The sequence below is a fragment of the Lolium perenne genome, chromosome 5 (assembly GCF_019359855.2).
Source record: "Lolium perenne isolate Kyuss_39 chromosome 5, Kyuss_2.0, whole genome shotgun sequence".
Lineage (NCBI taxonomy): Eukaryota > Viridiplantae > Streptophyta > Magnoliopsida > Poales > Poaceae > Lolium > Lolium perenne.
The window spans coordinates 56,633,989-56,703,089 of record NC_067248.2 but is presented as its reverse complement, the minus strand read 5'-3'; the positions used below and the strand labels follow the sequence as shown (position 1 = coordinate 56,703,089).

The following is a 69,101-nucleotide window of genomic DNA, read 5'->3' as shown; positions in this document are numbered from 1 at the left end:
CAATAATTAGTGAAGTTTAAAAAATTAAATATTAGATATTCAGTAACTAAATAAAATATTAAGATTAGTTTTCTTTATCATATTTTCATTAACTTAAAATATTAGTGATAATTCATAAACCCTAATTTGTAAATCACTATTTCTCATTTTCTTAAATAATAATCAAACAAGAAAATGCTATGAACTAATATCATTTTGGTAATTCAAAAACTTGTTTACTTGAACATCTTTAGTTAACAAGTTACATATTTTAAAACCTAATAACAATTGTTAAACCCTAGTTTTGAATTAAACCTAAATAGGAGTTACCCTAATTATTAATTCTTGTGAAAACTAATAAAATGCTAAAACCATTATTAATTTGTTTCAAAATAATTAGTGACCACATCTCTATTGTCAATTATCATTTTAAGAGTTGTACCATAATTTAGAAACCCTAGTTCTAATATAAGTAAGACCTTGAACCCATTATTTTATGTGTTCATCATTAATTATTTCAATTCTAAAACCCTAGGGGTTTAGCTCATGTAATCATATAAGTTTCATCTATACCTATAGAACCCTAGTAAGAAACAAATGAATGCATGCTTAGGATCCACTAGCATAAACCAAGTCACATGAGATTATCATTTCATGTTCCTATTCTTAATTAAAACCTATATGATTAACTAGTATCACCTAGATGCAAACCCTAGCTTGTTAATTGGATTAGTACCATTGATTACCACTCCATTATACCACACCATTAGGATAAACCTTAATCATCAAACCCTAGTAGAACCATAAGATAAACCCTAGTACCAACCTTATGTAGCAATACACAACACATGCTTCTATTCAACAAAACCCTACTTAGAAAGTAATAACCCACTTAGCATAGAAACTATTAGTGATTACTTAGTGAAGCAAATGTGAAGCCATAGTAAACCCTAACTCATAGCAACACCTTAATAATCATCCTTTGATATGATGCTTAGGAGAAACCATAAGTAATGAACCTGCCAAAGCTTGCTACATATAGACCAATTCAACTTAAGGACCCAACTCATCCCTATTAGAAAACTAAATGAAACCATTAGTAAACCCTAGAAGCCATAGCTCCTATTTAAAGTAATCCTTATTCTTATTAACCTGTTCTTCAAAAGTTATTCTTTTGAAGTACAAATGTCAATCAAACCTTAGAAGCCCTAATCCTTCTTTGAAATGCTCATTATTTCTTAATTAACATGTTCTTCAAAAGTTATTCTTTTGAAGTATAGTATAAGTAATCATCAACCATGTTCTGTAGAACTTAAAATTGACAATTGTTCTTTACATATTATTCTACCACTATTCTTTATGTGTATGATTGTTATGATGTCTTATATCACTTGGTTATGATGCTAATATAACCAAACGCTAATAAGAATCTTGTTTGAGAACCATTCTAAAAGTGCAACCAACCCTAAAGAAATCTTTACAACTCATACATCCTAAATCATCGAGGTTAGGTTACGCTCGGGACGATTGCATCTCATACTATGCATTATAGCATTTTTGCCAGTTCTTTAAACATTGTCCTTACCGGACGATGATGGTATTTCAGAAATTGGAGTTTTCACGTATCGAAGCTTTTGCCTGCATAATCTTGCAGTCAAGAAAGGCAAGTTCATCGCTTGCTCATGTCATTTTATTATTTGTATCAAACTATATGCAAAGTACTATACTTATCACTCATGCATTGAAAAGCAAAGTATTATTTTACAATTATGAATATGACTATGTGGTGGGCAATGGAACCATGGTATGTGTTGATATGGTGGAGGTTCCATTGCATGGGTACTACTCATCTAGGACTAAGTACCAATGCCGTCCAGTGATTCTAGCGCCGTACATATCGCGTTGACCATAAGATCTATAATGGCTCTGGGGAAGTCAGTTGTATCTTTTCCCTTCTGCACGCCAACGGATCTGTAGAGCCGGTGGGGTGTTGGAGGCACCGCCGCAATAGGTTGGGATATCCTTTTAAATCCCCATCCATTAGTGATGATAAGCTCTACGATCTATGATGGATTGTCCGGAGTACGCCGTGAGTAAAGCCGTATTATCGGGAGAAGTCTACTGGGGGTGTAGGGTCGGACAAAAGGGTGGGTTTGCAGGGTCACGGAGAAGGCAGTGATTGGCTTGGATCTTACACCTGGCCCCACACCAAGGAAGTGTGGACGAGCATGCATCTCGGATAGGTATCAAGGATAAGGTCTCTTATGGGAAAAGTAACGCACCTCTGCAGAGGATACCGAATTGTGACTGTCACTCCCTGTTCCGGGAAGGGAACTGCGACGCGGCAGGAAAGGAACTCCACGAAGTTCTGGTCAACCTGTGAAGACTGACGGGCATAGTTTTCAGAATAAAATAAACCTTTTGAAGAAATGTTTATGAAAACTTGCATTGGCCTATGACTTTCTGATCTATGGCTGTAGCTAGTGCATGATACACCTATTTCCTAATATGAACTTGCTGAGTACGCTCGTACTCATTCTATCCCATTTGAACCCCCTTCTTAGATCAAGGCACCGAAGGAGAAACTACCGTGGAACTCGGAGACAAAGGAGTCAACTGCAACAAGATGAAGAATTCAATCAAAGAAGTCAATGGAGTCAACTTCTGCATCAGCTATAATGGAAACCTAGACTGGTAATAGAAGGGAACCTTTCCCTAATCCTAGCACCTAAGTAGCTAGAGTTCTATAGCAAGCCGATTAGCTCTTGAACTTGAGTTAGCAATAAGATAGACTACGAGTCGTTCTTCTGGAGCTTTATTTGAAGTTTTACCTCACTGTAAAGTAGGAGGTTGTGTTGATCTTATGTAAACAGATTGTGTATCCTTCTATAGACATACCTTGGACTCGCATATGTTTCTGTTGTACCACTCTGAGAGATGTAATATGAGTGGAACGGTGTTTCACTTGTGTTATGTCAACGACTTGTGTACTACACCATGCAGTGGTACGCTGGGTCATCACAACTGGTATCAGAGCAAATGTTTTGACCCTAGGATTAGAACCCTTTAAAGGAGACCTATAGGTTTGGTAGTGTCTATAGGAAGTTGTCTTATCTAAACCAATTACTCTTATGACTTGAGATGGGTATTCACTTGAGAATAATCCTGACACACTTGAGTCAATTTTTCTTATCTATCTTTCTTGAGTATAGTGGATTAGTTATCTTGCTTCATTCCCAAATAACTAGAACACCATTGGAGCTTAAGATAATTGGTGGTAGTAGACCACAGTTGGTATACCACACATGGTAGTCCAAAGAAAGGATACAACCATAAGGAAGATATCCTATTGGAAGAAGTACACCAATAAAAATGTGGTTAAGTAAGAGTCATTTAAAGTGTCAAATGACTGATGTTAAGTACGGGAGATAAGTTATATAAGGTAGTATATACCTATGATGAGTCAATCATAGGAGGTAAGGAAGAGTGATAGGAGTATTTAAGTCTACTTTTCATCGTAAAGTTGGTAATCATATATGATTCACTTGAGAATCATGATGTGAGGGAGTAGAACATCATAAGTGAGTTAACAGAAGTATGATGAGGAGTAGGATTTAAGGAATAGTTCGAAAGCTTAGGCCTTAAAAATCCTAATAACTGTGCCAAGTATTCTAGAACCATAGTCCTTAATTTAAAGAAGGTTTATTTAGAGCATATCACATAGAGAAATCCTAGAGTTAGGTGGTATACTCTAAACAATCATGTGTTTAGAGTAGACATGTTAGAACTAATTATATTACCAGAAGTAGTCCTAAATAGCACATATATATGGTATACTATTTTGTTAGTACTTCCAAAGAAAACTAGGTTAACTTCAACTATCCCAGGCCAGTTTGTTTCAAGTTTGTCTCATTGCAAATGTGCAATTAAGATAAATGTTGAGACAAATAGTAGAAATTCACGTATCCGTGCTAAGTATCACAAACAAAACCTATCTTATGTGGTGTTATATACTACACATCTGAGCCTGGTGTTTAGGGATGTCTTACCCAACTATTATATTCAGGCATATAAGGATGTGTATTATGAACACAAAGTTGAATTTTCTTGGATTTTATTGGATTTTCATTGTTTGACTAGATCCATACATGAAGTATGACTTTGATATGCAAATGCATGTTGCAATATCAAGCTCTTACTTGATGTTATAGGTCTAGAGGGTAAAGGTATTCGTGTGAGGAAGTGACGAATTCTGAAGATTTTGAAGACAAGATGAAGGCTCACCATAAGAAGGAAGTAAAATTGTGAGAAGCAACCACAACAATCTGAAGGAAGGACCAATTAAAACTCATTTTTATCCTCAATTGAGGAGTACTTCAACATGGAAGTACCATGAAGGTGAGAAAATAGTGAATATGGAGCAGTAGAAGTTGAGCCATATTCATTATGGAAGAAGGGAATGCAAGTGAAGTCACTTACAATACTATTTTCATAGTATCAACAAGTGGTTATCTTGCAAAACAAACCCTAGAAGAAGGAAAATAGACAAGTGAAGTCACAGCTGGAACAATAAGACCGCAACTGATATAGGATAATCATGAAGAGAAAGTATGTGAAGTGAAGTATATCTTAACTAAAATTATAACATAGCCACAGATGGTATCCAATAAGCCACATCTAGTGCTAGATAGTATGCAGCTGGTAACAGATAGTCCGCAGCTTAATCGTTCTTTCACTCTAAAAGAAAGATGGATTCCGCAGCTGGTATTCTATAGCTGGTATCCCGTAGCTGATAAATTTTTAGTTGGAGGATTCATAATGGATATCCACAGTTGCGTGGATACACCACCAAAAATTCTTCGTGAGACTCTAGAAAAGTACAAACAATAATCCAAACCAAGACTAATTTGCTAACCTTGGAGTTTACTGATTCGAAGAAAAGGAGTTTGAAGATCATTAGTAAACTCCAAGGGGGAGAGGAAGGCTGAAGGAGAAGTATTAAGATATTATTTGTAGTGTGATAGATGGAGAAAAATGTCTGAACTGAGAGGAAGCCCGGTCTTATTTTTATAAGGTTGTTGGGAAGTACCCATATAAAAGTACTCTCAGGAGGATGTCAGACCAGAAGCCGAGGTTCATATCTCGAAGAAGTAAGGGTTAGACCTTAACTTGAGTGGGTAATTGATAATTACTCAGAAGCAGAAGGGCTTAAGTAAGCCTTAGATAATGAAGTTGGATGAAGAAGATGTCGTATGACAATCAAAGCCTAAGAAAACAAAAGACCGAAGGGTTTGATCATACCAAAACTAATGATTATTAGAAAGATTCCTTTCATGGAACCTAAAGAAAACCAAAAGGAAGATAACTAGTATAAACTAGAAGCCATGATTGGATGGACTAAATGAGTCTAATTCATTCGTAGGACTAAACAACCAGGACCATGCCTATTGTAAATACCTTACTAAGTACCATTACCTTCGTTATGGTAGTAAGGGACAACAATACCTTACTTTAAACCAGTCCTTTAGACTTAAGGTTTGGGCACCACCGCTGGATTACCACAGCTGGTATAACCAAGCTTTGAGTACCCAAATAGGAAGATGTCACCACAACCATTAGTAAAGCCCATTAAGACAATAAGATGTCCTGAACCAAGGATCTTTGAAGAGTGAGACTATAAGCTTAGAGTGTTGGAAGAAATCATAGAATTAAAGAAAGTATCAGTGCCAGACATCAGAAGACTTCAGGAAGGATCTGGACAAGGGATATATCCAACTATATCTAATGAGATCACCATGGAGTTTGAAAGGATTGTGATCTGTTCAAGTCAGTTCCACGTTCCGAAACATGAGAGCGTTCGAACTTCGGGACGAAGTTCAGTTTAAGGGGGAGAGGCTGTAATATCCCAGGTTTAGAGGCAACAAAATGAGAGAACAACAAAGTGTGCATTGCATTCATGCATAGAAAATCCGGGGAATTTTCGCGCTTTCAAATAAAACTTACCACAGTAACTGAGGTTTCACTTGACTTGCTGGAATTAAAGTAGATCATCAAGTCAAGCGCTATAAACTTCACTGTGATCTTTGCTAAACCCTTATTTTGGGTAGACATATTTGATCCATAGGTTGGATCAAAAGGAACTAGAACTATTACACAACACTTAAAAGTTAGCAACTACCTTTGTGTGTAATTCAATTCACTTATAAATAAGGTGAACCACAGGGTCTAAAGTGCATAAAAGCCACACATTCTTATTTAAATCATAACTTATTATATACATGGAATATCATAAAACTAAATCTATTTACATTACAAATTATAGTTCAACCTATTTGAATAAAACTAATTATGAGTATTTTGAAACTCATATGATCATGCCTTGGTGAAATCAAACCCAACTATCCAAAATTGAGAAATAACCTTCAACCTTAACCTTTCTACCAATATTATAATGTAAATCCAATCAAAGATGGTATGATGACTCATCCACAATAATAAAACCATCCACATGATATTTAGTAGCAAATGCCACTTGGCTATCCAAAAATAAATCATATGAGAGGATAATCTCTATGCCACATGGGATGAAAATATCTACATGACTTGCTTTCCAAGCTATGCCACCTCATGCTCAAAGGATTGCTATGGATGAGGGCATGACAACCAAGCACCTTACTCATCCAACCAACACAAGAGTCACCACATATGTGTCATGATACTAGAGCTTGCCCAAGCCTATAAATAGAGCCACATCCTTCATCCATTTGATCATCAAGTACCATCATACATGGGAACAAACACATAGAGCCACTCCATGTGAATTAGCTAGAATCAAGATGAAGAAGCTAGGAGGTGGAGGCATACCACAAGATGCAGGTTTATCAGATTTCCTGAAGAACAAGCTACATAAGATTGCAAGGTAGAATTCCTAGGCAAACCATATATTTAGAGGATCATATCATCATCTCCTGAGTAGGATCTTAGGATATTCCAAGATATTGAGAAATGAGAGAAGTTATAATACTAACCATAGTCATGTTCATACAAGAATATTAGAAAAGTACTAATCCTAGTTGTTCAAGTCAATATTTGATCTTGGAGGTGAGAACCCTATTCCAATAGCAATACCTTAGGAAACCAATTCCATAATCATCACAACTTGGTATTAATTATAAAACCTAAGAATCTAAGTGAGTGTGTTGAGAGAAGTATTAAAGAAGAGAGATTAGTGAGGAATAAGTGGATCATGTCTAATAATTTGAGATGATAAGTTAAACCTATATATGTGAGGTATAGATCTCATTCTTCCCATGAAATAATAAGTAACTCATTAGTAGTTAACCAAACCAATACTCATGCCTTGTATAGAGTAGTAATGATATGGTATTTAAATCTTGCCTGTCCAAACACTTGAGACAAACCTAGCATAGCTTTATTACAAGAAATCTACCTAAGTGAGGAGGAGTAACCCTAGCCAATTAAACAGAACCAAGCTTAGGCTCATACCTAATCCTAGTGGTGTATTATATTGGTGATTACTACTAAAACCCTAGGCCATATTTGAATTCCAATCCAAGCATCACTTTGGATTATAAGTAGAACCCTGCCATACCTCATGTCTATTTAACACTTCAAATAGTAAAGTATTCCCAAGACCATAGACCTTTTCACATAGAATCCGCTCCACATAAAATTATAAAACCATTTCTATTCTCCTAACCATTTGTTAAACCCTAGTCATACCTAAATTATATGGGGATAACCAATATGGTTAAGCACTTGCAAAATTAAATGATATGTTCACCATGCACAGATTATAAATTTCAAACCATTCAAATAGAATTGGTTCTCAAATAAAAAGAATTAAGATCAAAACCTACACCCTATCTATTTTAATTATACATCACAAGAACACCAATTTAATTCAAATATTAAATAATTGGTTGGATAACACAATTATGCAGGGAGTATTATTATCAAGTGATATTGAAAATCAAATATTATAGAACCTGCAAAGCAAAGCAGAAACCAAATGTGAATTCAAATACCAAATTCAAACCAGAAAATAAAAACAGAAAATTTAAAAAGGAAAAAGAGAGGGAAAACTCACCTTGCCAGGCCAACACAGCAACCACCGCAGCCCAGCAGCAGCCCAAGTTTTGGCCCAGCCCACATGGAAACGGTCCATACCGTTTCACGTTTAATAGAAGGCCATCGCCTTCGTCTTCCTCCTGGCGAACGACAATGCGACGGGGAAGCTTCGCCACGTCCTCGTCGATGATAGACATGACCCCAGACGTCGCAGACGAGCTCAGTATCTCTCCCTATCCTTCTCACGTCCGTCCTATCCACTTGCGCTAACATTCGCGCTCGAATCATGCTGGTAACCAATCTTCCATCTGCGCCGGTCATCGTCGTCGTGTCGCCATTGCCGACCATCTCCGAGCCTATAAAAGCACGCGGAGGACCGCCGAAGAACCCTGATCCTCCTAGGCCCTTTCAATTTCCTTTTCGCTTCCTAAAAATTTCCCAATCATCTGAGAGCTATCGCCGGTGACCACCACGGTGCCGTCGACTGGAGTCACCCCGGAGGCTGTCGCTTGGTCGGGGAGGAGCGCATCGTCAAGGAGAGCATCTGGGAGGAGTCCAGCATCAAGGGGAGGTCCCTATCGCCGGAATCAAGCCGTTCCCTTTCCGTCGGGTTCGTCGGAAAATGATCTATCGCCGTCGTCTCTGACCATCCCCGCCTCCGTCGAGCACACCATCAACCTCAGGGTGAGCATACACACCTCTGGAGCCTTTCATTTTGTTCTAGCATCCATCATAGCGTCCGATTTGATTTCTCGCCGGAGCCACCGCCGCAGCACCTCTCGCCGGTGATAGCTCCGGTGATCCCCTGGCAAATCCATCGCCACCAGCAGCTTCAGCGAGTCGAGGAGAGTCAAAATATATCAGGAGGTCGTCCTAGGGGGCATTAAAACGGCGGCGCCGTCCTCTACTGCCCGCCGACGTCAAGCCGTCGGCGAGAGAGTGACGTGGCCGTGGGACCGGGAGACCTTTGACTTGGTCGTTGCCCCGTGGTAGGTGACCTGGATGCAGGTCCCACCTGTCTGTCTCTAGGGCTAGATCTGAATCGGTACAAATAGCATTTTTGTTTAATTTAAAAACCAGTAAATTGATGAAACTTTGCAAAATCATATAAAATTCATATTAACTCAGAAAATTATGAATAATATATCAAAATGCTCACAAAAATAAACTCTATATAAATAAAATATAAAACAAAAATGTGTGTCAAAATAAAAATTCACTTATTTTTATCTTTATTAATTATGTCTTTCTAATTGTTTAAAATGCAAATTGAATTCAATAATTAGTGAAGTTTAAAAAATTAAATATTAGATATTCAGTAACTAAATAAAATATTAAGATTAGTTTTCTTTATCATATTTTCATTAACTTAAAATATGATAATTCATAAACCCTAATTTGTAAATCACTATTTCTCATTTTCTTAAATAATAATCAAACAAGAAAATGCTATGAACTAATATCATTTTGGTAATTCAAAAACTTGTTTACTTGAACATCTTTAGTTAACAAGTTACATATTTTAAAACCTAATAACAATTGTTAAACCCTAGTTTTGAATTAAACCTAAATAGGAGTTACCCTAATTATTAATTCTTGTGAAAACTAATAAAATGCTAAAACCATTATTAATTTGTTTCAAAATAATTAGTGACCACATCTCTATTGTCAATTATCATTTTAAGAGTTGTACCATAATTTAGAAACCCTAGTTCTAATATAAGTAAGACCTTGAACCCATTATTTTATGTGTTCATCATTAATTGTTTCAATTCTAAAACCCTAGGGGTTTAGCTCATGTAATCATATAAGTTTCATCTATACCTATAGAACCCTAGTAAGAAACAAATGAATGCATGCTTAGGGTCCACTAGCATAAACCAAGTCACATGAGATTATCATTTCATGTTCCTATTCTTAATTAAAACCTATATGATTAACTAGTATCACCTAGATGCAAACCCTAGCTTGTTAATTGGATTAGTACCATTGATTACCACTCCATTATACCACACCATTAGGATAAACCTTAATCATCAAACCCTAGTAGAACCATAAGATAAACCCTAGTACCAACCTTATGTAGCAATACACAACACATGCTTCTATTCAACAAAACCCTACTTAGAAAGTAATAACCCACTTAGCATAGAAACTATTAGTGATTACTTAGTGAAGCAAATGTGAAGCCATAGTAAACCCTAACTCATAGCAACACCTTAATAATCATCCTTTGATATGATGCTTAGGAGAAACCATAAGTAATGAACCTGCCAAAGCTAGCTACATATAGACCAATTCAACTTAAGGACCCAACTCATCCCTATTAGAAAACTAAATGAAACCATTAGTAAACCCTAGAAGCCATAGCTCCTATTTAAAGTAATCCTTATTCTTATTAACCTGTTCTTCAAAAGTTATTCTTTTGAAGTACAAATGTCAATCAAACCTTAGAAGCCCTAATCCTTCTTTGAAATGCTCATTATTTCTTAATTAACATGTTCTTCAAAAGTTATTCTTTTGAAGTATAGTATAAGTAATCATCAACCATGTTCTGTAGAACTTAAAATTGACAATTGTTCTTTACATATTATTCCACCACTATTCTTTATGTGTATGATTGTTATGATGTCTTATATCACTTGGTTATGATGCTAATATAACCTGACCTTAATAAGAACCTTGTTTGAGAACCATTCTAAAAGTGCAACCAACCCTAAAGAAATCTTTACAACTCATACATCCTAAATCATCGAGGTTAGGTTACGCTCGGGACGATTGCATCTCATACTATGCATTATAGCATTTTTGCCAGTTCTTTAAACATTGTCCTTACCGGACGATGATGGTATTTCAGAAATTGGAGTTTTCACGTATCGAAGCTTTTGCCTGCATAATCTTGCAGTCAAGAAAGCCAAGTTCATCGCTTGCTCATGTCATTTGATTATTTGTATCAAACTATATGCAAAGTACTATACTTATCACTCATGCATTGAAAAGCAAAGTATTATTTTACAATTATGAATATGACTATGTGGTGGGCAATGGAACCATGGTATGTGTTGATATGGTGGAGGTTCCATTGCATGGGTACTACTCATCTAGGACTAAGTACCAATGCCGTCCAGTGATTCTAGCGCCGTACATATCGCGTTGACCATAAGATCTATAATGGCTCTGGGGAAGTCAGCTGTATCTTTTCCCTTCTGCACGCCAACGGATCTGTAGAGCCGGTGGGGTGTTGGAGGCACTGCCGCAATAGGTTGGGATATCCTTTTAAATTCCCATCCATTAGTGATGATAAGCTCTACGATCTATGATGGATTGTCCGGAGTACACCGTGAGTAAAGCCGTATTATCGGGAGAAGTCTACTGGGGGTGTAGGGTCGGACAAAAGGGTGGGTTTGCAGGGTCGCGGAGAAGGCAGTGATTGGCTTGGATCTTACACCTGGCCCCACACCAAGGAAGTGTGGACGAGCATGCATCTCGGATAGGTATCAAGGATAAGGTCTCTTATGGGAAAAGTAACGCACCTCTGCAGAGGATACCGAATTGTGACTGTCACTCCCTGTTCCGGGAAGGAAGGCTGAACGCGGCAGGAAAGGAACTCCACGAAGTTCTGGTCAACCTGTGAAGACTGACGGGCATAGTTTTCAGAATAAAATAAACCTTTTGAAGAAATGTTTATGAAAACTTGCATTGGCCTATGACTTTCTGATCTATGGCTGTAGCTAGTGCATGATACACCTATTTCCTAATATGAACTTGCTGAGTATGCTCGTACTCATTCTATCCCATTTGAACCCCCTTCTTAGATCAAGGCACCGAAGGAGAAACTACCGTGGAACTCGGAGACAAAGGAGTCAACTGCAACAAGATGAAGAATTCAATCAAAGAAGTCAATGGAGTCAACTTCTGCATCAGCTATAATGGAAACCTAGACTAGTAATAGAAGGGAACCTTTCCCTAATCCTAGCACCTAAGTAGCTAGAGTTCTATAGCAAGCCGATTAGCTCTTGAACTTGAGTTAGCAATAAGATAGACTACGAGTCGTTCTTCTGGAGCTTTATTTGAAGTTTTACCTCACTGTAAAGTAGGAGGTTGTGTTGATCTTATGTAAACAGATTGTGTATCCTTCTATAGACATACCTTGGACTCGCATATGTTTCTGTTGTACCACTCTGAGAGATGTAATATGAGTGGAACGGTGTTTCACTTGTGTTTTGTCAACGACTTGTGTACTACACCATGCAGTGGTACGCTGGGTCATCACACCACCATTTGTTTCCGACATCAGGCTAGCTCAACCATTCTCCGCCTCTTCCAACACTGCACTAGGCCGGATCCCCACTTCCAGAGAGATCCAAGAAGAACTCAAGGGATAAGCCAGGATGGCAGCCAAGGTGCAGGAGGCGAAAAACAAGAAAGCTTCCAAGGCCCGGATCCGCGAAGGTGAAAGGGGTCAATGGTGGCCCTGTGAAACCACTGATGCGGTGCTTAGGGAACTCCAGAACGAGGGAATGATCTCCTCACACTGGAGTTTCATGCGAGACTCCGACGTCCCCAAACCTGATGCAGACGAAAGGGTCATGACAAAAGCTTGGGTCGAGCGCGGTCTATCGCTCCCCTGTTCGGAATTTTTCCTCTCTATCCTCAACACCTACGGACTTCAGCCCCACAACATCTGCCCAAACTCATATCTCCTTCTCTCCAACTTCCCAACACTCTGCGAAGGGCATCTCGTAATCCGTCCAGATGTCTGATTGTGGCAGTATGTCTTCCGGGTAAAGAAAGAAACGAAAGACAAGGCCATGGTGAACTACGGGAGCATGACTTTTATGCTCCGACCTGGTCGTATGTATCCGCCCCATGACTCCCACGAATCCATCCGGTATTGGAACGCCGGATGGTTTTATGAGAAGAACATCTCAGTTCCGGGTGTCCACAAAGGACTGCCCCAGTTCGTCAACGAACCTCCGGAAGAACTCACCAGCTGGAGCCTCATTCCCACGCTTGCTCAATTTCCGATACTGGAAAAAGCAGCGCGAAGAATTTCTTGGTTAGTCCATGATGGGCTAACCGGATCTCAGCTCACTTTGAGCTGGTTCACTTGGCGGATCCAGCCACTTCGGTACAATGCGCGATTAATCTGCGCATACACCGGGGCGGACGACCTTCTCCGAGCAACCCACCACGACCTTCCGGCTGATTCCCTTAAGAGGAGAATCAAGACGCTCGTGAAGATTGGCCGGGGACAACCGGTCCCGGAGTTAATCAAAGATATCCAGACAAACGACCAATGTCCTCCGGTAAGCCCTACACTAGTAGGAAAAGCCTCATCAGTGGCGCACGAAAATAGGCTTCTATGGCGCACGGGAGGTGCGCCACAGAAACTTCGCCACAAAAATAAGGTTTCTGTGGCGCACCGGCCCATGCGCCACAGAATTAAGGTTTCTGTGGCGCACTTGTTCTTATGTGCGCCACAGAAAAGCGTGCGCCACAGAATTGGTTTTCAGTGCGCCACAGAATTTGCTTGTATTATACACGATTTTGTGCTGCCTGCTATACACATGCAGTTTATAGACAGCAATATACAGGTTATATACAACAACATTCAGATATAATATAAATATCATGTACATTGCACAGATATAACATAGACATCATCATCACATTACTTAGATCCCGATCGAGATACATATATAGTGGCAAGTGTCAAATGTTTTGCATACAACTCTTAATTCATACAAAATTCACAATTTTGAGATACAAAGTAGTCTTCATCCGGTTCCTCCTTTGCTCCCTCATCTCTACCCACCAGGCTCGCTTGCATCGGGGTCTTCATCCAGTTCCTACTATGATGAAAATGGAAGAAAGTGAGACCAACAAGTCCGATGCACAAGAGAAATGGAATAAATGCCTCATACATTGTTGGTCAACACAAATATTAACATTCAGGGACGGCGTAAGTGAGACCAAGTCCGATGCACAAGAGATTGATATTTGTGCTATCTTACCAGGCTCACTTACGCCGCCCCCGAGTGTACGGTGACCAAACATTTTAATCATCGGCATTTTGAAAATCTCAAAGCAAATGGAATGACAAAATGGAATAAGTGCCTCATACATTGTTGGTCAACACAAATACTATGGTCAGAAACCATAGTTGCAGTATACACCGCAGTATACTTTGCAGAAGGGCCCCCTTTCCCGGCCGCCGTTCCGTGAACGGGTGCTTGACGACACAACGGCGCCGATCTGCCTCTCCGGCGCAGAACCAGGGCAGTCCCTCGCCGTCCAGTGAACGAGTCCTTGATGCAAAGACCGTGCCGGCCTGCCCAACATTATGCCGGGCCGTGTTGCCGCGCTTCAGGCCGTGTGTCCCGCGCCCTGCACTATTCGCCTTCTTGCCCGGTGAACCAATAGACTGATCGTTGCAATAAGGAAACCGATGACGGCCGGTCGCAAGATTAAATTGCGATCGGCCGTCATCGGCTTCCTTATTCCAACGATTAGTCTATTCGTTCACCGGGCAAAAAGGCGAAGAGTGCAGGGCGCGTGAGACACGGCCTTTGAAGCGCTGCAACTGTGGGTCGGCATGATGCTAGGGAGGCTGGCACCATCTTTGCATTAAGGACTCGTTCACGTACTGGACGGCGAGAGAAGAAAAGTGGTGATGCGCCGGAGAGGCAGGTCGGCGTTGTTGTCTCGTCAAAGACTCGTTCACGGAACGGCGGCCGGGGAAAGGGGGGCCCGTCTACAAAGTATATTGCGGCGTATAGGTGACCAAACATTCTAATCATCGGCACTAAAATGGAAGAAAGAGCCAAGTGGTATCTCAACTAGATATCATATGCCTCATACTTTGTTGGTCGAAAGAAATATTAACATTTCGGGATGGGGTCAGTGAGGCCAGGTAGGATGCACAAGAGATTGATATTTGTGCCATCGCACCAGACTCACTGGCCCCACCCCAGAGTGTACAAGTGACCAAACAATTTAATCATCGGCACTAAAATGGAAAAAAGGCCAATGCAATTAAGAAGTAGCTAGCTAGTATGAACTAAATGGAATGCCTCATACTTTGTTGGTCGAAACAAATATTAGCATCCAGGGATGGAGTAAGTGAGGCCAGGTAGGATGCACAAAATATTGATACTTGTGCCATCACACCAGGCTCACTTGCTCCACCCCCGAGTGTACAAGTGATCGACCAACCATCTAATCATCGGCAAGTACAAAAACACCAACAAACCAGCAACCATGGTGACATAAGTCAAGATGCTCAAACACACATAGCATGCATGGAGCAGATGCTCCAAAGGGATTATTCATCATTTGGTATATAGACCAAGTGATGCTGGCAAAAGAGAGGCCAATCAAGAACCAGTAAATCCAGTAAGTGATAGATATGCCTAAACAAGCAACAACACATAGCATATCCCAGCTAACCAGATGAGACAAGTCTTGGTAGCCAACTTAATCACCTAGCACCACCTAGCCTTTTAAAACCATCAGAAACAGTCCATTTTCTTCAAAGGATACCACAATGGCTTTCATTTACATGATCCCCTACTGTGGATATCTCTATTTTCATCAAAGCCAACAAGAAATAGAAATTTATCATTACTCAGTTGAGTTCAAAACAAAGCTGGGGTACCATAAGGGATTACTCATCACTTGGTAGTAACCAGGGACATTAACGAGGGTACCATAGTAATTTGGATCATAATGCATCAATTAAGGAGGCAATTAACCAGGGACAAAGGGAAACATTTGATGATCCAGTAAGTGCATGACACTTTGAGCTACCAAGAATAAAGGCCAACAGTGGATAAACATCTGCAAGCAGCTCACACACACATGCAAACACATGTGTTGACAGTAACTAAACAGCAGAAGAACACCACCAGATATTCATGGGTACTTAGGATCAGTAGGGAATTGATAAAGTACAGTGAGGAGCAAGCATACCATCAGAAACTGTCCATTTGAGAGAAATATCATTGGGGTAATGTTAAAATGTTTGTCTCCATATTTGGGAGACATTTTTAATATTGGAGTCTAGCTAATGGAAATCAAGAACTAGTCTTGATCTCCAAATGGTGATTACAGGGAATTTATTCATCTTAAGCAACATTAGGGACAAATGGGATCATGCAAGGGACTTGGGTCATTTGGATCATAAGGCATCAATTAAGGAGGCAACCAAGGACAAAGGGAAACATTTGATGATCCATTATCATAGGCAACAAAGCAGCAACTTTTTCCCCTCTAATCTAGCTAGAGTCCTTAAAAGAAATCCATCATAAGCATGGTCAAATACACATATATAGCATGGGGCAGATGCTCCAAAGGGATTATATATTCATCACTTGGTAATTTGGAGAGCAAACAAGCAGTAGCCATATCACTCAATCCAATAATATAGTAATTTGGATCATAAGGCATCAATTAAGGAGGCAATTAACCAGGGACAAAGGGAAACATTTGATGATCCAGTAAGTGCATGACACTTTGAGCTACCAAGAATAAAGGCCAACAGTGGATAAACATCTGCAAGCAGCTCACACACACATGCAAACACATGTGTTGTGATAACTAAACAGCGAGAAGAACACCACCAGATATTCATGGGTACTTAGGATCAGTAGGGAATTGATAAAGTACAGTGAGGAGCAAGCATACCATCAGAAACTGTCCATTTGAGAGAAATAACATTGGGGTAATGTTAAAATGTTTGTCTCCATATTTGGGAGACATTTTTAATATTGGAGTCTAGCTAATGGAAATCAAGAACTAGTCTTGATCTCCAAATGGTGATTAGAGGGAATTTATTCATCTTAAGCAACATTAGGGACAAATAGGATCATGCAAGGGACTTGGGTCATTTGGATCATAAGGCATCAATTAAGGAGGCAACCAGGGGACAAAGGGAAACATTTTATGATCCATTATCATAGGCAACAAAGCAGCAACTTTTTCCCCTCTAATCTAGCTAGAGTCCTTAAAAGAAATCCATCATAAGCATGGTCAAATACACATATATAGCATGGGGCAGATGCTCCAAAGGGATTATATATTCATCACTTGGTAATTTGGAGAGCAAACAAGCAGTAGCCATATCACTCAATCCGACAAAGTAATTTCGTCGAGCACTTTGCGCCCGCACGGGAGAGGAAGAGGGAGGGGAGGGGAGAGGTGGAGCTCACCGACGATGCTGTTGGAGGAGGGGCCGGGTAGAGGAAGAGGGAGGGGCCAGGTAGGGGTGGAGGAGGAGGTTGACGATGATGGCAGGGGCGGCGGCTCCTCCTCCTTGACGCGGAGCCGGTCCCTCCTCCTCCATGCGGCGGCCGCCCCTCCTGCCCCACGCCGCAGCGGCTTGTGCTGCTGGTGGCGGGGATGGGTGGAGCGTGGCGGCATGCGGCCCTCGCGGAGGAAGGAGGCGGCGACGGCGACTGCGACGCTCACCATGGAAGGCGGCGGCGCGCGGCGGTAGGGAGAGGAAGAGGGGTGAGGAGGAAGTACGGGTGGGGGGAGGGGGTACGGTTGGTTATAGAAGGCGCTATTTCTGTGGCGCACCAGCACAAGTGCGCCACAGAATCAACTACTTCTGTGACTCACCAGAGCCAGTGCGCCACAGAAACACTTATTTCTGTGGCGCAGCACGCCATGTGCGCCACAGAAATACCTACACTAATAATTGGTGGTGGCAGGATGTGGGCCCCACATAATTTCTGTGGCGCACGGCGCAGTAGTGCGCCACAAAAATAACTTATTTTTGTGGCGCACTCTCCCTCGTGCGCCACAAAAAATCTTTCTGTGGCGCATTTATGCTGGTGCGCCACAGAACTAAGCTTCGCCTATAAGGGTTTTCCTACTAGTGCTAGTTCCTTTGTTATTCTTAACTTCACAAACTTTAGATGTGTTCTAACTTACGTTTAATTCCCCTCCAGCTCGAAACTTTGGCGGAGGAGAGCTTCCGCACCATACTCCGTGTTCCCGTCAGCGGCGAAGCGGCGGAGGAGGATCCAGAGGACGAAGACGAGGAAGCGGAGCATGTGCCCCGCAAGGCTGCCCTCGACCTTCAAAGCGTCCCCGCGCCAAAGCTTCCGGCTCCGAAGCCGGAGCTAGTGGCGAGGCCTCCGCCAAGAAGCCCAAGATCACGAAACCACCTCCGCTAAACTCCAAGAAGGCGGAGCGCGAGCGTATCAAACTGCTGGCGACAGCAGGAAAACGATCGCGCCCCATCATTCCTAGCGCCACGTAAGTTTCCGAGTACAGCGCGTCTTTGTTTCGATAAAACTTGTTACTTAAACATTTCCTTTGCCCGTTTGTAGGAATCCGAGTACCACCACCGCGCGGACCAACGTCCAAGAGCCCATCACCAACTACATGAAGAAGTCTCCGACCGTTGGTCCCGCAACACCTGCTCCACCAAGTGCCTCCCATGCCACTCCCCAGCCATCTCCTCCTCAAGCAGAGCAACCTCCCCCTCCCGCCACAACAACTCCACCGGAAATAATTCCGGTTAGCAGCGAGAAGGTCCTGCCCCTGACGAGGCTGAAGTTCAACGCCGAGAAGAGGCGGAAGTCAACTCCTCGGGGAAAGCTGAAGCCGCGGCGAGTGATATCATCGTTTTTCCGAAGAATTTTGGAGATCCGGCTGATCTTACCTCCACCCCCAAGGCCTAAGCAACCAAAATTTTCAACAAGCTTACTGAGGCGGAAAAATGGGAGCTTGAACAAGATCTGCTCAATTCCATGTTGGATAATGCCTGGGGTAAGTCTGACGCCGAGTCATCGGAAATCCAGGACTTCATGAAGGAAGTTGGCCAATTCCTCGACAAACTCCTCTGCAAGCGCAAGGTACTCCCCAGTAGCCCCCAAGTATATAGGCGGAAACTAGTTAACAATTAGCGTCTAAATACTTAGATAAAAACTTGAACTGAAGAATTTTTTTAAAATTAAGTCGCAGTAGCCCCCAAGCATTAGGGCGGAAAAGTTTCCGGCGTCAATGCTTCAGAAAGACATACTTTGTAAAATATCCAGAACTTACTCCTGCTCTTGTTTGTACTTACAGGAGGAACAGCATGCTCTGCATTACGAGCTTCACAAAACATAGCCCTGCAGCACCGCGTTACCTTGAGCCAGGCGGAGAAAATTCAGCTGTTCAGGCAAGAGAACGCGGATCTGAAGAAGCAGCTGTCCGACACCCAAGGTTGGTTTCCGACTTCGCATGCTAATAATTCACAATCCGAATTCCAAGCTGATCTTGATTTGTCGTGGATAGGTGCATCCACTTCCCTGGCCGCCGCCTCCTCCGAGCTCGAGACTTTGCGCTCCTCGCAGTAAAATCTAGAGGCGGAGAAAAAACTGGCGGAGAAGAGCTCGGAACTCATCCGAAAGGAGGGTGAATTCCAGTTGAAAAGGAAAACTGATAGTGAAACCATCCAGAAGCAACAGAAGGAGCTCAGCGGACTCCGGAACTACATGGAAATGGCGGAGAAGCACTGGGATTTGCTCAACTCAGACGTCATGGGTATGTCTCCGAAGTTCATATACTAATGTATATGCTAAGCTCAAACTGTTATATTTATCAGAAATTGTTTTCCTTAGAGCCTCTTGGATATACTGAGAACCGTCGGAGCCAGTTCCCCCGGGATGATCTGCTTCAGCTTGCCGGAGATGACTGCAAGGATCTCATCTCCGCCTCCCGGAAGATTTGTCACAACCTATCCATTAAGAAGAGCCGAACTTGCGAAGTTCGAAAGCTTATTCAGAGAATGGACGTTCTTCCGGAGCTGGTGGTGGATCTGCAGGCGTCATCAGCTCGCGGTGCTGCTGCCATGTCCTTGGCTATGTGCCTAGCACATAACCCGGATCTTGATATCGATAGGGTGACTTCCGGTGTTCCTCCGAACTCGGATGTTAACGCGCTGCTGGACGCAGTAAGTGGCTACGACACCTGTATCGCCCGGAGAATCTGTCATGATGAGTTTTACGACAAGGTGGTTCTTCCTGCCGACGAACCTCTTGAAGCAGAGCTCCACAAGAAATGCGAGGCGGAGGCCCGACCTGCTCAATCCGGAAGCCAGTACACCTGGACAAGCTCCAAGGACCAAGGTGGCGCAACATCTCCGGCTGAGGGCGATGAAGAGAGTGATGATGATGTCTCCTATCCAGCCAAGGGCGAAGAAGAAGATGATCCAAAGGTTGATGACAAGGGCGACGCTTCTCCGGCTAAGGAGAAGTAAAAAAACTTATTCCTGCGGGAAGAAAAACAATGCATCATTTTGGCCCCTAGAGGTTTTGTAATATAAATTAAATTCTTAAGTAGCTAGGAACGGGACATTTATGCATGGGCGGAAGAAAACTTATCCTGCTATCCGTTAAATTTATTTGCATGTTTCGTTTGTTGAAAGCAAGTGCTGGTTTTATGTTTCCCGGCTTGCTCACTGACCTTCCACGAGCCGGAAGACCTTTAACCGGAAACGCTCGCCAGCGGTGACGAAGCCCAATGGCAATCCGTCAATAACCGTGGAAACAAGCCCCCAGCCGAGGTGCCGGAAATCGCTACCAGGAATCCATGAGTTTGCAACAGAAAATATTTCCACCAGAAAACTTAAGCTTACGTCCTAAAGGATGATTTTTGAAAATCACAACTTTCATACACGCCTAGGCGGAAATATCCAGCTCTGCAGTTTTAGTCGGAAAACATACACGATCTAAAAATGAACAAGTAAAGGAGGTAAAAGACTCAAAGAGTGAACCAGATGCTTTATTTCATTGATCATGTATAACTATTACAGAGTATGCAACTCGAAAAATTTGCTAAGTGTGGAAAGGACGTAGCTGTGCAATGTTCCAGGGACGTTCTGTTTCATATGTCATCCGGATCCTCTCGCTTGCGTTTCCGGTATCAATTAGCAGGTCTATCCTTTAACTCTCGGAAATCGACAAGGTAGTATGATCCGTTATGAAGCACTTTGCTTACGACAAAGGGTCCTTCCCATGGAGATTGCAACTTATGGTCTTTCACCTGGCGAAGGCGGAGGACCAGATCTCCGGCCATGAACGAGCGATTCCGAACTCAACGCCTATGATAGCGTCGGAGCGTCTGCTGGTAGATGGTGGAACGTTGGTCAGCTAAATTCCGAGCTTCTTCGATCAGATCCACAGATAGTTGTCTGGCCTCGTCAGCAGTTTCTTCATTGTAGGCGGAGACTCGCGGTGAATCGTGGATGATGTCGGAGGGGAGCACGGCTTCGGATCCGTATACCCGGAAGAATAGAGTAAATCCGGTTGACCTGTTAGGGGTAGTTCGTAAACTCCACAGAAAAGAGTCTAACTCGTCAGCCCAAGCTCCAGCTGCGCGTCGCAGTGGTTCTTCAAGGCATGGTTTAATTCCGGATAATATGAGGCCGTTGGCTCTTTCGACCTGACCATTAGATTGTGGATGAGCCACAGATGCAAGGTCAAGCTGGATCCCTACGTCATAGCAGTAATCCTTCAATTCTCCTTGTGCGAAGTTCGTGCCATTGTCTGTGATTATGCTGTGTGGGATGCCGAATCTCGTCACGAGGCTGCAAACAAATTTTAGTGCCGTAGCACCATCGGCTTTTCTCATTGGCTTTGCCTCGATCCACTTACTGAACTTGTCAACAGCGACCAGGAGGTATTCAAAACTGCCAGGAGATGATTTCTTTAATTTTCCAACCATATCGAGCCCCCAGACCGTGAACGGCCAGGTGATAGGGATGGTCTTCAGCTCTTGGGCTGGAGCGTTTGGTTGAGTAGCATAGTACTGGCAGCCTCGACAAGTTTTTACTAGCTTGCCAGCATCTTCTTTAGCTGTGAGCCAGTAAAATCCGAGCCGAAAGGCTTTTGCAACGAGGGACCTGGGGGCGGCGTGATGCCCGCAATCCCCTGCATGGATCTCCCTGAGGATTTCAATGCCATCTTGATTGGAGACGCAGTTGAGAAACACCCAATTGCGCTTCGTTTGTAGAGCTGTCCGTCAACGATTGTGTAGGATCGTGCTCTTCTGATGATCTGTCGTGCGAGGACCTCGTCCTCTGGCAACTTTTGACCGATGAGGTAGTCCAGGAAAGGCTGTGTCCAGGCCGGAATGATAACCATCACTGCCCTAGCCGGAGATACTGCCACGTCTGGATTTTCCGGGTTAGCGCCCTTCACCGAGGGTATCCGTAGGTGATCCAGGAAAATACCAGGCGAAATTGGTTTTCTGCTGGATCCGAGCTTGGATAGCATGTCTGCCGCTGTGTTATCGTCTCTCCTGACGTACTTGACTTCGTATCCGAGGAAGCATTTTGCGATCTCGTCAACTTCGTCTCTGTAAGCCACCATGACGGAGTTTCTGGCGTTCCAGGTTCCGGCTACTTGTTGTGCCACCAGGTCGGAATCTCCGCAACAAATGATGTGTTTGATCCCAATTTCCTTAGCAATGCGCAGACCATGTAGTAGAGCCTCGTATTCCGCCATGTTATTTGTAGCTTCGAAGTGAATCTGCAGAACATACTGTAGTTCTTCTCCGGTAGGGGACTTCAGGGTGACTCCGGCTCCTGAGCCTTGATGCTGCTTGGATCCATCAAAGTGCATAACCCATGTTTTTGGTTCCGGCTCCAAATTTGCATCCGGAGCCTCTGTCCAATCTGCGACGAAATCTGCCAAGATCTGGGACTTGATCGCAGTCCTGGCTTTGTAATTGATGTCGAAGGCAGATAATTCAATGCCCCATTTTGCTGTGCGTCCTGTTGCGTCAGCGTTGTTGAGAATCGTTGACAGCGGAGCCTTGCTCACGACTGTTACTGGATGCTCCTGGAAGTAGTGCCTCAGCTTCCTGCTACCTAGGAATACGCCATAGGCTAGCTTTTGAAAGTGAGGATATCTTTGTTTGGATTCTGTCAATACCTCGCTAATATAATAGACTGGCCTTTGGACTCCATACTCGTGACCTTCTTCCTTTCGCTCCACCACGATGACGAGACTGATGACTCTGTTGGTAGCTGGCAGGTAAAGGAGCATGGGCTCTGACTCTTCCGGAGCTGCTAGGATAGGTGGGGAGGTGAGTATTTCCTTCAACCCTTGGAGTGCTGCATCTGTTGCGTTGTCCCAGACAAATTTGTCTGTTTTCTTCAACAGTTTGTACAAAGGTAGCGCCTTCTCGCCAAGACGGCTAATAAACCTATTGATTGCTGCAACACAACCAGTTAGTCGTTGCACATCTTTGAGACAAGTTGGCCTTTTGATGCACAGGATTGCCTTGATTTTCTCCGGGTTCACTTCAATGCCCCTGTGAGAGACGATGAAGCCAAGGAGTTTTCCGGCTGGAACGCCAAAGACGCATGGATTTAACATCATCTTGTACCGTCGGAGGTTCTCAAAGGTTTCTGTGAGATCCCTGATCAAGTCGGATCCTTTCCGGGTCATGACCGCGATGTCGTCGACGTAAGCGTGTACGTTCCAGCCAATTTGGTCCTTCAAGCACCGCTGCATCGTACGTTGGTAGGTGGCACGTGCATTTTTCAAACCAAAAGGCATGGTGACATAGCAGTAAGTGCCAAACGGAGTGATGAACGAGGTCGCCTTTTGGTCGGACTTCTTCATCCGGATCTGGTGATACCCGGAATATGCGTCAAGAAAACACAAAAGTTCCGCCCTGCTGTTGAATCAATGACTTGATCAATGCGCGGCAAGGGGAACGGATCCTTCGGACAATGCTTATTCAAGCCAGAGTAATCGATGCACATTCTTAGTATTTCATAATTCTTTTTGGGTACAAGGACGGGATTTGCGACCCAATCAGTATGGATAACTTCTACTACAAAACCTGCCTCTAGTAACTTTGCTAATTCCATTCCTATGGCGCGACGCTTCTTATCTCCAAAGCGTCGCATAGCTTGCTTCACCGGTTTAGCCCCCAGATTTATGTTGAGGTAGTGCTCGGCGAGTTCCCTTGGTACTCCGGACATGTCAGAAGGTTGCCATGCAAAGATATCCATGTTAGCGCGGAGGAACTCGACGAGCGCGTCTTCCTATTTTGGGTCCATGTTGGCTCCGACCGAGACCTGTTTAGTGGTATCTCCTTCCTTGAAGTTGATTTTCTTGGTCTCTATCGCGGCCTTGAAAGAGTTTTTCTGTTCGGAGACCCGCTTCTTGGTGGTGTTTAACTCTTGCGGATCCACCGCAGCTCTGTAGCCTTGCAGCTCCTCTCCAGATATCACAGACTCTGCGAAGGCGGCTTCGCCCAACTCGCACTCGTGAGCCTTCTTGTAGTCTCCGGATACGGTAATCATACCTTTTGGACCCGGAATCTTGAGCTTGTTGTAGATGTAGCACGCTCTTGCGTGAAATTTGTGGTAGGTGGGCCTGCCGAAGATGACATGGTAGGAGCTCTTGAAGGGCACGACCTTTCAGCACGCAGCTCCCGAGCACGACGATTGACGCCTTCTCCAAGCTTTTCAACCTCAACATCCGCAACATGGAGTAAGCTGATGAGTCCCTTATCGCCATGGGAGGCCCCGGTGGGTGTGAGCCCGTTGCGCAGGACGTGTCCTCCTAGCACCTGAGTCGTTCTTCCGTTGTGTGCTTCGTCTTAGCTGAACAAGTGTCTGCGGTCGGTTTTGTTACTTCTGTGTCGTGTCACCTGTGGTGCGTCTTCTTTTATCAACAATTTATCTTGTTAGTCATCATGATCGGGCCGGTCCTCTCCATCGCGGATTGGAATACTCGTGGGTTAAACGACCAAGGCCGTAAAGACAACGTTCATGCCTTCCTCGCAGACACCTCTTGCCACATCGCTTGCATTCAAGAAACTAAGCTGGATCAGCTAGATCAACATACAGCCTCTTATATTGGTGGTTTTCGGCTTCGCTCCTTCGCACATCGCCCGAATCTTGGCACAAGGGGTGGCATTCTTTTGCTTTGGAATGATGAGCATGTGAACATCTCCAACATCCATATCGGCACCCACCTGATCTCGACGGACGTCTCTGTTCGAGCCTGCGGTACCTCGTTCAAGTTGACCACGGTCTACGGCCCCTCCGACCATGGAGAGAAGGAAGCCTTCCTTACGGAAGTTACCGCCGCCAAGCCCATGGACGACTCCATGTGGCTCATCATCGGGGATTTTAATATCATATATCGAGCAGAAGACAAGAACAATGACAACCTAGACTTCCGGCTTATGGGTCTGTTTAGGAGGGCGCTCACAAACTGCCAACTCAAGGAATTGAAACTTCGGAATAGGAAGTACACTTGGAGCAATGAGAGAGAGACTCATACCCTTGTGAGATTAGACCGGGCTTTCTGTAACGCTGCGTGGGATCTGAGGTTCGAACATCACGTGTTGCACGCCTTATCCTCCTCCCTCTCGGATCATTGCCCACTTCTTCTCTCAAACCAGAGTGGTCCGCGGAAGCCTTCAGTTTTCCGCTTTGAGTCCTTTTGGACCAAGATGCCTGGTTTCAAGGAGGTCGTCCAAAAAAGCTTGGTCCGCACCGTCTTCTCACTCTCAGTCGGTCCATGTCATCAACCACAAGCTGAAATCCACGGCGTCGGGACTCGGAGCGTGGAGTAAAGGGCTCTTCTCCGACTGTAAGCTGCAACTCCTTATGGCTCTCGATGTCATTCTACAGCTAGATATCGCCCAAGAATCCCGTCTGCTTTCTCTTGAGGAAAGATGGCTCTGTGCCAACCTAAAACGCCGAGTCAAAGGCCTTGCCGCTCTGGAAAGATCTCGCAAGTGTCAAGCTTCCAGAATCCGCTACCTTCGTGAAGGCGACGCAAATACCAAGTTCTTCCACCTACGGGTCAATGCTAGAAAGCGAAAGAATCACATCCTGAGGCTCAGGCAAAACTCGGGATGGGCTGTGACGCATGAAGATAAGGGAAATTTGATCTTCGATCATTTCTCCCAAGCCCTCGGGCGACCTCCTCCCTGTCAGCTGGATTTCAATTGGGAAGCTCTCAATCCTACCGCTCACATCCTGGACAATTTGGGTCTCCCCTTCACCGAGGCGGAGATTCTAGAAGCCATAGAGGACATGCCTACGGACAAAGCTCCAGGTCTTGATGGCTTCTTGATTGCCTTCTTTCGCTCTTGCTGGGAGATTATCAAGGGTGACATTATGATGACCATAAATGCTTTCCCAGAGCTCTCGGCGACCAACTTCCATATTCTCAACACTGATAATATAGTACTCCTGCCTAAGAAAGACGGTGCGGAATCCATCACTGACTTCAGACCCATCAGTCTCATACATGTGATCCCTAAGATTATTGCTAAAGCTATGGCACGACGTCTCTGCCCTAGAATGAATGAGATCGTGTCCCACAGCCAGAGTGCCTTCATCAAGTCCAGAACTATCCATGACAACTTCATGTATGTCCGGAATACCGCCCGCCTGCTGCATTGCGGGAAAATTCCGGCCCTCCTCATTAAACTGGACATCGCCAAGGCTTTTGACACGGTGAGATGGGACTATATATTGGATCTTATGCAACGCCTCGGCTTCCCCCAAAGATGGTGGGCTCTTATGACGACACTTTTCCACGGCCTCCTCCCGTGTTCTACTTAATGGGATCCCCGGAAAAGATATCCTTCATGGTCGGGGTCTCCGTCAGGGGGACCCTCTATCGCCTCTGCTCTTCGACATCACCATTGACCCTCTTCAGAGGCTCATGGAGAAGGCTACTGAGGCCGGCCTCCTTTCAGCCATGCCGGGAGGTTTGCAGGGCCCTAGGATCTCCTTGTACGCCGACGATGCTGCGATTTTCATCTCCCCTACTGCACATGATGTCGCCGGCCTTTCTAGCATACTTCAAAGTTTTGGGGAGGTGACCGGACTCGTGACTAATGTGGCGAAGAGCTCCATTGCCCCTATTCAGTGCGCCAACATAAACCTTGAGGAGGTTTTGGCGATTTTCCCTACGGCTACAACCCCCTTCCCCATCAAGTACTTGGGTTTGCCTCTCTCTTTGGGAAGACTCCGACGGGTGGATCTTCAACCTTACATCGACAAGGCCGTAGCCCGCCTAAACCCGTGGAAAGGCAAGTTTCTGAACCGTGCCAGCTGCACCGCCCTGGTTAAGTCGGTCTTGTCCTCTATGCCTATCTTCCTCTTGACGGAGCTTAAAGCTGACAAAGGTATCCTCAAGGCCTTCGCAAAAATCAGCCGGGGAATGCTCTGGGATTGCAAAGAGACGGTCAGCGGGGGGAAATGCAAGGTGAACTGGTAGAAGGTCTGTCGCCCAAAGGAGCTCGGGGGTTTGGGTATCCTGGACCTGGAAAAGTTTTTAAGGTCTCTCAGACTTGTCTCTCAGACTTCGCTGGTTATGGTACAAGTGGACGGCTCCGGACAAGCCGTGGGTGGGCACCGAAACCCCTAATGATGCCGCAGATATAGATCTCTTCAACGCAGCCACACGTGTCACCATTGGCAATGGCGCCAAGGCCTCCTTCTGGACTTCTTCATGGCTACATGGCACCCCTCCGAAGGACCTTGCCCCCCTGATTTTCAAGGCTTCCATAAGGAAAAATCGGACGGTCCAGGAGGCGTTGACCGATCATAACTGGGTTTCGATATCGCGGTTGACGCCTTCACTGCCGAACACCTGGAACAGTATGCTCTTCTATGGGATCTTCTTTCTGAAGTCCAGCTGATCCCAGACTCCGAGGATTCCATCACCTGGTCTTTGACCCCTAACGGGTGCTACTCTGCCAGTTCCGCTTATAAAGCCCAATTCCTCACAGCTCTTCCTTGCCAGTTTGGGAAGATTGTCTGGAAGACCTGGCCCCCTCCGAAGTGTCGCTTCTTTGCGTGGCTCGCCATCCAAAATCGCCTATGGACCGCCGATCGCCTGGCAAAACGGGGATGGTCGCACCACCCCAATTGCCAGCTTTGCAGATGCTCCCCCGAGACGGCGCGACACATCCTCTTCGAGTGTCGGTATTCCAAGCGCATTTGGGCTGCGGCGGCCTCCTGGCTCTCTTGCCCGGATCTTATGAGCAGCCTTGGAGAAGGTAGAGCGAAGGTCATTGATTACTGGCAGGCCATCACGTCGACCACTACCTCTTCACCCAAAGGACTACGATCGGCGGTCATTCTCATCTCCTAGGAGATTTAGAAGGAGAGAAACGAACGCGTTTCAACAATAAGTCCTCGCTGCCATCGGTCGTTATGCATAAGATTAGGGAAGAAGGAAAAGATTGGATCCTTGCAGGAGCCAAGAGCCTTGCGGATTTAGTTAGCTGAGTTGTTTTCTGCGGCGAAACGTTGTTCCGCCTTCTTTTTCTTTTTATGGCTCTTGCCAGTATCTGTTTGCTTCTCCTATATCAATATAAGGCAAAGCTTTTTTGCCCGTTTCAAAAAAAAACTAATAGAAAATGGGGCTTTAGTTTTTGTTGTTAAGGGGTTTTAGTCCTGGTTTTTCAACCGCAACTGGGACTAAAGATCTTTCGCGTGGGCTGTAAGCGCACGCTGGGGCGGAGGACCTTTAATCCCAGTTTGTAACACCAATCAGGACTAAAGGCCTCCACATGTATTTTTTTATTCAATATTATTTCTAACTTTTTTCTATTCAGATATTTTTTCTAGAATTTCTAGTATTTGAATTACTTGACCAGTTTAGTCTCTAAGAGCATCTCCAACAAATGCCAAAAAACTTGGCGCCCTAAAACTTGTTTAGAGCGCCACTCGGTAAAATATAGAGCGTCGTAAGTAGCGCTTTACCAGACGCTGTAAAATAGGCCACGTAAAACACTGTTTTATTCACTTGCAGCAAACAGATCCCTAACTTTTATAAAGAAGACCCTATCCAAATTTTAAGAAAAGCGATCGGGTCCCAAATTGGCAATTGGCACAAGAGATCGTCCGCTCCCGTCGCCGTCCCTCGCGAAGCTCACCGTGGCGGAGCTAGCATTCGCCGGCCCGATGGACGCTCGTCCCTGCCCCTGCCGTGCTCGCCCGCTCCCATCCTCACCCCTGCCGTGCTCGCTTGCTCCGTCGCGAAGCTCGCTGCGGTCTGCCCGATGGTCGCTGGCGCCAGCCATAAAAGCTCATGAATAGGACCAGCCAAATGAGGCGCGAGGCCAGGGACAGAGAGGGGCGTCTCCGACGGACATGGACGGCGCCGAAGGCAGTGGCAGACAAGGAGATGTTACCGCGGCTCCGCGCGGTGAAACTTCCAATGCCACGCGGTTGAGCCTTCGTGCGTGGACATCTGAAGGTATAATTGATGCCCCCCATAGGGGGCCTCACAGCGATCAGCGCACGTGAGCCGTCGGATCTCCTCATCTATGTATCTCAGCCGTTCGTTCTTGCCTCTCCTCCCACTAGATAAAGACATGCAATGGCTCTGTGCTACCTGCCTGAGGCTGCTGGTGGGCCCACCATCTTTCGGGCCCGCCTATCGGCGACTGCGGCTGGGATCTCCGTCGGTATGCATTGGCGCCAGGCAGTGGATCTCAACCCGCAGGGTATTTTCGGTATTTCACCGCGGCCTCGTATAAAAGCGAGCCCCAGGGGGAAAAAACCCTAGCCGCCCCCGTTTCTCCTCTAATCCCGTCGCTCTCCTCCTCCTCCTCCCCCAATCCCATCGCTCTCTCCTGCTCACGCCGCCGCCGGTCCCACCGCCGCCATCTCCCCCGCGCGCCAGGCCAGGAACGCGCAGGCGGAAGCAATGGACGACGGCGACGCGCGCATCCTGGAGGAGCAGGCAGCGGCCGCGGCCGAGGCGGCACGGGAGCTGCGGGAGGCGGCGGCGGCCCTCGCCGTGCGCCGCGCCGCCGACGAGGACGCGCTGTGGCGCACGCGCACGGCCTGGAGGAGCGGACGGCGGCCACGGCCGAGGCGGCGGGGAGCTGCGGGAGGCGGCGGCGGCCCTCGCCGTGCGCCGCGCCGCCGACGAGGACGCGCTGCGGCGCAACGCGGTTGCGTTGGACAGGAAGCTGCAGCGGGGACGGCATACGGCCAACCGAGCGCCCCGTGGTCGGCCCGTGGGGAGGATCACGGGAGGCCGCCACCATCCCTGTCTCCATAGCGATGGGCAGCATCGACGCTCGCTCGAGGTATGCCACTCCTGGCCTCTCACTCCCTCGTATCTGATTTCTCTCTCCCCATCTCACCTCTAGAACTCTCTCTCTAAGCGCTTGTTGTGGCGATGCAGGGGTGGTGCGCGATGGGGTTTTGGCGTGAACAAACTGTGATTTGGGGTCAGATCCGTGTGTAGATTGTTGGATCAGTAGGGATCGGGCACCACTGCGCTGCAAGCTCGAGGTCCCTCCACCGCTCCTCAGCTTCATCCTAGGGAGGCTTCCTCACGCTTCAGGCTCCAGCTTGTACCAAGGTATATCCCAGCCTCCATAGAAACACTGGATGCTCAATGAAGTCAATACATTCGTTCCTTTGTAGATGATTTTGTCCTCACCACCGCTTGATGAAATTGCTCAGTGATTTCCCCTTGCAAACTCACTTCAAAATTGATTATGTCACTAGTGCGTGCTGAATTGTATGCCTGCTAGGACGAAGATCATGTTGCATGACCATTTTGAGAGCAACAACAAGATTCTTATTGGGAGGAAGAGATATGATAGCATCTGATTGAGCATATCTTTCAGTTGTCCCGACTGTATTGTTGGCATTAATTTGTATAAAAATCTTTTCTCTTGCAGAATAGATGGGCACGGAACTGTTTGCCACCTTTTTTCTTGCGTAAGTGGTCCATATGGATCTTGAATACATCATACTATGCCTCCACAAATTACTGAGCACCGTGGTTTATGAAAATCTGGAGTCTGATGTTAATTTATGCTTGGAACATTGCTATTTCAGCAGTTCTTTTGTAAGCACGTAGATGTATCCTTACCGACTATATCAGTAAACAAAATATGTGGCAGGTAAGAACTTCCACTCATGTAAGTGTATGGAAATTTATTTTCCTAAAACTATTTATTTTGTCTTCTCCAAATCTGATCATTCATGATGCCTTGCTTTTATTCTTACATCAGGATGAGTCTCTGGAAACAAGCGATGTGCATCTATTCTAATGGCCAGCCAAGACAGATGTTAGCTAACATTTGACGTCGCTCTATTCCCTAGGTAATTCCTATATTTTCCCCTTTTCAGTCATCTCTGTGGCATTGAATTTATTCAAAGATGTGCAGCTGCAGACATATAGTAATCATGATTGAACATTCTGATTGGGTAGTTCAAAATTTAGTAGTAGTAGCTGACTGGAGCAATGGAAAACGAAGATTCCCCTCAATTCTGGCTCTTTTGGTAGGTCAATGCTGGACCTTATTAGTTGTTAGTTTTCTTCCATACATTTTGAGCCAACTTCTGTATTTTTCCTGTGCGCTTTGAACCAAAGTTCAACCTTTAGACCTTTTTTTCAAACGAGATTTGTCATCCATTGCACTATTTTGGCTCATTGTCATGGCGGGATTTGAAAACATAATTATATGTATTTAACTAGACAAGTTTGTCACTGTCTATATTCTCAGGGGACTGACGGTGCCTTATTTAGTTCTTCTCATTTAAACAGATTAACATGAGCTTTTGTTTTACTACAAAATTTTGTTATTGTAAGGAGATTTCTCAGGTCTGGTAGATGAGTTTCTGTTCCTAATAGGAAGTAGATTATAGATCCTATGCTTGAACGCTCCTGGGTTGGACTAGAGGCAGAGCATCGTGGTCACCAACTACTAGAGATCTTGTTGTGTGAGTGTGGAGAAGCAAAGTAAGGTGATTTCGCCCACTGATTTATTCCCTGGTTTCACCATAAAGTGTGTTAAACTTCTCTATACCATCGCCATCATGGTTTGGTCATATTTTGTTGTACGTGGTACAATTTTTTCCTTCGATTATTTAATCAATGGTTCTAGCATTATAAATAAAGCAAGGGTGCACAGTAAGCTACTGTAAGATCTGTAGTATTAGGATATTATTTACCACACTCTGTACTAATAAGAATGAGGCAAGATGAGACATGTATTTTAGTTTTCATGAAGAAATGTAAATTCCCGCTTGTTTAGTTTTCAAGGAGAAAGATGAGGCAAGTATTTTAATTCTCAAAATGAAGCACAATGTATGTATCTTTGGACAATGTTTTGTTATAGTTGCATGCATTGTCCCATATTTAAGCTTCTTCTGGTTTGAAAACTACAAAATGAAAATGATAGATTTACTGTTTGATGTTTGTGTTCATTGGGACCTGTAATTTGTTAGTTGGTTTGTGTTCAGTCTGCATTACTTTTATTTATGCTTACATGGTTACTGAATTTTGAATTGTTCAGCATTTATTTTTCCAGATCAAATGAGCACCTGTTTCCGCCATCCCCTATAGAAAAGAATCAGAGGGAAAGCTTGAAGGAGCTTTAGGTTAAATGTATGACGATTCATCTGGTCAAGGGTATGTTCAGAGGTATTTAAGTCTATTAAGCTACTGGATAATATTTTAGTATGATCTTTGGGTGCTTCTTTTCTCTTATTAGATAGATCACTTCAGTTTCGCAATTTATCTTGACATTTCAATAATTGCCCTACTAATATTTCCAGTCTGTTGCACTCTATATGCATAGTGACTTGATTTTTCCACATTTGTGCCTGCAAAATCTGGTGCAAATCATTCAAAATGAGATTTGACGAGGATAGGCTTCCCCCGCTATTTTAGATACAACATTTATAAATGATGCTACATGTTCTGCTACTAATAATATAGCATATGATAATAAATGTTGCACTTTGAAAGCTACACAGGCAGAGCACTACTACTTGTGTAGACTAATCTTTTTTACCTTATCGATAGCTACCACTTGCTTACATGAAGCTATAACTGTGTGTTTGCTCCCAAGACAGAGACAAGAGAAACTAGCTCTTGAGATTTTATACTGCTTGTATTCTCCATGAATTTTGATTACAAACCAGAGAGGAGGTAGAAGGGAACAAGCATTTTGTTAACTCTTTGCTAGCAACTCTATTGTTTTCAGATCTGTTTGCCCATAGGATGTTCTTAAGATGAATACTCTGTATCGACTGAACCATGTAATTTTGTCAAGTAGGTTTACAATAATAATGTTAGACTAATTTTGGTTTGTTCTAGGTTTATGTGTCAGGATGGTCCTGATGAACACGCTGAAGAAACACGCTTGCCTCTCCACCAGGAAAACACTTTGTAGGTATGTAGCTTCTCCAAAGTGATATATCACTTTCATCGATCATTCTTGTCTGGTTAAATGCGAGGATGACGCTATTGGGCCCATCACATCCTCCATTTCGAAAACAACTTTGGGACCATCATAGCTTATAAGAATGAAAATCCCAGGATGTATGTTTATAATAGTTCTATAGGAAATGTTGCTACGAAATGGTTGTCCAAAAAAAGTAGGCATCGAGCAACCTGTGCAGTTTTTTTTTGTCATTGTCTCATTGTTCTGAACCACAAATAATCTTCTCTTCTTTTCACTTGAAGTTTTACCTCAAACTTGAATAGCAGTTTCATGCCTATCAAATATGTTTCGGTGGATGCATATGCATTCGAAATTTTGTAACTGATCCATGTATGAATGCAAATGGTTGACCATTATGCATGTCGCTGCCTTTGGTGCTTCTGGGCTTTGTGTACATCTGTCAAGTTGCTAAATCAGTTGAGATTGTTCAAAGATATGGTTGTCCAATACATGTATTTAGGTAACTGCATATAGAAAGTTCTCTATTGTTTTCCCTGAGAAGATATTCAGCCAACTAGCCAAACTCCACTATTCTATGAACTCTTCGTTTCCAGTTTGTATCGTCCCATTCAATAGTCCACTGTCCGTGCAAGTCTAGATATGAGATTACCAGACCGAAGAGCGCTCTGTTGCTACTTGAGTGCTGGACCATCCACAGTAGATTTGGTGTAGTACCCAAGTTCTGGCTTCAAATCAGATCTAGATAGTACCAGGAGGAAAACTAAGTGAATTTATATAAGTTCAATACTGCCAAATAATAAGATATTATTCAGGCATATTTTCTTTGGGAAGTAGGAGTACTATTGAATGGGTTGGTATCTTATTAACTTTGATCCGATGCATAGCAATCTTGCCTATTTGGATAACTTGTATATATCCAACATGTGCTTACACCAATATTCCAATATCTTCTGTGTTTATTGGCCAATTCTTCTTAGGCTTCTTACGAGAATGGTGCCTCTGGATTTATAACTTATTAGTTTTTTGCCTTTCTTTTCCCATTTTGATATTATTAATCATGTTATAATGAACTGAATGCCATCTATGTGTATAAATTTGAACTTAATTCTTTAACATGATAAGTTGGCTGGAATCATTTTCACAGAGATAGTGGATGCCTGGAAACAATGGAAAATACGAAACAAGTCCTACTTACATGATCTAGGTTGACAGAGTGATCGCAGACCTCAAAAAGTTTGAGTGCAGAATTCGTCCTGAGCACACAAAGGCGTTCTCATTGTTATTCACTGCTACTTGCACTTGTAATATCTGTTTTCGTACCTTTTTGTGCTCGGCCAAAATGGCATAAGCCTCTGTACATATGCCATGCAAATAATTATGCGGTTGTAATTCCATTTTTTTTTTGCCTGTCATGGTAGTGCCCAACTCATATATGTATATGTGTTGCTGAAAATGTATCCCTTGGTTAAGTCAGTTCACTGTTTGGTGCGAGCTAAACCAAGAGCCCAGAACGCACCATCAAAACAATTTGTCTCAGTCGATGCTTAGCGCAAAATGAAAAAGTTTGTTTCTCTGGTTATAATTTATGGTGATTTGCTATGTTTCGTGAAACCTAAAAAGATTTATTATCACTTTCCTACCTATGAATGTGTTTTACGGAGTCGTGCGCCAAGGCGCACATTTAAATCTAGTATTTTTATAGAGCACTGAACATCGCGCGGTAGGCGCTGCAGCTTTTTTGCGTGCTGTTTAGAGACCCAACATCTATTGGAGCATCATTTTTGCTCCTCCCACAAAAAAAGCAGTTATTTTACAACGCGCGGCTATTATACATCATCTCTTGGAGATGCTCTAACTACTTACTCATGGTCAAACTTCCCGAACGGTCATCATCCTCAAACTACTCTAGCACTAGCACGTTTAACTTCTGAGTCCTTCCGTCCCGTTTCCATCTACTTTGCGCATACGTTATTAATATTAGTATCATATTAATTATATTAACCGCTTGGTCACGATGTCATACTTCTTTATTGTTCGAATTCCAAATAATTATTTTAATAAACAAAAGTAATGAAGTAATAATAATAATAAATAACTTTTTTTTTGCAAAACCTAAAATCTAATTTTTTTTCATATTTTCCTTTGATAGTTTGAGAATCTAAAAATTGGCTAAACGACCGAAGGGATTAAGTTCGGATGTAACTTTTCGCGTACATAGATTTTCATATATTAATTTTTTTTAGTTCGTATGCGAAATTTATTGCCATCTTACCAAAAATATAGTTTTTTTTTCAAAATATGTCGAAATTCATATTTATTATTTTTCATTATAACTAGATCACCTAACCTACCTACACCTGAAAGGATTGAGTAGGAAGTGTCTTTAGTCCCGGTGTAGGAGACATCAACCGAAACTAAAGGGTAGACAGTTAGTCCTGATTGAGGATACCAACCAGGAGTAAAGATTTTCGCAATAGCCGCAGCCTGTCGCAACCCCTTTAGTTTCCGTTGGTATCTTCAACTAAAACTAAAGGTCCCGTTTGACCCTGGACTAAAGCTGGCCGTGCCCCGTGCGAAAACTGGCTTGGTCTCCCTGGTTCTTTTGGTGTTGATTGAGATGGTATGAGTGAAGGCTTGGCTTTATTTTAGCATGAAAGTACTGTATCTGTATGGACATCAAGGATACAGCCCCAGGTTTATTGATGCTCACGTCTGCCTTGGGCAGGGTGAACCATTATTACTTCACATGATCTTTGTTTGTGGTGATCCATGTGTCACTAAGAGCAAGTACAATAAGGTATAGTCAGCTGGCTATAAGAGATAAAATATTATAAGTTTGCTTAGTTGGAGGAGAGAGATTAGGAGAGAGAAGGTAAGTGGGCTCTTAGAGCAAGTATAATAAGGCTGACTCAGCAGACTATAAGAATTAAAATAGTATTGTTTTACTTAGGTGGATGAGAGAGAAGTGGAGAGAGAAGAGAGATGGGCTCTCATGCAAGAGCCAGCTCTTGCACGTGCTCCTAGGCACTTTGTGAGTATGTGTGATGGGCCTTTTATACATAAAGTTATCAATCCTTAAAGCCAACTATTGTACAAGTTAGCTATAAGCTGACTATAGCTGGCCTTATAGCTAGCACCCGGCTGCACTATTAGAATTGCTCTTATCTAATAGCCAGCTCTAGCACGTGCTCCTAGGCACTATGTGAGACTAAAAGGTGGGCCATGTATTGTAAAAGTACTACACTTTTATAGCTTACTATTGTACATGCTAGCTATAAGTTGACTATAGATGATGTGGCAAATTGTTATAGCTGGCTGCCGGCTACACTATTGTTCTTGCTCTAAGAGCAATTCTAATATCTTTCGTAAAAAAAGAGCAATTTTAATAGTATAGACAACTGTTGCCTATAACAAGATATCATGTTATTTGTAGTTATCATATAGCTAAGATGTACAATAGTTAGCTATACGAATGAAGTACTTTATTAACATATGTCTCATCTTTCACTCTCACAAAGTGCCTAGGATAAGAGCTAGTTATTGCATAATAGCCCACCTCCCTTCTCTCTCCCATTCTCTCTCCTCCAACTCATCTAAAATATACGTATTACTTAATGTCTTATAGTCAGCTGACTAGACTCTATTGTACTTGCTCTAATCGTCACCGAACGTGGACGTTGTTTTCATCACTCTGAGCGTCATCTTCTCTCCCATGGCTAGTTATTAGAGATTTTAATAAAGCCGTATGGCAGTATGAACATTTTCCGGCATGCCTTCTTTTAGAGTCACAGATGATGGCTTTAAGAGATTGTGTACAACTCTGTGAGCTGAATCATCTAGGCTTTTAAGGTCTTCCATTCACATATGACAACAAGAGGGTTGGAAACAACAATGATCGTGTTCATCTTGATCTTGCTATGGCCACATTTACTCTGCCTCATCTTTTGTGCATTTGGTCAGCCCTCCGACTATTGCCCCATCCTACTCAATATGGCTAAGACTAGTCACAATGGGAAATAAACACTAGTATCATGCACATGATACTAGTTTATGATACTAACCTCACAATGCATAGTATCATAAAATGGTATCATAGTATTATCATATTTAATATTTTGTAGAATCTCAATGCAAATGTGTGTACATGATGTGTTTGCTATTAAGTTTTCTAGTTTTACGTGCTATGATACGGTATCATATTATGATACCACTCCCATCTCTCACCTTATTAATTGGTGTGCCACATCAGATTTTTGCCAACATGGCATGCATGATACTACTTATGATACTCCCATTGTGGCTAGTCTAAAGAGATTCGGCCTACATAAAAGGTCCTCAGCTCTGCTACGAGAATTTTTGGGAGCATGACCCAGCTATGAAGGAGCTTATTGGTACATGATGGCGAGAACTAGGACCGCTTGGTAATCTGGGATCGGTGTCGATGCACTGCAAGTCATGCTGCGGAAGTTACACGCATGGAGAAGGAAGAAGTCCAGTAATGTGACTAGAGAACTGAATCGGCTCTGGGACAAACTCAAAGACTTGTGAGTTTGTGCCTTAGTTTGAATTTGGAATTGTCAAAACGATGTTGTGTTTAACAAAATAAGTGTGCCAAACTTTTTGCAGGTCATCTACAAAAGCACCTACTGGATTCACATGTGGTCTTTCCTCCTTCATGTGGAGTAGCGGGAACATATGGATTCTGGATGCACTCGGTTGATGGCGGTCGTTTGGGCTATATTCAAGCAGGGTGGCTAGCAGCAATCTAATAGGATCTGAAATGGTGCGTCTAATAGGATCTGAAATGGTGCGTAGAGAGATGTTTTTACCCTTTTTTCGTTGGTTGATCTTTGCTGAAACTTTGTGTGAGCCTTGAGATGTAAATCCTGAATCCATATTTTGCAATGAATAAGGCTGTGTGCATCACTTTGATGCAGATGCCAGGACATTTCTCTCCTATTAAAAAAAATGAAAATAATGCACCCCGCTCGGAAATTCGTACTACAAGTGTACATAAACAGTAACTCCTTCCATCAGAAGGTTGTTTGGCGTGCTCGAAAGAATGGTGTGGTTCAGTCCATCCCATTAGAGATGGAGCGTATGGTGTTCCCCTACTTTAAATCTATGTATACTCGTGATCTGTCGCTTAACTATCACCCCATAATGGACCTGACTGAGGAACAAGTTCCGATGGATATGAATGAAACTTTACATAAAGATTTTCGGACGAGGAAATATCCGATGACGTCTTCCTAATATGCCCAGTCAAAGCTCCTGGCCCTAATGGATTCCCCACACGTCTTTATAAGTTGTGAGACACTTCTTCACCGCTGGTTTTATGCCAGAAGGAACTAGGTTTCTAGAGATACTATCATGAAGCTAACTCTTTTTGAATGACCTCATATTTTATTTTTGATAGCCAGTTTGTTCGGCCCATGGCAGTGAATAATCAATAAAGTATAGACAAACTAGACCTATCCCCTCGATCGACTGAACTTGCGATATCGTGTATGACAAGTTATATACCACCAACTCTTATTTCAGCCGCTTTCCAGCACAACAGTTTCACCACCACAAGCAGCCGCTTCTGTCGCTGCCCAACCCAAAACAAACCGAGCCTATGTACCATGGAATCTCGCCACAAAAGGTTCATTTTCTAAGGAATTCGATTGACCAGCACGATTCCAACCAAAGTCTAATTGACCAGAATCATACAGTTGTGCCCTGCCTTGTGACTTGGCTAGATCTCAGCAGCCAGGTCCGCAGATGAATGCTCCAGATCGATCCCAGCGCCTGGAGCTACCTGTTTCTGGGTGACCAACTGCTGGAAGGTGATGGGCTCTGTGTACATTGCCGCCGCCGTGCCTTCGAACATGGCGGCGACGGCTCGCTGGTATGCAGCCTGCGTCTCGTGGACGTTGTCCCAGAACACATACCGGCTGCGATCTGTGCAGAGGTTCGAGGTCGCCGAGCAGCTGACCTCCGCGTTGAGCCTCCCTCCTCCGCAGCACGCGTTGGAAACCTCCTCAAGTCCTGGTCATATACAATCCAACCACAGATAGGTAAGAACAACCAAGCTTGCGCCGTTTGAATTCGCACGCAAACTATTCATGAAACAGTTCGATTTTTGCACAAGTAAACGATCTGGCATTCCAATGAATCAAACTATGCCTCAAAGGTACACACACACACACACACAAATTTAGCTGGATGGTTTGTTTCTTCTTTGTATGGGATTTTCTGTTGGCCGAGACGTGTCAATAGAAATTTTAAAGGAATAAAAAATGTTGCTTCATTGCATCAAGGTGCAAAGAGAACTAACCATCAATCGGTGGGTTGGAGATCATATCGGAGATGATGTTGTAGACGCTGGCAATGGAGTACTCCATTCCAGGCATGGAAGCAGCCGTGGCACTGGCCATTTCAAGCCGGAGTAGGGCGTTGAAATGCTGGGCAAGAGAGTTGGAGGCATCATTGCAAGGGCCATCGTTTATCGAGGAAGCCCTGCTGCCAGGCAAGCATCCGATGGGCACCGCATCGAGCAATCCTAGCCTTCGTGCCCCAAGGTCGTATAATACCTGTTTGCACATTGTGTGTGGATTAGTGTGGATGAAAAAACAGGGGTCAAAGAGATTTCAGGATATCTAAGTGGTGAGCCTGAACAATAAAGTTCAATTTAAAATGTGTGGTTCTGATTTTGCTCCTGCACCTGCCGTTAACCATGTGGCCTACCAGCTAGGTTTCCACTGATTTTGCTCCCCGTTGTTCACAGCAATCATACCTTGATGTGCTTGAGGTAGGTGGAGATCATGTTAGCGATGTAGGACGACGCATCGCTCATGTTCGCTCTACCGTAACTGAATGCAGAGAAGTCGTTGCCTGCGGTGCTGATGATGAATAGGGATCGGGACAGCAAGCGGTTGACCTTATTATGGCCCAAATCGGTCTTGGTCATGCTTGCCTTGGTGTTCGCGAAAAACTTGATCTGTTCTCGGAGGGTGATCGTGCCATTGCCCTGCATTTTGTTAGGCAGAGTCCACACATTACCACTCATTCGGTTCTGAATTCAACATGTAAGTAACAAAATTAAACATTACAGAATTACAAAAATTATGTTCATGAAAATCTAATGATATTGTTTTCGTTTATCCAACTGCAATAATCATTTCACGTTTGGTTGTCAAAGTTACAGAGGTTTCAGTGCACGCTTTGTAGTACATCATCTATTTTGTAACAAAGATAGTACTACCTCCATTGAAGAATGTAAACCGTTTTAGCAAACTATTTTACTTATAGTTTGCTAGAACGGCTTATATTATGGAACAGAGCGATAAATGTCAATCAAGCATAATTAGCAAGTAGTACCACGGTGCCATCACTCTATGTTCAGGCTTCAGGGCCTAGTTTGCAGCTCTAACCAACAGAGCAAACTAAAACATGTCTAAACAAAAGGAAAGTGGTGGTTAGTTCTAGATTATGTACAACTGTACATACATACAGTAGCGTCGAGGATGCCCGATCCACCAGAAGCATAATTGGCCCCAACCCGACCGCTCAGGAGGTCGAGGCTCACTTGCGGCGTCAAGGAGAGGTAAGCTGGTGGGCTCATGTTGAACCCCACACGTTGTGCTGTGTACAAAGATAAACATGTCGTAATTGTGTGTATCAGTATAAGCAAATCGGGAAGGAAATGAGCACATAAATTTTCTATGGAAAAAACAAGTACAGCATTCAGTATTCAGAAAGATAGTTTGCACCATTTCAAATGTACTTTTGCTGTACAATTATATAGTAAAATTTGTACTCCCTCCACCCTATGTCTAGATACATCTAAATTTAAATAAGTCTAAGACATATTTCATAGGATGAAGGGAGCACTACTGATGTACTATCAGCTTGGGCTGCGTTCAGTTGAGGAGGAAGCCCGCACTGAAATATCTGAATTACTGTCCATATCATGATATCAACAGTCTGAACTGAAGCATAAGAAGTAGATCTGCGCCACCAAACCAGTGGCGGACTCACCGATGAAGTCGGCGAGGTTGTAGCCGTTGGTGAACCGCCCGGTCCGTCGGCCGGGGTTGCCGCGAGGGAGGTCGACGCCGCAGGGGAAACCCGCCTGGGGAGCCGGCGGCGGCAGGAAGTCGTTGTTGCCGACGTCGACCAGCGAGTCCCCGAACACGTACACCGCTGGGAGGACTACCGCACGACGACGGCGGTTCTGTCCGTTGCCGGCAGCCGACGCCGGGGAGCAGACGATGAGGGCGACCGCGGCGGCGGCTAGCAGCGCAGCGCCAGCCATCGTCTTCCTCTTCTTCATTTGACAGACCAAGAATCGATGGATCGATGAGTGATCAAACACTATCTTATCAGCTGAGGGTAGCTGGATGGCTACACAGCATCGTCTTGATTAATGCGAGTCGCTGCCTTGTCGCGGGGTTGGACGTGTTCTTACTGTAGAGGAACAGCGACGTTAATGTGGCTCACCAGGGAGTGGGGATTTTTTTTTTCTCCCCATCTCCACTGCTCCCTGCGTATTAAAAAAACAAAAAAAAAAGGGAGCGGCGTTTTGGCTCCCGGGAGCATTTGCTCTCGGTTTTTTCGAAAATTTAAAAAAAATCGAAAACTTGTCAAAAAATTCCGAAAAAAATCATGCATGTACCTGACCATAGCATGCACCACCGTGTAAAATTTCGTTGCAAAATGTCATTGTATGCGCCCTGGAAAAAAATGACAAATTTCTGACATGAAATGAGATCCAAAAATATGAATCTCAGATCTGGAAATTTGTCATTTTTGCTCAGGACGCATACGATGACATTTCGCAGCGACATTTCACAAGATGGTGCGTGCCATGGTCAGGTACGTGCATGATTTTTTTCAGAATTTTTTGAATTTTTTTGAAAAACAAAATTTGCTCCCCAAAAATCCGGGAGCAAATGCTCCCGGGAGCCAAGATGAATTTCCGAAAAATATATACTTATAAGTTTTTAAAAAATGGTGAGCTGGGATGCTCCACGCAAATTTTTTTTTGATTTTGCATTGTGCCAACATAAACATTATTTACATAGTGAATAAGGAAAATAAAAAAAATATAATACTAAAAGGTGCATGTAACGCCTGCTACCCTAGTCTACACCGGTGCCGCCAATGGTGGAGGTGGAGGTGGAGCAGCCCATGGGTTGAACGCCGGTGGTGGAGGTGGAGCAACACACGGGCTAAACGGCGGAGGTGGAGGCGTCGACGGGTGCGGGGTCGAGTTCTGCAGCGCCCGTTGTAGGGCCTGCCAGTCCTAGAAGACGCAGGAGACAAAGTCGTCTCAGTCGTCCTTGGCCTCCTCATTGTGGTAGGCCAGCGCGTCGTCGTCTTCATGTGGAGGCGCCGGCGGCTGCCATGTTCGACGACGAGGCAGCGGTGGCCGCTCAAACGGGAAGTCTCAGTTGCCGAGGAATCCCGCCACCCTCCTCCGTTCCTCCTCGGTCTCGTGCCAGCTGTGCCAGCTATTGGAGTCGACGGCAAGGGCGGGATCGGCGCGGAGGTCCGGCGGCAGATACTGCCGCCTGCGCCGGATCTGGGCTCCCCTCTCTGGCTCGCGTAGAGGCACGAGCGGGACAGGCACCCGGAGGTGCCTGAGCCGCCAGTCGCGCCAGAAAGGTGCACATCCCACCAACGGTGGCACGTCGTCCAGTTGTCGTGCATGAGCCGTGCCAGGTCGACGGGTAGCGGCAAGTTGTTCGGCCGCGTGTCCTTCTTGGTGCCACTGTCGGACGCCTCAGACTCGTGCTTCTTCTACCCCATGTTGATGCGGCGACGCTCGGTGGTGTGGGTGGGAGCGGAGGTGCTGGTGGTGTGGGTGACATAGGCATCCCAAATGGGCTTGCCAAAGATAGTACCCGGGGTTTAATGAAGGCCCATTACCCGAAGAATAAGAAGATTCGGGAGCCCAAGATATATTAAGGAAAGTAGAGTTGTAATAGGAAGTGTTGTTTGTAATCTGGCGGGATGAGTTAGAAACCGTCCCGGACTCTGTAACTTGTACGAAACGAAACCCTCGGCTCCGCCTCTTATATAAAGGGGGAGTCGAGGGACGAAGAGATCATCGAATCATTGTTCACAAACCCTAGTTTTCATAATTGTCGAGTACTTTTCGGCTGAAACCTTCGAGATCTACTTGCCCTCTACTTCTAACTAAACCCTAGCCTATAACCCGTAGGCATTGACAAGTTGATACCTTGTCAGTGGGCGATGGCAAGGATGATGCCGGTCGCCTTTTAAAGGACGGGCGCGCGAGACGCGATGCCATTGATGGCGGTGCAGAAGTTGAGCCGCCGCCCACCAGTGCGCGTGTAAAAGAGGAAGCGGCACCATTAATGGCGAAGGCTATGACGCAGACGCGAAAGCGGTGACCGCGGAAGCGACGACCGCGGAAGCGATGCGCTTGAAACATGCCTCTAGGTCGTTGCCAGGCGAGCCTGTGGGAGAAGGGAGCGGTCACGCGGCACGAGCATGCAGCGTCCGCCGAGACGGGACTCTTTGTGCTGCCGGAAGATCCTATACACCGACCAGTGTAGGCTACGTCGCACAGCCACCCGCGGGTATGGGCCAGGCCTATTTTGTGTTTTCCCTTCATTTTTTCGTTTCTTTTAGTTCTTTTCTTTTATGTTTGTTGTTTTCTTTTTTTCTGTTTTTTTTTAAATTCTCCAAAGTAAACCAGACGGCTTGAGATCATCAATTTTGAATATGTTTTCTCACTTCGAAAAATGTTTAGATTCGAAACATATTCAAATATGAAAAATGTACATATTTTAAAAATATTTAAATTTAAAAAATGTGCAAATTTGAAAATGTTCAATTTAAAAATGGTTCAAATTTAATATTGTTCAGATTTGTAAAATGTTCAAATAAAAAATTCTAATTTGAAAATTATTCAAATTTATAATTTGTTCAAAATTTCAAAATAATCGAATATTTGAAAAAATTTCAAATTTGAGAAATGTTCCTACTTTAAAAAAATATTAGTTTTAGAAAAAAAATTGTAAAAATAAATATTCCAAAAATAGAGATAAGAAACAGGCAAGAGAAATAAGAAAAGAAAACGAAACAAAAGAAAACCACATTACCTGTTGGGCCGCGACCCAGCTAGCAACTCGGGCGTGCGGGACCATGTGCGGCATCCTCGCCTCTGCCGACCAGGACGATGGCGAGGAGCTCCCGGGTTGGCCCGGCGAAGTGGCCGGCAATTCCTATACACCGACCAGGTCGGCCGTTACCGCGCGCCGCACACCCCGCGCGCGTGGTATGGGCCGGTCTGGTCGGCCCAGTTAGCTGTTTATTTCTGTTTTCTGTTTATTTTTTTGTTTTTTCTTTCCTTTTCCTTTTTCTGTTTCTTGTTATTTGTTGTTCTTTTCCTTCTTTGTGTTTGTTCATTTTTTGTTTATTTTTCTTTCTGTTCAAATTTGAAAATAGTTCAAATCTGAAAATTGTTCAAATTCGAAAAATGTTCAAATTTGAAAATCATTCAAATTAAAAAAAGTTCAAATTTGAAATTTGTTCACATTCAAAAAGGTTCAATTTTTAAAATTGTTCGAGTTAAAAAATTGTTCAATTTTCGAATTTTAAAAAATGTTCAAATCTGAAAAATGTTCAAATTTAAAAAATTATTCATCCACGAAAAGTGTTCAAATTCAAAAATTGTGCAAATTCGAAAATTGTTCAAATTTGGAAATACTAAAATTCGAAAATTGTTCAGATTAAAAAATTGTTCAAACTCGATATTATTTTTTCAAACTTAAAAATCTTCAAATTAAAACATGCTCAAATTCGAAAAAAATTCAATTTTAAAAAAATAATGCAAAAATCTGAATATTTTTCAAATTTCAAAAAAATCGAATCTAAGCATTTTTCAAAATTTCATTTGGTATTAGAACGATAGAATTAGTGGGGAAACAGTCTATGATAGTTAGTCAGGTGACGCAACGAAACAAATCGGAAGGAAAAAATCCTAAACGCACGCATGGAAGACAAACCGCAGAGAACGTCTCTGGGCCAAGCCCACTTTACGGTCCGGGGTGTGCGGCACGAATCAACTACCGACCAGGTCGGTGTAAACTGTAAAGGCTCTCCCGAAGTGGGCAGTGTAGAGATTCACGGGATGGATGGGTCGGCGACAAATATCGATGGGCTTCCTGGATCGGCGACCCATTATGTGTTCCAATGGGCTTTCTGGACCGAGTTTGTCTCAGCCCTGATCGATTGAAATGCCTCGGTGGATCAAGTTGGCTTAATTTCCTCCTTAAGCTCACTATAACTAAGTGCATTTTGGGAATCAATCATGCAACTAAAATACTGTCCACTAGAGAGTATCGATCCACACTCTACAAATAAGATTTATCGGTACTTGTGACCCTACCTATTTTATAGTAAGGATTATGTTTAGTCAGAAGAATAAGATGCGCATATATCCTAATATGTGGTGTTTTCATATAGTCTAATTGTTCAATTTTCTGCCAAGACTTGTCTGTCCTTACCGGTTGGTACGAGTGTGTGCCAAATTTGGGGCAAAAGCAGCAAATGTAGCTCAAAGTGGGAAAGAGTGCGTCCCCACTCTGACGTCTATGCAGCTTGATGCAAAGGCCGGAATTTTTCCTCCTTTTGTGGGAGAAAATCCACTAATACTAGTGCTAAAAATAAGATGGTGCTAATACCATCATGCGGACTGTATCTTTGAAACTACTGCATTTTCTTACAGCCGTGGACTAAGAGCATCTCCAGTCGCGTCCCCCAAACCGTCCCCCAAACCGCGCCGGATTGAGCGTTTGGGGGACGTGTTTTGCTCGTGCCGCGTTTGGGGGATGTCGCTCCCCAGCCGCGTCCCCCAAACGCCGCCCCCAAATGAATATTTGTGCAGGAAAATAAAGGTTTTCATTCAATTTTGATTATATATTACAAAGTTTGAATGAAAACGGCTAGATTTCATCTAAACCTAGGCTACTGACCGCCCGGCGGCGCGTTCGACGGCCCCGCCCCGTCGTCGCCTCCCCTACGCCGCAGCTCCTCCTGCGCGCGCCTCCTCTCCTTGCGTTCGGCGGTGGCCAGACGGTGCCGCTCCCGCCGATAGTCCTCCTCCGCCCTCCCCTGCTGGGCCGCCTGGAGGGAGAGCTCGACGGCGCGACGAATCTGCGCCTCTTCGCGGGCACGGGCGTCGTCCTGGAGCTTCTTCTCCGACTCGAAGGACTCGACGAGGGCGCGTTGTTGATCGGCCGTCTCGTCCGGGTGCGGGGCGTCGTCGTCGGACCAGTCGAACTCGTCGTCGTCGTCGTCGTCCTCCACCTCGGTCTCCTCCGCCTCGGCCTCCTCCTCCATTGGCGCCTCCTCCTCCACATCTGTTGGCGCCTCCATCATCGCCGCCGCAAACGCGTCGGCCGCCGCCAACTGCTCCGCCCGCCTCCCCCATAGCGCCGTAAGCGCAGACTCCCGCTGTCGACGCTCCTCCGCCGTCGGCGCTCGATCGAGTCACGCCGTTCACGGAACAGCGCCTGCCGCTCATCGCGCTGGCGCTGGCGCTCGTCAGCCCATCGCTGCTCCATGTCCTCCCGGTACCGGCGCCGTCGCGCCTCTTGTCCCGTCGAGGCGTCGAACGCCGCAACGGTGTCGCACTGCTGCTCCTGCCACGCTGCTGCCGCCGCGGCCTCCTCAGCTACGGAGGCAGGGGCGGAGAACGCCGCTAGATCCGCCGCCTGCTGCGCCTCACGCCGCTGGCGGGCCTCCTCCTCGAGTGCCTCCTCGAGTGCCGCACGCCGCTGCCGGCTCGTCAATGGAGGAGACGGCGGTGGAGGGAAGTGGCCATCGCCGGGGCGGTTCGCCATTGCCACTGGTGATGGAGGAGACGGCTGTGGAGCGACGAGGGCTGTGTTTGTTGCCGGCGGGGTGTGGTGGCTACCATTGATGAGCCGGGAGACCTTTTATAGACGCCGGCGTCGGGAAGAAAGCGCGGGAACAGACGAGAAGAGGGGGGAAGATCGCGCGGGAACGGGCGGTGGCGTGCGAACGCCGGCGACGCGTGGAGGCTGCGCAGCACCGACGAGACGTCTCGCCTGCCCCTCTGTCGCCATTAAGGCAAAGATGCCGCTGCGCGCGAATAACTTCCGTCGCGAGGTAGGCGACGGTTAGGTTAAAATTAACTGTGCCGCTGACGCGTCGGCCCCACGCCTCCTCGCCTCGCTTTTCGTTGTGTCCTGCGTGCCCGGTGCGTCCCCTGTGGGACGGGGACGGGCTCGGGGCGCCGGACACCGTATAGGGGCGCGCCGGACAAAAAAGGGCTTTGGGGGACGCAGCTGGAACGCTTTTTTTGTCCGGCGCGCCCCAAATCTCTTTGGGGGACGGTTTGGGGGACGCGACTGGAGATGCTCTAACAATGCCAATAGGGCAGCAGGCATGAGTGTGATACTGCAGACTGGCAATAGAATTCTTTTTTCTTCAAATATGAGGTTGAAACCCCACAAAAGAGATGCATACGAATTTTATGTATATTCTATTCAAACTTAGCGATAGAGCTAATGGCCTTTTACGCAGCCACTGCGCCCCCTAGAACTCAAGCTCAAGGTTAGTGTTTTCTGCTCGGCCGTGCCGTTGTAATTGGATAACTCTCGAGGCTAGTTGTTCTAACCTCTAATTTCTTTTCTTTGGTTATGCTCTATCGTACGTTAGTTGATGCTCTCAGCTTGTAGGACTTGTAATTATGTTGATAACTGGGCTCTATTTATCGCAAAAAAAAAGATAACTGGGCTCTATAAATTTATAATCGGGCAGCATGGTGTGCCTTTCGTCTAAAACAAAATGATGCTACTAGGCACTAGCACATTTTGGGGGAATCGAATAGAATCGAATCTACTCCGATATTTGTGAGCCAACCTTTGAATTAAAACTACTACACAAGGTGTGCCGTTTACTGGATTCCGAAACCTCGTACAGCACACAGAGGTAACACCCATTTGCATAATTCTAGTGATTGCCTGACCCGTCACAGGTTCCGGTGGGTGTGGGGACATGGCAGCAAGTTGCAATATTTATCAGTCAAGGAAAGAGATGACCGAGCTACTTGTATCCTAATCTGTTAATTACATAAATATAATAGGTTACATTCAAGTTGCACATACATATTTGGAGTAGTAGAGCTGCGAACCGCCCCCTCCCATCCCCTCTCCTCCCTAGTCCCTTCCCACCTTCGCCCCGGGTCGTATCGCGCGAGGCGGCTCCGAGCGACGACCCGAACCTAAGAAGAGGCGGCCCATCTTCCTCCTCCTGGCCGCTTCCGCCGTCGAGGTCGGTGGTGGCGGCCGCGTCCGGCTGCCAAAGGTAGGGGCGGTGGTGGCGCGTCCATGGACTCCCCTTCGCACGGAGGCGGGGTCTTCCAGGGGCGGCGACGGTGGACGGAAGGTCTGGTGGCGGTGGTATTCGACTACTTCACCTAGATCATGGCGGGAGACGCGGTGGTGTGGTGGAAATCGGCGGGGAAAGGGCGGCAGCGGGATCGCTGCTAACCTCCACCGGCCGGGTTGGAGGAGGAAGATGGACCGCAGTTGTCCAGGGTGCTCCTCGGCAATGCCCTCCGATAGGGGCTTAGGGTTGATGGAATCCTGCAAGCTGACACGAGACATCGGTTCACAGACAAGCGAGGAGAGCGATTTACCCAGGTTCGGGGCCCTCGATGAGGTAAAACCCTTACGTCCTGCCTGTCTGTTCTTGATTATGATGATAATGGGTTACAATGGGGTGCCGAATAATTCGGCTGAGATCTCGTCGAGATGGCTAAGTGCTAAAGTGACCTAGCTATGAGTTTTTGGTGGCCAAGATTGATTGTCCCTCGGCAGCCCCTCTCATAGCCTTTATATAGGAGGCCAGATCTCAAGAGGTCCAACCGAGTATGACTAGGTTTACAGTAGTTCTAGATCTAATCTTTCCTTGTTCGGCTGCTTCTTTGCCTTGCCCGCCAAGGGATCTTCTGGTGTGCGATCCGGTTGGGCCGCCTTGCCTCCATGTGCTTTCATGGGCCTCCAACTAGGAAATACAGGATAGGGCAACATCGGTTACCCGAAGGGTAATGCCCACGTCAGTAGCCCCCGAGTGTCTAGCCGAAGATAGTTGGGGTAGAGACTAAAGCATGCCTTCACCGAATGTCTTTCTCCTTGATTGTTCTTGTTCTTCCTGAATCTGCATCATTTTCTTCTGTCGGGTGCGCGTCAGCGCTCCCGATGGGAGTAGCCCCCGAGTCTGGGCTCGGGTGCTTGCAACCGAGTGCAGACTCAAGTCGAGCAATTATCTCTTCCTTCAAGGCTTATTTCTTCGAATCTTCATTTTATCGGGTGCGCGTCCAGCGCTCCCGATGGGAGTAGCCCCCGAGTCTAGGTGTGGATGCTTGCAATCCGTGCGTAGACTCAAGTTCATCATCCGATACCTTCTTATTCATTCGAATGCTTTGAGTATTCTTCATGACGTCTTTGATGACGCTTTACTGATATCTCGATTTTGACTGTCAAGATGTGACCCGCTGGGCCCACTTTCTCTCTGTCTAGTCCTATTTTCAAGCAATTTCCGCCCTCTGCGCACAGTTACCAAGACGTCTCCTCGATTTCCGCAGCCATCAATCGGTAAATGGTCCGCTTGATAGACTCACATCAACGACACGTGTCCACGCAACTCTTCTCCTCTTAAGATCTCCAAAGGGCGAGAAATTCTTAATCTTTTCCCACATCTGCCTTTGCCCTTCTTCTTCTTCCTCCCGTAACTGTTGCGCCGCCACCACCACTTCTCCAATCTTCTCCAGATCCGGACAATGGTGAAGAAGAAGAGCGTTACTGCCGCCGGCAGCTCTTCGACCGGTGGTGCCGCCGCCAAATCTTCCTCCACTCTTCCAAAGAAGAGTTCTTCAGATGCTCCTCCCACAGCTCCGGCGCCGCCAGGCTCAATAGCCAAGCCAGGAGATTGGCTGGCGTCCTCCATCACGAAACGTGATGAGAAGAGGGCTCGAAGCCTTGGATTAGTCTCCCCTGACGAGGGGAACGTGATACTTCCAGGTGCGATTTCTCGGCCCAATCCCCCTACTAGTTTTACCGTGGTGTTCTTATCATTCCTATACCGGGGTTTTTCGCTTCCTGCCCATGAGTTCCTTCTTCGCCTTCTACGGACTTATGAAATCCAACTGTGGCAACTTACTCCCAACTCAATCCTTCACGTTGTTGTGTTTATCACCCTCTGTGAGGCATTTTTGGGCATTGAGCCTCATTTCGGATTGTGGAAGAAGATCTTCTATGTTAAGAGGTACAACAGTAGCAATGGGTCCTTCGTCATTGGAGGCGTGGGGTTCGTGGCTCGCTCGGAGGTTAATTATTTCAATTTCCCGATGAGGGAATCCGTGCAAGGATGGAGACTGAAATGGTTTTATGTCAAAGATTCTGTGACAACCGAGTCCCAGCTCCCTTGCTTTGCCGACGTCCTTGAGGATAAGCCGAAAGATTCCTGGAAGAACATTCTTTCTCCTGACGAAAGGGCATCTGCCGACGAATTATTCGCCAGATTCCTTCGGATCAAGGAAACCGATGGACAAACCATGATTGGCACAGAGGTAGCAGCGGTATTCCTGAAGCGTCGGGTCCAACCAGTCATGGCGAGAGTTCATCCAATGTGGTTGTATACGGGCCCAAAAGATGAAACCAGGATCAATGTCGCTGAACTGTCGAAAAAGGAGCTGCTTGATGAAGTCCGTCGCCTTACTCTCTGATACGTCCCCGACGTATCCATAATTTCTGTCGTTCCATGCTTGTTTTATGACAATACTTACATGTTTTTCTTGCACTTTATGATGATTTCATGCATTTTCCGAACTAACCTATTAACAAGATGCCACAGTGCCAGTTCCTGTTTTCTGCTGTTTTTGGTTCCAGAAAGGCTGTTCGGGCAATATTCTCGGAATTCGACGAAACGAAGACCAAACCTCCTATTTTTCCCGGAAGCGTCCAGAACACCGAAGAAGAGTCGGAGAGGGGCCAGAGGGCCACCACACCATAGGGCGGCGCGGCCTGGCCTGGGCCCGGCGCCGTCCTGTGGTGTGGCGCCCCCAGGTGCCCCCCTGCGCCGCCTCTTCGCCTATAAAATCCCTTTCGACCTAAAAACACCGAAACTCTTGACGAAACTCCAGAAAGACTCCAGGGGCGCCGCCACCATCGCGAAACTCCAATTCGGGGGACAGAAGTCTCTGTCCCGGCACCCTGCCGGGACGGGGAAGTGCCCCCGGAAGCCATCTCCATCAACGCCATCGCCTCCATCATGCTCCGTGAGTAGTTCCCCCATGGACTACGGGTTCTAGCTGTAGCTAGTTGGTATCATCTCTCCCATGTACTTCAATACAATGATCTCATGAGCTGCCTTACATGATTGAGATTCATCTGATGTAATCGGTGTTGTGTTTGTCGGGATCCGATGGATTGTTACATTATGATTGTCTATCTACAAAGTTTATGAAGTTATTGTTGCTGCAATCTTGTTATTCTTAATGCTTGTCACTAGGGCCCGAGTGGCATGATCTTAGATTTGAGCTTTATAATTATTGCTTAGATTGTATCTACAAGTTGTATGCACATGTCACTGTCCGGAACCAAAGGCCCCGAAGTGACAGAAATCGGGACAACCGGAGGGGATGGTAGTGATGTGAGGATCACATGTTTTCACGGAGTGTTAATGCTTTGCTCCGGTGCTCTATTAAAAGGAGTACCTTAATATCCAGTAGTTTCCCTTGAGGCCCGGCTGCCACCGGCTGGTAGGACAAAAGATGTTGTGCAAGTTTCTCATTGCGAGCACGTACGACTATTATTGGAAAACATGCCTACATGATTAATGATCTTGATATTCTGTCTTAATGCTATTTCAATCCTATCAATTGCCCGACTGTAATTTGTTCACCCAACACTTGTTATTAGAGAGTTACCACTAGTGTAGATAGCTGGGAACCCCGGTCCATCTTTCATCATCATATACTTGTTCTACATGTCATTAGAAGTAGTATCAACCATTTTCTGGTGCCATTGCTCTCATATTACTATTACTGCTGCTGTGTTACTGTTACTACTGCTCTCATATCACTGCTACTTTCACATCACCCCTGTTGCTAGTGCTTTTCCAGGTGCAGCTGAATTGACAACTCAGTTGTTAAGGCTTATAAGTATTCTTTACCTCCCCTTGTGTCAAATCAATAAATTTGGGTTTTACTTCCCTCGAAGACTGTTGCGATCCCCTATACTTGTGGGTCATCAAGACTATTTTCTGGCGCCGTTGCCGGGGAGGCATAGCTCTACTCATAAGTTCACCTAGGGAGTACACTCTACATCTCTCTCTGTTTTATTTTGTTTTGTTTTGCTTAGTTTACTTTTGTCTAGTTTATTTGTGCTTAGTTTATTTCTTTCTAGTATTAGTTTGCTTAGTTTACTTTTACTTAGTTTATTTTTGTCTTGTTTTATTTGTCTCATATACCCAAAAATCCATAAAAATTTGAAAAACTAAAAAATTAAAAACTGCTGTTATGGGAGAACCAACAACCTACTTGGAGCTTATAGAATGTTATAATTGTTATAGAGAATCAAGAACTGGTAAAATAATGAGTGCTATGATAGAAAAATTGAATACAATTGCTAAAATCTTGCTTGAACGCCATGATATAAACTGTTGCTCTCAACAGGATACTAAACATCTTAAATTTCAATGTGGCTTTAGTGAGGAATTTTTAATTAAGAACTATAATCGGAATTGCTATATTCATTATGGGTTCGAAGAGGTAGAACAATTTGTCTTATTTATGGGAGCCTCCGAGATAGAATCCTTCATGGTTGAGAATTATGAAACTTGTGTTGTTTGTAAGGGCCTTAAAGATTATGTCTCTACTATCCTTAATTCTTGCATAGAATGCTACAGTAGGAATCCTTATATCCTTGATTATAAAGAGAGACACATTAATGCACAAGAATGCACTCACAATTTGCAGGAACCTGCGGAAGAAGAAATTGATGAACCTGAAAGCTCATTGGATGAAAAAGAGGAGGAAATTGATGAACCTGAAAGCTCATTGGATGAAAAAGAAGAGGAGAGCGACGAACAAAAGGAGGAAGAATGGATTAGTACCCATGTCAACCTTCTAATGAGAGTAACTCTTCATCTCTTACACTATTTGATTGTCCTCCATGCTTACCGAAAGAGGTTGAATGTTATGTTCCTGTGGATTCTCTTGAAATATTCCCTATGAGTAATACTTGTGAGAATAATTATGCTACTGTTATATATGATAATCCATGCTACTTTGATAAATCTTATGATAATGCTTTGTTTGTGCCTGATGTCGAAATGCATGGTACTAAAGAATTTTGTTTGGCAAATGTCTATGATAAAGCTCTAGATGATGGTCCTATGTTACTTGATAATATTAATTGTACTACTAATGAAAATGGGATTGGAGAAGTATTTACTTTATTTAGGAGTCCCATATCTCTTGAGATTGATCAACTACCTTGTTATATTATTAATAAAAGTAAGTTTGAAAGTTTTAATTCCACTATTCTTGAACTTGATAAAAATTATGTATTTGGAAATCATGAAAAGTATGCTGCATGTGATAGTTATATTGTTGAGTTTGTTCATGAAGCTACTGAAAATTATTATGAGAGAGGAAAATATGGTGGTAGAAATTTGCATGGTACTAAAACACCTCTCTATATGCTTAAAATTTTGAAGCTACACTTGTTTTATCTTCTTATGCTTGTCACTTTGTTCTTCATGAATTTATTTGTGTACAAGATTCCTATGCATAGGAAGAGGGTTAGACTTAAATGTGTTTTGGATTTGCCTCTTGATGCCCTCTTTTGCTTCGAATACTATTTCTTGCGAGTGCATCATTAAAACTGCTGAGCCCATCTTAATGGCTGTAAAGAAAGAACTTCTTGGGAGATAACCCATGTGTTATTTTGCTACAGTACTTTGTTTTATATTTGTGTCTTGGAAGTTGTTTACTACTGTAGCAACCTCTCCTTATCTTAGTTTTGTGTTTTGTTGTGCCAAGTGAAGCCTCTAATCGAAGGTTGATACTAGATTTGGATTTCTGCGCAGAAATAGATTTCTATCTGTCACGAATCTGGGCTGTTTTCTCTGTAGGTAACTCAGAAAAATATTCCAATTTACGTGCGTGTTCCTCAGATATGTACGCAACTTTCGTTAGTTTTGAGTTTTCTGATTTGAGCAACGGAAGTATTTTATTAAAATTCGTCTTTACTGGCTGTTCTGTTTTGGCAGATTCTGTCTCTGTTTTTTGCATTGTCTCTTGTGGACTTTAAGCGAGGTTTTCTAGACGTAGAGGGCTGTAGCTAATGTTTTATTGAGTTCTTGCAATGTGCCACTACAGGACCAAGGTGGATTCAAATTTTTTGAGTACTAACCCCTCTAATGAAGTTTATGAGAAGTTTGGTGTGAAGGAAGTTTTCAAGGGTCAAGAGAGGAGGATGATATATGATCGAGAAGAGTGAAAAGTCTAAGCTTGGGGATGCCCCCGTGGTTCATCCCTGCATATTTCAAGAAGACTCAAGCGTCTAAGCTTGGGGATGCCCAAGGCATCCCCTTCTTCATCAACTTATCAGGTTCCTCCCCTGAAACTATATTTTTATTCGGTCACATCTTATGTGCTTTACTTAGAGCGTCTGTGTGTTTATTTTCGTTTTGTTTATGTTTGAATAAATTCGGATCCTAGCAATCCTTGTGTGGGAGAGATACACGCTCCGCTTTTTCATATGAACACTCGTGTTCTTCGTTTTACTTTTAATGTTCAATGATAAAAGTTGGAAGCTATTGCACTTATTTATATTTGGTTGGAAAAAGAAAATGCCTGATATGTCTTGGATAATTTGACACTTGGCAATTGTTTTGAGCTCTCAAATAGATCATTATTAAGTTTTTTCATGTAGTTTAAACCTATTAGTGGAGAACTACTGTAGAGCTTGTTGAAATTGGTTTGCATAATTGATCTCTCTTAAGGTCTAGATATTTTCTGGTAAAAGTGTTTGAGCAACAAGGAAGACAGTGTAGAGTATTATAATGCTTGCAATATGTTTTTATGTAAGTTTTGCTGTACCGGTTCATACTTGTGTTTGCTTCAAATAGCCTTGCTAGCCTAAGCCTTGTATCGAGAGGGAATACTTCTCATGCATCCAAAATACTTGAACCAACCACTATGCCATTTGTGTCCACCATACCTACCTACTATGTGGTATTTCCTGCCATTCCAAAGTAAATTGCTTGAGTGCTACCTTTAAACAATTCAAAATTTATTACCTCTGATTTGTGTCAATGTTTTATAGCTCATGAGGAAGTATGTGGTGTTTATCTTTCAATCTTGTTGGGCAACTTTCACCAATGGACTAGTGGCTTCATCCGCTTATCCAATAATTTTGCAAAAAGAGCTGGCAATGGGATTCCCAGTCCCAAATTAATTAACAAAAATAGACACTCCTCCATGGTATGTGATTGTTGGGCGGCACCCGAAGGATTCGGTTAGCCATGGCTTGTGTAAGCAAAGGTTGGGGGGAGTGTCATCATCATACTAAAACTAAAATAAAAAGGCACTCCTTCATGGTATGAGATTGTTGGTAGGCACCCGAGGATTCGGTTAGCCATGGTTTGTGAAAGAAAGGTTGGAAGGAGTGCCAACCAAAAATAAAAATAATTCATGGGAGCCGCTCTTGAAGGTTTGTCTAGCAAGGGGGTTAGAGTGCCCACTACCATTCGTTGACAACAACAAACACCTCTCAAAACTTTACTTTTATGCTCTCTTTATGTTTTCAAAACCAAAGCTCTAGCACAAATATAGCAATCGATGTTTTCCTCTTTGAAGGGCCATTCTTTTACTTTATGTTGAGTCAGTTTACCTACTTCCTTCCATCTTAGAAGCAAACACTTGTGTCAACTGTGCATTGATTCTTACATACTTGCTTATTTGCATTCATCATATTACTTTGTGTTGACAATTATCCATGAGATATGCATGTTACAAGTTGAAAGCAACCGCTGAAACTTATATCTTCCTTTGTGTTGCTTCGATGCCTTTACTTTGAACTTATTGCTTTATGAGTTAACTCTTGTGCAAGACTTTTGATACTTGTCTTGAAAGTACTCTTCATGAAAAGTTTTGCTATATGTTATCTATTTGTTAGCAACTATAGATCATTGCCTTGAGTCACTTCATTCATTTCATATGCTTTGTAATAGTATGATCAATGTTATGTAAGTAGCATGTCACTACATAAATTATTCTTTTTATCGTTTACCTGCTAGGACGAGCGAGAACTACTTGGGGATGCTGATACGTCCCCGACGTATCCATAATTTCTGTCGTTCCATGCTTGTTTTATGACAATACTTACATGTTTTGCTTGCACTTTATGATGATTTCATGCATTTTCCGGAACTGACCTATTAACAAGATGCCACAGTGCCAGTTCCTGTTTTCTGCTGTTTTTGGTTCCAGAAAGGCCGTTCGGGCAATATTCTCGGAATTCGACGAAACGAAGACCAAACCTCCTATTTTTCCCGGAAGCGTCCAGAACACCGAAGAAGAGTCGGAGAGGGGCCAGAGGGCCACCACACCATAGGGCGGCGCGGCCTGGCCTGGGCCCGCGCCGGCCTGTGGTGTGGCGCCCCCAGGTGCCCCCCTGCGCCGCCTCTTCGCCTATAAAATCCCTTTCGACCTAAAAACACCGAAACTCTTGACGAAACTCCAGAAAGACTCCAGGGGCGCCGCCACCATCGCGAAACTCCAATTCGGGGGACAGAAGTCTCTGTCCCGGCACCCTGCCGGGACGGGGAAGTGCCCCCGGAAGCCATCTCCATCAACGCCATCGCCTCCATCATGCTCCGTGAGTAGTTCCCCCATGGACTACGGGTTCTAGCTGTAGCTAGTTGGTATCATCTCTCCCATGTACTTCAATACAATGATCTCATGAGCTGCCTTACATGATTGAGATTCATCTGATGTAATCGGTGTTGTGTTTATCGGGATCCGATGGATTGTTACATTATGATTGTCTATCTACAAAGTTTATGAAGTTATTGTTGCTGCAATCTTGTTATTCTTAATGCTTGTCACTAGGGCCCGAGTGGCATGATCTTAGATTTGAGCTTTATAATTATTGCTTAGATTGTATCTACAAGTTGTATGCACATGTCACTGTCCGGAACCAAAGGCCCCGAAGTGACAGAAATCGGGACAACCGGAGGGGATGGTAGTGATGTGAGGATCACATGTTTTCACGGAGTGTTAATGCTTTGCTCCAGTGCTCTATTAAAAGGAGTACCTTAATATCCAGTAGTTTCCCTTGAGGCCCGGCTGCCACCGGCTGGTAGGACAAAAGATGTTGTGCAAGTTTCTCATTGCGAGCACGTACGACTATTATTGGAAAACATGCCTACATGATTAATGATCTTGATATTCTGTCTTAATGCTATTTCAATCCTATCAATTGCCCGACTGTAATTTGTTCACCCAACACTTGTTATTAGAGTGTTACCACTAGTGTAGATAGCTGGGAACCCCGGTCCATCTTTCATCATCATATACTTGTTCTACATGTCATTAGAAGTAGTATCAACCATTTTCTGGTGCCACTGCTCTCATATTACTATTATCAACGTATTCTTGTTACTACTGCTCTCATATCACTGCTACTTTCACATCACCCCTGTTGCTAGTGCTTTTCCAGGTGCAGCTGAATTGACAACTCAGTTGTTAAGGCTTATAAGTATTCTTTACCTCCCCTTGTGTCGAATCAATAAATTTGGGGATGCTGATACGTCTCCGACGTATCGATAATTTCTTATGTTCTATGCCATATTATTGATGATACCTACATGTTTTATGCACACTTTATGTCATATTCGTGCATTTTCTGGAACTAACCTATTAACAAGATGCCGAAGTGCCAGTTCCTGTTTTCTGCTGTTTTTGGTTTCAGAAATCCTAGTAACGAAATATTCTCGGAATTGGACGAAACGAAGACCCAGGGGCCTATTTTTCCACGGAGCTTCCAGAAGACCGGAGAACATTCGAAGTGGGGCCACGAGGTGGCGACACCACGTGGCGGCGCGGCCCAGGGGGGGCCCGCGCCGCCCTATGGTGTGGCCCCCTCGTCTGGCCCCCGACTCTGCCCTTCCGCCTACTTAAAGCCTCCGTCGCGAAACCCCTGATGCGAAAAACCACGATACGGAAAACCTTACTGAGACGCCGCCGCCGCCGATCCCATCTCGGGGATTACGGAGATCTCCTCCGGCACCCTGCCGGAGAGGGGATTCATCTCCCGGAGGACTCTACACCGCCATGGTCGCCTCCGGAGTGATGAGTGAGTAGTTCACCCCTGGACTATGGGTCCATAGCAGTAGCTAGATGGTTGTCTTCTCCTCATTGTGCTTCATTGTTGGATCTTGTGAGCTGCCTAACATGATCAAGATCATCTATCTGTAATTCTATATGTTGTGTTTGTCGGGATCCGATGGATAGAGAATACCATGTCATGTTAATTATCAAGTTATTACATATGTGTTGTTTATGATCTTGCATGCTCTCCGTTACTAGTAGAGGCTCTGGCCAAGTTTTTACTTTTAACTCCAAGAGGGAGTATTTATGCTCGATAGTGGGTTCATGCCTGCATTGACACCTGGGACAGTGACAGAAAGTTCTAAGGTTGTGTTGTGTTGTTGCCACTAGGGATAAAACATTGGCGCTATGTCCGAGGATGTAGTTGTTGATTACATTACGCACCATACTTAATGCAATTGTCTGTTGTTTAGCAACTTAATACTGGAGGGGGTTCGGATGATAACCTGAAGGTGGACTTTTTAGGCATAGATGCAGTTGGATGGCGGTCTATGTACTTTGTCGTAATGCCCAATTAAATCTCACTATACTTATCATGTAATGTATGTGCATTGTTATGCCCTCTCTATTTGTCAATTGCCTGACTGTAATTTGTTCACCCAACATGCTTTTATCTTATGGGAGAGACACCTCTAGTGAACTGTGGACCCCGGTCCATTCTTTTAATACTGAAATACAAATCTGCTGCAATACTTGTTTTACTATTTTCTCTGCAAACAATCATCTTCCACACAATACGGTTAATCCTTTGTTACAGCAAGCCGGTGAGATTGACAACCTCACTGTTTCGTTGGGGCAAAGTACTTTGGTTGTGTTGTGCAGGTTCCACGTTGGCGCCGGAATCTCTGGTGTTGCGCCGCACTACATCCCGCCGCCATCAACCTTCAACGTGCTTCTTGACTCCTACTGGTTCGATTAAACCTTGGTTTCTTACTGAGGGAAACTTGCCGCTGTGCGCATCACACCTTCCTCTTGGGGTTCCCAACGGACGTGTCAACTACACGCGTCAAGCAAATTTCTGGCGCCGTTGCCGGGGAGATCAAGACACGCTGCAAGGGGAGTCTCCACTTCTCAATCTCTTTACTTTGTTTTTGTCTTGCTTTATTTTATTTACTACTTTGTTTGCTGCACTGATATCAAAACACAAAAAAATTAGTTGCTAGCTTTACTTTACTTACTGTCTTGTTTGCTATATCAAAAACACAAAAAAATTAGTTACTTGCATTTACTTTATCTAGTTTGCTTTATTGGCTACTGTTAAAATGAGTAATCCTGAAGTTGAAGTTCATTCATTTAAGCAACAAGGAGGAGAATGTTTAAAAGATGCTTGGTATAGAATTAGTGATGCCCATAATAGGTGCACTAAGAAACACTCCACCACTATCCTACTCAGGAATTTTTATGTTGGTATCTCTAGCTGGAATAGATATGTTCTTGATTGTCTCGCGGGAGGTAACTTCCTGGGTGCTCCCGTTTTAGAAGCTAGCTGCATCATTGAGAGTTTATTTGGAACACCACCTGTTAATGAAACTAAAATTGAAACCTCCCTTGAGGATGTTATGAAAAAATTGGAAACCATAGAGAAAAATTTTCCGAGTGTTGAAACTAAGTTGGAGATATTACTTGATAAAACTGATGAACTTGATAAATCCTTAGGAGGAATTGATGAAAGAATTAGTGTCCTAGGAACTTGTGTTGACCATGATAATCAAATTAATAGGATTGGCGAACTTGAAAAAGCTATGGGAACCTTGGGTTCAACCTTTTCATCTTTACAGTTTAGAGAGAAAGCTTATGTGGGAAAGGAGCAAAAGTTTATGTATGTCTCTAAAATGCCTAAACCAAAGAAATATTATTATAGGCCTAAAATTGACAAAGCCCCTAGTACCACTACAAATGGGGGAGCTTATGATATCAATGCTCCATCTCGTGATAATACTTGATATACACTTTCTGCGCCTAGCTGAAAGGCGTTAAAGAAAAGCGCTTATGGGAGACAACCCATGTTTTTACTACAGTATTTTTGTTTTATATTTGTGTCTTGGAAGTTGTTTACTACTGTAGCAACCTCTCCTTATCTTAGTTTTATGTTTTGTTGTGCCAAGTAAAGTCTTTGATAGAAAAGTAAGTACTAGATTTGGATTACTGTGCAGTTCCAGATTTCTTTGCTGTCACGAATCTGGGTCTATCTCCCTGTAGGTAGCTCAGAAAATTAAGCCAATTTACGAGCATGATCCTCAGATATGTACGCAACTTTCATTCAATTTGAGCATTTTCGTTTGAGCAAGTCTGGTGGCCTAATAAAATCCATCTTTACGGACTGTTCTGTTTTGACAGATTCTGTCTTTTATTTCGCATTGCCTCTTTTGCTATGTTGGATGAAGTTCTTTGATCCATTAATATCCAGTAGCTTTATGCAATGTCCAGAAGTGTTAAGAATGATTGTGTCACCTCTGAACATGTGAATTTTTATTATGCACTAACCCTCTAATGAGTTGTTTCGAGTTTGGTGTGGAGGAAGTTTTCAAGGATCAAGAGAGGAGTATGATGCAATATGATCAAGGAGAGTGAAAGCTCTAAGCTTGGGGATGCCCCGGTGGTTCACCCCTGCATATTATAAGAAGACTCAAGCGTCTAAGCTTGGGGATGCCCAAGGCATCCCCTTCTTCATCGACAACATTATCAGGTTCCTCCCCTGAAACTATATTTTTATTCCATCACATCTTATGTACTTTGCTTGGAGCGTCAGTTTGTTTTTGTTTTTTTGTTTTGTTTGAATAAAATGGATCCTAGCATTCACTTTATGGGAGAGAGACACGCTCCGCTGTAGCATATGGAAAAATATGTCCTTAGGCTCTACTCATAGTATTCATGGCGAAGTTTCATCTTCGTTAAATTGTTATATGGTTGGAATTGGAAAATGCTACATGTAGTAACTCTAAAATGTCTTGGATAATTTGATACTTGGCAATTGTTGTGCTCATGTTTAAGCTCTTGCATCATATACTCTGCACCCATTAATGAAGAAATACTTAGAGCTTGCTAATTTGGTTTGCATATTTGGTTTCTCTAGAGTCTAGATAATATCTAGTATTGAGTTTTGAACAACAAGGAAGACGGTGTAGAGTCTTATAATGTTTACCATATGTCTTTTATGTGAGTTCTGCTGTACCGTTCATCCTTGTGTTTGTTTCAAATAACCTTGCTAGCCTAAGCCTTGTATCGAGAGGGAATACTTCTCATGCATCCAAAATACTTGAGCCAACCACTATGCCATTTGTGTCCACCATACCTACCTACTACATGGTATTTATCCGCCATTCCAAAGTAAATTGCTTGAGTGCTACCTTGAAAATTCCATTATTCACCTTTGCAATATATAGCTCATGGGACAAATAGCTTAAAAACTATTGTAGTATTGAATATGTACTTATGCACTTTATCTCTTATTAAGTTGCTTGTTGTGCGATAACCATGCTTCTGGGGACGCCATCAACTATTCTTTGTTGGATATCATGTGAGTTGCTATGCATGTCCGTCTTGTCTGAAGCAAGAGAGATCTACCACCTTCATGGTTGGAGCATGCATATTGTTAGAGAAGAACTTTGGGCCGCTAACTAAAGCCATGATTCATGGTGGAAGTTTCAGTTTGGACATATATCCTCAATCTCATATGAGAATAATAATTGTTGCCACATGCTTATGCATTAAAGAGGAGTCCATTATCTGTTGTCCATGTTGTCCCGGTATGGATGTCTAAGTTGAGAATAATCAAAAGCGAGAAATCCAAAATGCGAGCTTTCTCCTTAGACCTTTGTACAGGCGGCATGGAGGTACCCCATTGTGACACTTGGTCAAAACATGTGCATTGCAAAGATCCGGTAGTCCAAGTTAATTAGGACAAGGTGCGGGCACTATTAGTATACTATGCATGAGACTTGCAACTTGTAAGATATAATGTACATAACTCATATGCTTTATTACTACCGTTGACAAAATTGTTTCATGTTTTCAAAATAAAAGCTCTAGCACAAACATAGCAATCGATGCTTTCCTCTTTGAAGGACCATTCTCTTTACTTTTATGTTGAGTCAGTTCACCTATCTCTCTCCACCTCAAGAATCAAACACTTGTGTGAACTGTGCATTGATTCCTACATACTTGCATATTGTACTTGTTATATTACTCTATGTTGACAATTATCCATGAGATATACATGTTACAAGTTGAAAGCAACCGCTGAAACTTAATCTTCCTTTGTGTTGCTTCAATACCTTTACTTTGATTTATTGCTTTATGAGTTAACTCTTATGCAAGACTTATTAATACTTGTCTTGAAGTACTATTCATGAAAAGTCTTTGCTTTATGATTCACTTGTTTACTCATGTCATTACCATTGTTTTGATCGCTGTATTCACTACATATGTTTACAAATAGTATGATCAAGGTTATGATGGCATATCACTTCAGAAATTATCTTTGTTATCGTTTTACCTGCTCGGGACGAGCAGAACTAAGCTTGGGGATGCTGATACGTCTCCGACGTATCGATAATTTCTTATGTTCTATGCCATATTATTGATGATACCTACATGTTTTATGCACACTTTATGTCATATTCGTGCATTTTCTGGAACTAACCTATTAACAAGATGCCGAAGTGCCAGTTCCTGTTTTCTGCTGTTTTTGGTTTCAGAAATCCTAGTAACGAAATATTCTCGGAATTGGACGAAACGAAGACCCAGGGGCCTATTTTTCCACGGAGCTTCCAGAAGACCGGAGAACATTCGAAGTGGGGCCACGAGGTGGCGACACCACGTGGCGGCGCGGCCCAGGGGGGCCCGCGCCGCCCTATGGTGTGGCCCCCTCGTCTGGCCCCCGACTCTGCCCTTCCGCCTACTTAAAGCCTCCGTCGCGAAACCCCTGATGCGAAAAACCACGATACGGAAAACCTTCGAGACGCCGCCGCCGCCGATCCCATCTCGGGGGATTCTGGAGATCTCCTCCGGCACCCTGCCGGAGAGGGGATTCATCTCCCGGAGGACTCTACACCGCCATGGTCGCCTCCGGAGTGATGAGTGAGTAGTTCACCCCTGGACTATGGGTCCATATCAGTAGCTAGATGGTTGTCTTCTCCTCATTGTGCTTCATTTTTGGATCTTGTGAGCTTCCTAACATGATCAAGATCATCTATCTGTAATTCTATATGTTGTGTTTGTCGGGATCCGATGGATAGAGAATACCATGTCATGTTAATTATCAAGTTATTACATATGTGTTGTTTATGATCTTGCATGCTCTCCGTTACTAGTAGAGGCTCTGGCCAAGTTTTTACTTTTAATTCCAAGAGGGAGTATTTATGCTCGATAGTGGGTTCATGCCTGCATTGACACCTGGGACGATGTGATGAAAGTTCTAAGGTTGTGTTGTGCTGTTGCCACTAGGGATAAAACATTGGCGCTATGTCCGAGGATGTAGTTGTTGATTACATTACGCACCATACTTAATGCAATTGTCTGTTGTTTAGCAACTTAATACTGGAGGGGGTTCGGATGATAACCTGAAGGTGGACTTTTTAGGCATAGATGCAGTTGGATGGCGGTCTATGTACTTTGTCGTAATGCCCAACTAAATCTCACTATACTTATCATGTCATGTATGTGCATTGTTATGCCCTCTCTATTTGTCAATTGCCTGACTGTAATTTGTTCACCCAACATGCTTTTATCTTATGGGAGAGACACCTCTAGTGAACTGTGGACCCCGGTCCATTCTTTTAATACTGAAATACAAATCTGCTGCAATACTTGTTTTACTATTTTCTCTGCAAACAATCATCTTCCACACAATACGGTTAATCCTTTGTTACAGCAAACCGGTGAGATTGACAACCTCACTGTTTCGTTGGGGCAAAGTACTTTGGTTGTGTTGTGCAGGTTCCACGTTGGTGCCGGAATCTCTGGTGTTGCGCCGCACTACATCCCGCCGCCATCAACCTTCAACGTGCTTCTTGACTCCTACTGGTTCGATTAAACCTTGGTTTCTTACTGAGGGAAACTTGCCGCTGTGCGCATCACACCTTCCTCTTGGGGTTCCCAACGGACGTGTCAACTACACGCATCAGCAGGTTCCCATAGCTTCTGGAAACTTACAAGATTCTCCAAATGACAATTCTGAAGGAAGAGGCTCCTCAGTCCCTGTTGATTTTCGTACTGCTGAACATGTAGACCCAGAAGATGAATATGATGACCCGATAGATTCGGAAGCTGCCCATGCCAACCTTCCTTCCTCAGCCGATGATGCTTGCAACACAGAGGGATCAGTGCATGATGATGACGCTGATCATGATGCCTTTATTGATGCAGCTGTGGAGGAGGCCAAGGCTTCACCCGCGAAGAGATCGACTGGCGGCTTTGCCGATGAAGACGACCTCTTCGACATGTAAGTATCTTCTTCGCTGAAGCCGCATTTTATCCTTTTACTTCTTGCATCCCTTTCATATCTTTTTGCCAATCATTTTCCTTCACAGTGACGAAGATTTTGTCGAGCCGCCGGCTAAGAAGGCCAAATCCGGAGCTGCTCCGCCGGACGTCGCTGCTTCTGAAGCGTCGGTTCCTAAAGTAGCCCCGTGGCTCAGGTATCAACAGCTTCCTCCCTTTCTAAAGGGAAAGACGCACCTTCAACTGCCGCCACCAGGACTCCACCTTCTGTAAGTCCCTCCCGATCACAACAAGAACCTTTATGGTGTGTACCTTGCTTGACGATTTTTCATTGAATATCCCCCTTCTTTTTTTTCTTTAGGACCTGCGAGGAGTTATCTCCTCTTTGGAGGCCTTTGCTTCTCAATTCATTTCTCTGGAGGCAGAGAAGGTTCGACTGGAGAAGGAGGTTAAATCTTCTTCCTCGAAGTTGGATGGTGCGGTCAAGATAGCTGCCGAGGCCCGCCAAGAAGTCGACTCCCTGAAGGAGGAACTGGGCAAGCTGAAGGAAAAGTTGAAGGAGAAGGAGGCGTCAAGGCTGGCTGCCGAAGCTCAGGCAGCCGAAAAGGATGAACTCCTTCGCCAATCTTCGCTAGCTTTGCTTGGTAATTTCTTCTATATTTCTCTGTCAAATATCATACTTTATGAAGTCGATCTTCTGTTAATGATCTTTTCCATTCTTTTCTCTTACAGAAGCCGCCAACATTCCCGTCAGTGCCTTGGACAAGGTTCCAAATAACTCTCCCGGAAATGGTGTATCGATGACTCTCGCCTCCCACCAGCTTACGCGGGAGCTTCTCGAAAAGGGGAAAGGTGCTATGGCGCGGATGCACTCGATGATCTTCCCCAAGATCAAACAAGACAAGAATCTGGGGCAATTGATCGATGCCTTCGCGGTTGCCACCAAGGAGGTTATCGAGGTATTCAAACGCACCTCGCGTACCTATGGCGCCCTCCTTGCCTTCCAACTTATGATGGGTTACGGCTTTAAGGCTGACATCGAAGAAATGACTAAGGAGCTGCCAAAAGAGCAAGATGGGCAGTTCGTTGATTTAAGTGCCTTTAAAACGTCAGCCCTTAATTGTGCTCGCCAGCTCCTTGAACTAGTGTCGTCGAGGAAGACGTCAGTTGGTCCCAGTTTATCGACTCAGACCCAAGCCCCTTGATTTTTGTAACAGACTTATCTTCGAATTGATGTGAAACATTGTTCCGTTGAAAAACTTGTGTTTGTAATAAACTCCGTGCTAGCAATGTTGCTAGTACACCTTTGTTATGATATATTTTTACTTGCACTTCTCCCGATGGGAGTTACTTCGGATGCTCGAATTGACCCGATCCGTCATTCTTTTTAACGCTGTTTCCTGCAGGTTTTCCCAGTGCCTTCATTTGTCGACGACTCTTCGGGTGCTCTTCCTGAAGGTGATCGAATCCAGCGTATGAAGGATCGTATCACTCAGATGGAAAAAGATCTACGCAGCACTTATGCCTTAGCTGCTATTGTCAATAAGAAGAGCGAGATTGCAGCCGAAGTGGAGCGGTATGCTCTTACTGAACTGCATAAAGCTACCGAGAGTTTGAACTGTAAGTTTCTTAAGCCTTGCACTTTTTTATCAACCACGCCTCGACTGATCCTCTATTTGATTCCTTTGCCAGTCATAGCCCTGAACCGTGCGGAAGAGAACAAACGAATTCATGAGCGTGTGCACGCTTTAACCCAGCTGTCATCAGCCGAAGAGATTTTCTGGTGGGAACACTCGAAGTCTTCAGCTGTCGCACAATTTCAGGATCGTGTTCAGCAAGTCCACCATTTCTTCGAAAAGTGCTACAAAGCCATGAGGGTAGTTTGGAAGACGATGTTCCCTTTAAACGCGATTCCCCCCTACGCTGCTGACTTTGATGTCCGAGTTTGGGAATGCCAAGAAGATTCGAGACTTGGTGCGAGCTCAGGTTTTCGCAGGGGCCAGGTTTACACTTGCCCTTGTGCTTGCACGTTACCCCTCAGCGAATCTGCTTTCTATCGCCAACGCGGTTGGTGACTTCGAGACTTTATATCCGAAGGTATTGCTTCCTGCCAATATAATTGTCGACAAGCTTGAGGAGTATTCGAAGGTACCTGAGGAAAGAGAAACTCCGCAACGGTGATTTCATGGATTAGGGTCATTTTGTAAATAGGTTATCTTGGCTACTTCATCCAAGTGTTAGGATTGTTTATCCGAATTTTTTTTTATTCGGTAGATACATGTATATGTACTTTTACCGTGTTGATGCCGTTGGCAATTTTTGAGGGAGCAAATCTTAATTGTCCGTTCAAGAGTTTTTCGTATTCGTTGGTCAGCAAACGTTTGAGTGATCAGCTCGTGTTGCAGGTCTTGCTAAACCTGTTGTATGTGCAACTTTGCTTTCAACCGATGTATGTTTCGACAGTCACTCCCGAATATTTCAGGTGCAATGATTCTGCCGATGAGCCCGTTGTTCTTTGATATTTCCATAAGTGAAATACCGAACGTGGGTTGTGTTATGTGTATTTCCAAGCTCTTGCTACTTTCGGCGCTCGTAGAGGCATCTATAGCAGAGGGAGAGGTCGTCGTCCTTATTTTTTGCATCCTTTAGCGCTCGTAGAGGCTTTTTCGGAGCACAATCTTTTGCCGCGTACTTCATTGCACCATTGTTCACCGAGAGGTGTAAGCAAAGGTTATGATGATGCGGATGAAGTGCTCCAAATTACTGCATGCTTATCAAGGGATTAAAACTGAAATTCTCATTAATAAGGTAAGCACGAGACTAAAGGGCGAAAAAAGGAAGGCCATGTTTGTATAAAGGGAAAATATTAAACGCTAATAAATTGCTTAAGCAAGGAAAGGGTTCGTCTCATCTTCTGGCTTTTTCACCACGTCAGTGGTTGCTGCAGCGTTGTTGATTTCACCGGGGGTCTGGACAGTGGTTGCCAGCGTCTTGCTGTCTCCTACGTCTTCTGTGCCATCGACTGCCGAACCTTTTGCTGCCGAAACTTCTGCTGCCGAAGCTTCTGCTGCCGAAGCTTTAAGAGCAAGGTCAGCAGGCTTCTTCTTGGTTTCCCTGACATGTTTTTCCTCCTTGATTTCTCGTAACGTCAACTTAGGCAGAGGGTCGACGATTTCTTGTTGTGACCCAAACTTCGCGGCAATCCTCTGAAAGTCGCGATCACAATTGTCCGAGCGTGAAAAACTTCCATAGACTGTGATGTTTGTCCCGTTGTTCCCAGGCATTTTCCGCTTGAGGTATGCATAGTGCGGCACAGCCATGAACTTGGCATAAGCTGGTCTCCTGAGTATAGCGTGATACTGTGACTCCCAGTTCACTACTTCAAACTCGATCTTCTCCTTCCTGAAATTGTCAGTTTTGCCAAAGACGACGTTCAGGTAAACTTTGCCAAGAGAGTAGCCCGGTGCAGTTGGAAGGATCCCATGGAAGCAAGTGTCTGTTTCTTCTAGCATCTTCATGGTGATCCCCATACTTTTGATTGTGTCGACGAATATCAGGTTTAACCCACTTCCACCATCCATGAAAACTTTGCTCATCTTGAACCCCCCGATTTGTGCCTCGACTACTAAGGCAGCGTGTCCTGGTTTTGGTATGGTCATCGGGTGATCTGCTCGACTGAACGTAATGTTCTGAGAGGACCACTCGACATACTCGGGGATGTTCGCCATGATGCTTTCTGCCAGGTTAATCTCTCGGGTGAGCTTCTTCATCTCTCTTCTCGAGACACCTGTCCTGTGGATCATGCTCATCTGCCCCCGTGGTGGCGGAAACGCCTCGTTGGGTTGATGAGGTTGAGCCTGCTGGACTTGATGCTGTGGTGAAGGTGGGGGTGGTGGTGGTGGCGGTTGCTGGCCTGCCTGCTGGA

The 69,101-nt window shown here is 44.4% G+C and overlaps 1 protein-coding gene and 1 long non-coding RNA gene across 2 annotated transcripts; one reads left to right on the top strand and one right to left on the bottom strand.

Moving 5' to 3' along the window:
• Positions 1–32,647: 32,647 nt before the first annotated feature.
• LOC139831253 (uncharacterized) lies at positions 32,648–34,657 on the top strand. Its single transcript, XR_011745940.1, has 2 exons — positions 32,648–33,270; positions 34,427–34,657. It is a non-coding gene; the product is annotated as an uncharacterized lncRNA (long non-coding RNA).
• Positions 34,658–38,887: 4,230 nt separating this feature from the next.
• Positions 38,888–41,642, bottom strand: LOC127299224 (GDSL esterase/lipase At3g50400). Its single transcript, XM_051329155.2, has 5 exons — positions 41,308–41,642; positions 40,781–40,911; positions 40,064–40,297; positions 39,605–39,860; positions 38,888–39,315 (listed from the first exon to the last, which is right to left on the bottom strand). The coding sequence occupies exons 1-5, from the start codon at positions 41,600–41,602 to the stop codon at positions 39,023–39,025; spliced, it is 1,209 nt and encodes a 402-aa protein (XP_051185115.1). The 5' UTR covers positions 41,603–41,642; the 3' UTR covers positions 38,888–39,022.
• Between the last annotated feature and the right edge of the window lie 27,459 nt (positions 41,643–69,101).

Excerpts from the sequence above, each read along its gene's own strand:
- LOC127299224 (XM_051329155.2), bottom strand. The coding sequence starts at position 41,602 with ATGAAGAAGAGGAAGACGATGGCTGGCGCTGCGCTGCTAGCCGCCGCC. Across the intron at positions 40,912-41,307 it reads CAACCTCGCCGACTTCATCG|CACAACGTGTGGGGTTCAAC; the intron begins GTGAGTCCGCCA and ends CTTTGTACACAG. Across the intron at positions 39,316-39,604 it reads CTCCAACCCACCGATTGATG|GACTTGAGGAGGTTTCCAAC; the intron begins GTTAGTTCTCTT and ends GTATATGACCAG.